Source organism: Mixophyes fleayi, chromosome 3, assembly GCF_038048845.1.
Source record: "Mixophyes fleayi isolate aMixFle1 chromosome 3, aMixFle1.hap1, whole genome shotgun sequence".
Classification (NCBI taxonomy): domain Eukaryota; kingdom Metazoa; phylum Chordata; class Amphibia; order Anura; family Limnodynastidae; genus Mixophyes; species Mixophyes fleayi.
The window spans coordinates 68847075-68919163 of record NC_134404.1 but is presented as its reverse complement, the minus strand read 5'-3'; the positions used below and the strand labels follow the sequence as shown (position 1 = coordinate 68919163).

At 42.6% G+C, this 72089-nt stretch overlaps 1 protein-coding gene across 1 annotated transcript; it reads right to left on the bottom strand.

Annotated features, from left to right (window-relative positions):
* Positions 1 to 26919: 26919 nt before the first annotated feature.
* Positions 26920 to 67256, bottom strand: LOC142143657 (period circadian protein homolog 2-like). Its single transcript, XM_075201676.1, has 23 exons — positions 67015 to 67256; positions 65522 to 66168; positions 61315 to 61407; positions 60920 to 61074; positions 58974 to 59095; positions 56338 to 56539; positions 50179 to 50230; positions 46687 to 46829; positions 45942 to 46020; positions 45724 to 45830; positions 44615 to 44768; positions 43863 to 43971; positions 42827 to 42955; positions 41741 to 41831; positions 40053 to 40164; positions 39210 to 39343; positions 36846 to 37103; positions 35308 to 35523; positions 33046 to 33839; positions 32773 to 32944; positions 32476 to 32665; positions 31612 to 31762; positions 26920 to 28546 (listed from the first exon to the last, which is right to left on the bottom strand). The coding sequence occupies exons 2-23, from the start codon at positions 66070 to 66072 to the stop codon at positions 28448 to 28450; spliced, it is 4113 nt and encodes a 1370-aa protein (XP_075057777.1). The 5' UTR covers positions 66073 to 66168; positions 67015 to 67256; the 3' UTR covers positions 26920 to 28447.
* Positions 67257 to 72089: the final 4833 nt, after the last annotated feature.

Here is a 72089-nt window from a genome sequence, read left to right as displayed (position 1 = left end):
CTGCTAATCCTCCACTGTGTTCTCTATGCCTACATGTTTTTCTTTTGGCCCTAACATTGCTATGTCCTTACCCACTGTTCTCATGTCTTAATACTATTGCACATAAGCTTATTTTACCTGATCTCTACGCTCCACCCATCTGGATACTTTTCAATACGCTTTCAGACCTTTTACTACTTTGAACATCATGGCCCCTAAAATAATCAAGCCGCCCTAACTTGCTTCATCTGTTCAGTTCTTCAAACTGTAGACGTCCTCATTATCCGCTGGACTTCCCAGGAGCAAAGATCTCCTGCCACGATAGTGTTAGTGACTCTCTGAACTCACCTACCTCTCCATCTCCTATAACTCTTTTATCACATTCAGATCCTGATGTCCCCTCACCACTAAGATCAGACAGCTGCTGCATGCCTTGTTGAAATCAGAACTTGTCTTGGACATGAGGTTCTCATTATGAGAAATTAACACAGAAGGTACTGCACTTGGCGATAGGACAACTCATATTGAGGACAAGATGGAAGAACTCATTGCCTCACAGAATGATCTAATTGCATCACATGAGAGATTGAAGCATCAAGTCCACGCCTTAATTGATAAGATAGCGGACATGGAGGATCGCTCCAGACACAACAACATCAAAATATGGAGCATCTGAATCTGTCTCCAACTCTGAGTTGTCTGCTTTTGTAACAGTGATCTTCCACAAATTGCTCCCTGCAGCATTGGACCGCAATCTGCTCATTGATCACATTCATAAGCTCCCCAAACCAAGTTCTGGCCTTGAAGTGGCTCCTAGATACACGCTTATGCAAATCCTTCCACATTAAGGAAAGCAGTCTTAAAGAATTCCCTCAATTGTTCCCAGACTTTTCTGCTGTCACCATAGGTAAGTGGAGATCCTTTCAAGTAATCACAAAAAGCGCTGAGAGATCAGGAGATAGTGTATCAGTGGGATTTTCCAGTAAAGCTTATTACAAACAATTTTACTAATATTATTTCCGAAGTGAAGGAAGGTCTCCACCTGTTGAAGTCCTGGGACATTCCGACCACTGTAACCGATCTGGCCCCAGGAAGCACATTCATAAGGAATGGTCGAGAGTGGCTGGGGATTGATCCACTGGTGAATGGACCTCTCTTACCAATGGGAACCTCTTTGTGGCCCACTACTAACTTTACAGCTGGCTACCTCCATCTACCTTTGGGACTCCTACTGGTCCGTTGACATGGAAGAGAGAGGGTCCCGTGTTGGTAAGCTGAACTGTTGGCAAGTCTGTTACAGACCTTTGTATATGTTTATTTCTACTTTTTCAGTACTGTTTCTGTTTTACATAGATTTTTTAGGTATTCCATTTACAGTTCTCCTGTTTCTCTCATATCTCTTGCTATGATACTTTAGTTACGGCGTTGTAGATTAAGTCAGATTACAATGATGTTAGAACCTGGGTTCTTAATTTGGTATGGGTGGTGGCTTTTTACATTTGAGCCGTGCACCGCAGATTATAAATTTTGCTGGTCCTCCTTCTCTTCAGCAAATACTTTAACCCTATGTTGGGGGTTATTTAATTTTTTTTTTTTGCTCCCATGTCTCCCTCTCCCATCCATTTACCCTTCCCCTTACCAAAACACAATAATCTTTTTGACCTCATCGTTAGCCATCCATCTCCTCTATGATATCTCCAGGTAAATTTTTATGTGCTTTATTTGTGCCTTGTGACCCTAAGTCCATATGGTTAAATTTCTCTCCCTGAATGTAAGGGGTCTTAATTCCCCTAACCAACGCCACTCGGCCTTGTCCTTTTTTCACCACTACAGGACAGTTATTGTGGCAGTGCAGTAGACTTTGCAGTACACTTTTTATCTAATGCTCCCCCTCTCTTTCGAGACAACCGCTTTCCAAACTGCTACAAAGTCAACAGTCACCTTAGGTCAATGGAGTTGTTATCCTGATTAACTCCAAGAATTCTTGGAATCAATGTTGTGGAGGATCTATTGAGCATGGGGTCTAAAACAATATTAAAATTTCATGTGATGATCAGGCTATCCGCTCTGTGTTTTTCAATTTCTTGGAAGGTGCTCCAAATAAATGGCACCTGCTTAGGGTTTGCGGCATATAGGGAAAATACTGTGACCAAAATAGCCTCAAGAGAACCAACAAGGATCAGGAAACAACCATTTTTGTTCTCAATTTTGGTTTTGAGATGAAAGAAATCTTGATTTCCTCATAATACTCAATGGGAACTGCGGTCTGGGCTTGATCCCTATGGCTTACACCATCGGAAGATGGCATTAGCCATTTAATCCTATGGGTAGAGCATCACAGATCCCTCCTGTTTAAGGCTTTTAATTTAATGCATTTGGGGGGGAGGAGGGTTATTTATTATATCTGAATACTAATAATTTATTGTAGGGGTAGTTTATGGATTAATTTTTTAAATGTAGTGCTACTAATATAATGCTGGGCTGTTAGAGGGGGTGATCTATATATTAAAGGTGAATACTAATCATTTAATGTTGGGGCTGATTGGGGTAGGTCTATTTTTAAATGTGGATACTATTAATTCAATGTCTGGAAAGGCTGCGTAGGTCTATGTATTAAATCTGAATGCTATTAATTTAATGTCAGGGGGTAAATTTATCAAACTGCGGGTTTGAAAAAGTGGAAATGTTGCCTATAGCAACCAATCAGATTCTAGTTGTCATTTATTTAGTATATTCTACAAAATGACAGCTTAAATCTGAGTGGTTGCTATAAGCAATATCTCCACTTTTTGAAACCTGGAGCTTGATCAATTTACCCCCAGGACTGGTTGCAGGAGGCCTAATTATTAAACATGGGTGCTATTGATTTAACGTTGTGACTATTTGGGGGAGGAAAGCCTAGAGGGTTCATTCATTGCTAGATTTTCCATATTTCCTGTACCTGTTCCTTTTTCCAAACAGGGATCCAACATTCCAGGATGCGACCAAGACACTGGCAGCAACAGGTAGTGAAAGCTGCAAAAACAAAAAAAAACTAATAGGACAGAGCAGGACAGTCTATTATCTAACCTGAAAGTGGGGAGTAGTCCCAACTTTGGGTCACTGTCCTGCTCAGTCAGGACATTGTCCCGCTTCATACTGTTCTGCTAGTGAAGGGGGAACTGCTTGCTCCTAACAGTAGTGCTCACAGCATTGTCTGTTTATTTAAAGGGGGTCCTGCATTCTTGTTTATACCTGATACAGGTAGAAACAAGAAGTGTGGTACTTCATACTCTGGAGGTGGCAACAACAATGAATAATAGTTTCTTTATATACTATGGGGCAGTTATGAAAACGGGGCATTAAAGAAATGGGGCAAACAGACAAGTGACCCTCGTTATGTGTGACATTTTTAAAAACACATTTAATATAAGTGTCACATGTTCACAATGGCTGCAGGGATATTAGTTTTATTTTCTACATATTGGTTTGCAAAAATGATGAAATTATTAATAAATGTGCTTCTGTCTTGCTAGTAGAAGAGCCCCTTCCGTTTATAGCTACAGAAAATTATTTTCACCTATAAATTTGTCACAAGTTGAAGGACAAGAAGGATTGAGGATGATGATAGTGGATTGAGAAATAAAGGGATATAACTCCGGGTCCAACTTTGTCACACTTATTAACAGGCTTGTTACATCATCAATAGACATAAACAACAGACAGCCGGGTACACAGACCCAACACCTGCCCTCTCTGCTAAACAGTAACATACCCCTTCATGTCAATGTATGTGGATTTCTCTGCCCAGCACAAAGGATTTGGGTCTACCCTCCTCTCCCATGAGGGGACGACAGCTGCCAGGCCGGACACCAGATGCTGAGGAAGGGGAATGTGCAGAATTCTAAGAAGAGAAAGTTCTCTTTCTTTGATCAAGAGCAGATTAATTATGCAGCAGATTGTCTAGCAGCAGCACCACCGTGTAAAACTGATACACAAGCACACATCTACATCTGTCTATGGTATATTACTATTATTATACATATAAAACTTAGCAATATGGATAGTTCTGCAGAACATACTTATGATTAAGTAATTCTAGCCTACAGATCAATACTGTAGCACTCAGACATCCACCTGCTTCCTGTGAGGCAAACAGTTTCCATTACGTCACCCACTGTTTTTTAAGATGCAGCAAGTGTACATCAGTTGTTGAATCACACATGTCTATGAATCGATGAATAAATAGCTCTAGAAAACCAGTTATTATTGTAGTAATGTGTAATAATAGCAATATATTACATTAGGAAACAGCAGGCAAGTGGTCATGGCAGGGGTGGATTATTGTTATGTGAGGTGACGAGTATCTTTATCACTGTCTATAAAACCTAACATTCAATTTTTTTTTTACATCTTTGTACATTGTTGTCAGATTGTCAACCCTGCAAGACCACCATGACATCACCCCTGTATTTTTTTTTACATTTACAGACCTTTCTAAACTCAGAGATGAATTTTACTGGGACAAACTTTATGGCTCCCCATTATTCACTATATTACCTACAAAGTGCTTAAATTTAAAGGAATCCAATCCCCTGCACCTTCATATCCTCAGTCATATCTTCGTATATTCCAAAGTAGAATCTTTGCTCCTTTCAAAGTGACTTTCTCTTGCTGTGTGTTAGACCACAGAGAATATGGTAAATGAAACAAATTGTCTTTATTTTGAACACAGGTCACACAGGTATAAATTAGATGCAGTCAATGGCAAAGCAGCTAGCACATGTCTATAGAAGCAGCAGGAAGAGGATACCAGGATTACCAGGTTTAGCTGAAGAAGCAAGAGACACTGAATACCAAGCATGATTGGAGAACTGCGGGTACAGGATACCAGGATACCAGGATTAGATTAGGAAGCAGGAGAGATTGGATAACAGGCACAAATTGAGAACTGCAGGTATAGGATACCAGAATAGCTGAGCATCTGGAGTTACTGAATACTAGGCATGATTATAGAACTGCAGGTACATGATATCGGAATCTCCAGGTTTAGCTGAGCATCTGGAGTTACTGAATACTAGGCATGATTATAGAACTGCAGGTACATCTCCAGGTTTAGCTGATTAGTAGAAGTTACTGGAGACCAGACACAATAGGATAGCTGCAGGTACAGGATACCGGAATCTCCATGTTTAGCTGAGTAGCTGTAGTTACATATGTAAATATAAATTGCTGATGATGATAATGATTGCTAGAAGTGTGTTTGAACAAAAAGGCAATAAAACAGATTAACATACACACACATACACACACACACACACACAGTGACTACGCAAAGATAGTATACTGCTTAAAAGTCTATGAGCGCTTTAATTTTTGCTTTAATAAAACTGTTTTGCATTTATATTTTCTGTATGCCAATTTATTATCACCATTTTTATTCAATAAGAATTGTGACTTTTTTGTCATCTTCAACTCTATTTCATTTTTGGCGAATCCCTGTTGATGTTTTCTTAATGAGGTAAATAAAAGAAGAACAGAATAGTGCACATTCCAATTTTGCTGTGACAAAACTATGGAAGAGCTGGAGCTTTTCTTGTCCATTGCAGACCACAGTAACCAGTGAATGTTTTTTTATTTATTTTTTATTTTGGTTTGGTAACAAAAGAAAACTTATACAACATATTTTGGCTTTCTCTAATAAACAAAATAAAATAACAGTTATTCCTGAGATAAACTAATTTTTTTTATCTTCAATACTCAGCTGCTGTGGTGAAAATTATCCAGATTGATAAAACTTACTTATAGTTCTGGTGTACTGAGCATGTCTGATGTGTGGGACCTTTTAAAAAAAAAGAAATTTTTTTTTAGATATAAAAATATATACCCTAAATATAAGTTATATCTAACATTCTTCCTCCCAGAAAATAATAGGCAAAAAGCATCAATCAATTTAAAAAGATACAGGCTGAAAAGAAAATATTTTATGAATAAATTATATTTTTCAGTCCAGTTTTGTTAATGCCATTCTGAGATGGTGCTAACAGAACAGACCTCGCGGTTATTTAAATACCACCGCTGAATACTTGATATAAATAGGCTCCAGCTATTTGTTTGTCCCATTGAATTATTGTACTGTTTAAGCCCCTAACTTGGGGACTATTCCGTGGATCTATCGTCCCATCTGCAAAAAGAAAAAGTTATTCCTTATTCTTCTTCTTTTTGAATAAACAAGAGTAGCTACCTTTAGACATGTTTTCTCAAATGTTATTGCTTAGCAAGCCCAACCATTTCTTTGTTTACACTATCCATGGGCCAATAAAGGGCTCATCGTGTATGTTCCCACAAACTTCATATCAACCTTAAACTTTAAACATTTGCATGCAAATAAAGACACGGAGACCTGTGTAAGTTTTTAAAAAATTGGCAGGAATTTTATTGTAATGATTTTATATCAACTAAACCTATGGTGGCGGAGAAAGGGCACTGCGGAACAGCTCACGAGCTGATCACACAAGATTACTTAGTGGACTGGCGCAAACCGCCGTAAGTCCGCAAAACCACGGGGAACAAATCCCTACATACATAGCGCTGAGTTGGCGTCAGAGTGACTGCCCCTTACAACTCACGCTGCCCTCCCTCACCGAGCCGGACAGGGACCCTCCTCACCGAAGGACCAAAAGGAGTTACTGTTGCTTCAAAATGGGCAGTGACCTACGACCAACTACCTGTGCGCCCACTAATCAGCCGCTGAACGAGGTGCCTTCCTACCCCACCTTACAAAACCCCGATTAAATTGAGGGATGGGTGGGCGGGATCTCGTGCTGCAAGTGAGGTAAAGCAGGAAGTACAGCCTGCTATATTCTATCAAGGTCTCTCCCACGTGATCCACCATTGGTCGGTCCCCACCCCATGTTAAACCACACCAGGTAACCATTCAGCTGGTTACAAACCCTGTCGCCCTTTAAGTGCGTTCATCCTAAAAGCCTCACTTGTCATGATGGCTCTGTTCCATTGTCTATTTGACCTCGACAGCACATACATAACATATGCTTCTATACAGTGTAATATCATGCAGGTGATCAGAGAAACCATTTGTCATGGCATACAGCTAGCTGCAGTTTGCGGTGGCATGTGGCTGCTCCCCAGCAGTTCATGGGTTAATTCTTACTGGTGGTCACAAGAGGCGTAATATCTGTTGTACTATTAGTCTGCATTTCACGCTCCCACTGTCCTAAACAAGAGCAAACATCTGCTGTAGTGTGCCAGAGAGGGGAGCAGATGTCCCGTCAGTAATGCACAACACAAACACCTGACGTGAAGCCTGCATTGTTTAGCCACAAACTTAGAGCACTGAGGAGTACGTCCAGAGCTCTGATTTTAGTGCACTAAATGTAGTTGGTTTCTAAGAAATTCCCCAATTGTGCATTGGCTGTTTTAAGACACTGTACAGGGCAAATGCAGGATTTTTAGGGGGGGGGGGGTTCCAAATATTTGCCCAGGGAAGCCTGTTTGCCAAGTATTATAGTGGTACTTGTACCGCCGCAATACCTGTCAGGATGATGCTAACATAGTAATATATTTTAAGAAATGCTTTATTCTTTGAATAAAGCATCTTTAATGAATTAAAGTTTTTAAATATGTATAGGTTTGGGTTTTTTTGAAAAAAATACAATCCAATCTATATTTAACATTTATTTTTCCACAATTTTTCTTATTGTTGGAGGGAAACACAGGCACACAAATGGGAAGAAAGGAAGGTACAAAAACAAAGGGGAGAGAGCTATCCACGCACAAAATGGAGTAGGCACACATGGGGATACAGAGGAAAAGAGGTACACATACAGACACAAAGGGGGAGTGGGCAAGAGACACACAGTATACAAACAAACATGGGGGAAGACAAGACTGGGCAAGTGGAAAAGTGTAAGTAAAGGCATTGAGGGGCTCCACTTAGTGAAGGTGGGGGCGGGATCTGCTGTTTAATGGTTGCGCGTCTACCTCTTTATTCCTCCTTTTCATTCTGTTTATAGGCTTCCGTTTCTCCCCTTCTGTGTTGCTTAATTACCACTCTTCATTACTTTACTCAAGTACCTTGTCATCTTGCTCTCTTCCTGTCACTTGTGCAATGGAGCAGCCATGATCTGACAGGTCTGTTCCCGCGGGGCTGCCAGTAGAAGCCATGTGCTGCAGCAATAGGCTGCACAACCCCTACATTCACACAGACTGAGAAAAGTTTTCTATGCCCGCCCCCTTTTTTTTACTGCTCTCTGCTGGTGTCTCCAAAAGCCTCCAGTTGCTGGATCATCATCATCATTTATTTATATAGCGCCACTGATTCCGCAGCGCCGTACAGAGAACTCATTCACATCAGTCCCTGCCCCATTACAATCTAAATTCCCTAACATACACACACAGACAGACAGAGAGAGAGACTAGGGTCAATTTTGATAGCAGCCAATTAACCTACTAGTATGTTTTTGGAGTGTGGGAGGAAACCGGAGCACCAGGAGGAAATCCACGCAAACACAGGGAGAACATACAAACTCCACACAGATAAGGCCATGGTCGGGAATTGAACTCATGAACCCAGCGCTGTGAGGCAGAAGTGCTAACCACTTAGCCACCGTGCTGCCCAAGTCGCATTACCCTATTAGTACACAATATAATAATTTAATGAAGTGTCATATACATAAGTGAGAATATTGGGCCTGATTCTCTCTCTACTGCTCTCTGCTGGTGTCTCCAAAAGCCTCCAGTTGCTGGATGTAGTGATCAGTGCATAGGGGGGGGGGGGTTACTGGGCAACTGCCACCCCCCCCCTAAGTGCGCCCCTGCTGTATAAAGCAATGCACACAGACTTCTCAGTATTTATTTTTTTAATAATTTAAGAAGTTATATTCTTCTATGTACCACCATACGTAGATCCACTATTTTGGAGCAAAGCAGCGATATATACCTAATAAATAAATACATAACACAGTTCTGCTGAAGGAGAAATTAGGACCTGAATGGGGATGAATGCATTTAAACGCTGGGCTTGAAGTCTCTACCACGGTACTTACCTTGAAGGGTTAAGCTTCTATTAGGATATTAAAGTAGCCAATAGGATACAACAGGGTGGGATTAGGAAGCTTTCATAAGCAAGAGGGACAGGAAATTCCCTCTCTTTCTTCAGGATTTCTCTCCTGCTCTCCCGTTTTTTGATGCATTTGTTTTCTCACTGGCTTTTGTGTGCACAGTCAGTGAAAAGCAGTGCAGCCAGCGGTTTAATACCTTGGCGCAAGTGTTGTGTTGGCCCGCAGTATTCTTCTCCCTTCATTCTTGTCTCTTCAGGGTCACTTGCATAGGTGCCCGTGGTATCCTTTGTGTGGAGAGGTGCCCCGTGGGCGAGGTGCCCAGGAAGAGGACGAAGAAAGAATCTACTCACTGTTCTAGCGGTGAGTATTCTACTCTCCCTACAGGTTCCGATGGCAGCGAGCAAGTGAGCCAATCAGGACTTACTTCCCGCTGCTGGCCAATCAGTGGCCGGACAGGCGAACCAATCCTGGCTCGTCTCCGGTCATTTAAACTTTTGGCGCCATTGCGAGCCAATCAAGGCTGCTGGGCGCCGCCATCTTCGGAGTTCATTGGCAGAGGAAAAAAAAGAGGACGTCGAGGGACGTCCAGCGCCGGAGTCGCCGGTGGAATTGGCAGGGAGCCCTTGAAAGGGCTGTGAGCTACCCTTCCACGCGAAGATGCCAGGGAAGAAGCCGGCGCAGCTAGCATCAGAAAGAAGCCCTTGTAAGGGCTAGGAGCGCCGCCGCCAAGAAGACTGCGGTAGCGCCAAACAAGAGAAGAGGCGCCGGCGGCTGGAGGGTCTGGAAGTCCCGAAGACGGCGCAGCGAGCAGAGTTTCCTGCGCGGAGCAAGTAAGTATAGAAATACTCCTTTAGGTCAGGCATAAGGCCCTGGGGCATGTTCCAGGCACTAGGCCTGTGCCACAGTTAGGGGTGGCCACTGTAGGCATTGCTTGGGCATAAGGCCCCTTAATAGTCAGGAGGGCGCAAGGCCCTTGAGTTAGGAGGGCGCAAGGCCCTAGAGCTATAGGAGGGCGCAAGGCCCTTGGGTTGAGCAGGGCACAAGGCCCTTGGGTTGAGTAGGGCGCCAGGCCCTTTACTATAGAAAGACACAGGCCTCTGGGTGAGGGGAGCAATAGGCTCCCGCCAGCGTAGCCAGGTGGGGCATAAGGCCCGGTGACATGTTTCAGCACTAGGCCTGTGCCACAGTTAGAGGTGGCCAATGTAGGCGTTGTTTGGGCATAAGGCCCCATGATAGTAAGGAGGGCGTAAGGCCCTAGAGTTAGGAGGGTGCAAAGGCCTTGAGATAGGAGAGTGCAAGGCCCTAGAGCTGTAGGAGGGCACTTAGCCCTTGGGTTGAGCAGGGCATAAGGCCCTTGGGTTGAGCAGGGCATAAAGCCCTTTGGAGTGTAGTAGGGCGCCAGGCCTTTGGAGTACAGTAGGGCGCCAGGCCCTTCAGTGTAGAGAGGCACAGGCCTCTGGGTGAGGGGAGCGATAGGCTCCCGCCAGCATAGCCGGGCGGCTGCCCTGTAGTGTAGCAGGATATTGGGTCCTTGCAGTTAGAGGGACAGAAGGTCCCTGATGGTTAGCAGGGCAGTAGGCCCTTATAGTTAGTAGTGGGCATTTCACCCAGGTCTAGCAGGACGCTTGATCCCAAAGTAGTGTAGGGGACATTTGGTCAATTGGTAGGTAAGTAGTAAAGTACTGGAGCGGTTTACAGAACCACTCCATCTGTCCGTAAGGGCACCTAAAGTCCTGAGCCCCAGGACAGGGTCGGTTTAAAAGCCGGGGATCGGGTCGAGAGCGGACGCCTGTGTAGCAACAGAGTGCCAGTGGACCTGGACGACCGAAGATGGGTGAGTAGGAGAATCCCGGTCCCAGGGGGCAAAGGGTATGGTGTGTTCCATAGCAGTCCCTCGGGATTGAGTGAGTATCTGGGGTGTTGGGGAAGGGATTGTTCTTTGTGGCTTTGTCTCCCATGTTTTACAGGTGTTGTTCGTAAGACAAGGTATGCGGAAGACCCTGGTGAGCGAGGACCTCTAGAGCAGAAGGGATAGAGGGAGTTGCCGTTGTAGACTCGCGTCCATGAGTATAGCCGGGGCGAGGGCTGTTCCCTTGGTGCACTCACCTTGTGGAGCTGTTCCTCCCGTATTTTACAGCAAAACGAGTGCCCTGCAAACGAAGACAAGGGCCCTTTTCCCCTGTGGCGTTTTAGGCTCTCGGACATCCCCACCCCCTCCCCCAGTGGACCTCTTACATTTGTGTAAGTGTGCCTTTTGAGGCCAGAAGGGGCGAAGTCTTTCTGATGCCATTAAGGTTGCGCCTGGTCCTGGGTCACCTGTGTGTGTCCTAAGTTTTGTTTGGTATTGACTGGTAGTTGTTACTGCATCTGCTTCCGTGCCCACCGTTTGGTAGAAGAATTAAAACGGTGACCTTGGTGCGCCAAAATTTAAACATGTGGCCGTGTCATTTTTCCGGGTCATGATTTAAGCTTAGAGAGTCTGAAGGTAAAAGGGTAAGGTGGTGCGGTGCTGGTGGTGTCAGACCTAAGCGTTTAAAACTGATTTATTGCATGGAGGGAGAGAGCAGCACATCATGCTGCATGGTAATGGTTTATACGATTACCATTACTGTGCACCCTTGACCCACCCTGACTTCCACCCCAGGCTGGGCCGCTGGCAGGTGCTTTAAGTGGCCATGATAAAGCAAATATGAAGGAAAGTTTGGAAATGCAATAATCTTACCTCCATATTTGCCTTAATATACCTTTAATAGACCTGTGCGCTAGAAGTGTTTATAGAGTTTTTAGGGAAGTCGCTGTTGGTTTTGGACAACCACCCCCATCTCTGTCCAGCCTCCCCATGTTGCAAATGGAAGGTCCTTCTGCTGGGATCTTTGACATTATCTGACATCGGACCACATTGTCTATGTGCAGGCAGCCACAGCCGTTTAAAGCACAAGACTCAATTAATCCAGCCCTATTCAATAAAGCAGATTAGAAGTATGCAGGCTGCTAGGATATCTTCCTTAGGATTTAGTAGCAATAAGCCAAACACAATGGTTCAGATCTCAATACTGTTTACGATCTTTGCACAGAACTCTGATGTTCTATTCACAGATGTTTTATTTATCAGTCACACACAAATACAATTGCTCAATATGTTTTATGGGTATTAACTGCAATGTGAATGTAAATGTGTTTCTATAATTAGTTGCTAAAAATAACTTTTGAAATGCAGTTTTTGACAAAATTAATTTTTAGAGTACAATTATGTTCTGAGTTCTGAAGCATTTTTTAGCACGACTTCCTTGAGGCAACTTGGCAGCAGCAATACACCAAAAACCCAATTCAAATGTAGGACAAGAAAAAACAGATTTGATGCAAATATAGGCACTAACTCATACACACAAAGTAAGGGCAAAAAGTTGTCACAAATATGATGATATTGTTTCTGATTGTAACAGAGATGAATCATACAACAAATATATGTCTCTGTTCCTCTTAGAAACCTTTCTCAAACATTAAATCCCAGAAAAAGATGTTCTTTCTCCCACTCAGACACAATGTTGTTCAGTCTGGTAAAATAGAATCTGCAAATATATATCTTTTTCAACTTCATCCAGGTATTTAAAGCACTTCATATCTGCCTTCCATATCAAGGTTTCTGGTATGAGTCTCTGCTATTATACACAGGCTTTTGAAATCAGTACCTGATACCATCATGCCACACGTGTTGTAAACTGCACCGCCACGGACGCTTCTTTGACAGCGCCGCGGCTGCTGTATAGTACAGTGCTAACGAAACGGAGCTGCTGCGCATGCGCGGGCGCATGTGCAGCACCTCACTCTGGGTTTTTTGTTTGGTTTTTTTTCGGTGGGGGGGAAACCCCCCCCCTAACAATCCTCTGTGCGACCCTGGAAACTTCTGACAGCAACTTGAGGAACGGAACAGGGGAGGGAAGGGGCAGACTAACGTAGGCCATGTACAATAAATTTGTGCCGATGCTAAAGTGGCTGATTCAAGCCCTAGGTAGTACGTTTGGTTTCGGCCATAACATTTGCACCAACGACAGGGCAGGTGTAAATGCAGACTAACAGTGATGACTGGCACGGCGTAGTCTTTGTATTAAGTATGCATTGAAAGCATCTTGATTTATGTATTGAATCAAAAAATTATTATTTGAACATCCATATTTATATTATATTAGTGATTATACTGTTAATAGTTGTTCATTTATTTTATAATAGAATATTTTTTGTATGCGTAACCTTCTATTGCACATACAGTCGTCATGTATACTGCAGTCTCTTCTTCCTACTTGAAACGGATTTTGAGGTCCACCTCGATTTGAATACGGTCGAATTACACTCAAGTTCCGTGCTTTTATTTTTAAAACGCAACTTGCGTGTAAGTTGCATCCAAACATAAATCAGTGCCCTGTGTGCATATATTTTAACTATTTTTATTAATACTTAATAAAGGGCAATACGCAAGGTTCTTGCCCCTTTCTTCCCTTCATACATGACTATATGATGCCATGTGGTATTTTGAGTGAGGGGATTTGTTTGATAAGGTTGCAATTTGTGAGTCCAGATATATTACCTTCTTTTTCTTATTGTTATAATTTTCTTTTGATTTGGAAGAAAATTAGTAAGAAGATTTCTAAGAAGAACAGAGACATATATTGGTTATAGGACTTTTTGATTCATCTCTGTTACAATCAAAGACAATATTATAGTATTTAATAGAACTTTTTTCTATTATTTTGTGCATATTAGTTAGTTCCTATACCTACACCTTATCTGTCTTTTTAGTTAATAAAATTACCAAAATGTTTATTACCAAAATGTTTTATCTTTAGATTCCAGTATAATTAAACAGAGTTGCACCCATCCCGACTACAATTTATAGAAAGATAATTATGATTGAACCTGTTTATACAGGAATGTAGATGCAGATGTCTGTCTGCATTCAGTGTGACAGCTCAGATCGTCTTTTTGAAGTCCTTAGTTTGGTGTGTAGTAACTTTTCCAGGGTTTGCTTTGTGAAGTACGTATACACAACTACATTTATTAAGCTGACAAGTGTAATACTGCAAAAATGAAGTGTGAGCAGTTGAGAATAAAGTATTTAAAACTGCTGTAAAACAAAAATATAGATGAAGCAAAGTTGTGGTGTAAAACATGTGACTTATTCAAATGGGGACTTAATTAAAGCTAGCTGACATGTAATGCACAAAACTATTTATTCTAATACATTTCACCATAGAAGACATTGTGAAATCTTAATGGTAGAAATTACACCAGATATTACTACTTAGCAAAGTAGAGAAGTCAACAGAATTGTAAATTTTTTATCTTTGAGGGATAGAGTGATTATACATGGATGGAGCCGTGTAAAGTCTCCTGCTTATATATGTAGTAGAGAGCCCTCTTCTGGCTGTACAAAGTACAGCTACAGACCTCACATTTATACATGGATGGAGCAGCTGCGTATATAGGTAGTAGAGAGCTATGTTCTGGCTGTACAAAATACAGCTACAGACCTCACATTTATACATGGATGGAGCAGCTGCTTATATATGTAGTAGAGAGCCCTCTTCTGGCTGTACAAAGTACAGCTACAGACCTCACATTTATACATGGATGGAGCAGCTGCGTATATAGGTAGTAGAGAACCCTGTTCTGGCTGTACAAAATACAGCTACAGACCTCACATTTATACATGGATGGAGCAGCTGCTTATACATGTAGCAGAGAGCCCTCTTCTTGCTGTACAAAGTACAGCTACAGACCTCACAATTATACATGGATGGAGCAGCTGCTTATATATGTAGTAGAGAGCCCTCTTCTGGCTGTACAAAGTACAGCTACAGACCTCACATTTATACATGGATGGAGCAGCTGCTTATACATGTAGCAGAGAGCCCTCTTCTGGCTGTACAAAGTACAGCTACAGACCTCACATTTATACATAGATGGAGCAACTGCGTATATAAGTAGTAGAGAGCCCTCTTCTGGCTGTACAAAGTACAGCTACAGACCTCACATTTATACATGGATGGAGCAGCTGCTTATATATGTAGCAGAGAGCCCTCTTCTGGCTGTACAAAGTACAGCTACAGACCTCACATTTATACATAGATGGAGCAACTGCGTATATATGTAGTAGAGAGCCCTCTTCTGACTGTACAAAGTACAGCTACAGACCTCACATTTATACATAGATGGAGCAACTGCGTATATATGTACTAGAGAACTCTCTTATGGCTGCACAAAGTACAGCTACAGACCTCACATTTTTACATGTAGCAGAGAGCCCTCTTCTGGCTGTACAAAGTACAGCTACAGACCTCACATTTATACATGGATAGAGCAGCTACTTATACATGTAGTGGAGAGCCCTCTTCTGGCTATTCAAAGTACAGCTACAGAACTCCTGTTTATACATGTATAGAACCAACTATTTGGAGATGAAAGGAAGCAGTTACCACAATCCATTACAGAAAGCAGCCATGCTGCAGCTGAAAATTGGAGATCTGTTGTATAAGTAACCCACATTTAACTTATTACTGGTTTACCTGGACTGATTATTTTGCTGTTCGTTATGCAGGGAACTGGTGGGAAGACCTGAAGATAAATTGCAGAACCCTTTTGCAGGACAGTGTTATAGTGACAAAGGTGTAGTGCAGGGAAAGTCGAAAAGGAATTGGGGACTAAAAGGAGGAAAAATGCACCAAACTGTGAGACAATAGTCTTTATCTGTGAGAAAGCATTATAAATGTGAGTTGTGGCGCCAGTGTTCTCTAAAGGAACTTTGAGTTTTCATCTAAAAGGAAAAGAGGGAACAGTGTGTATTACATGTGTTTCTGTACCTATATTGGATTGGAGATTAAGCAAACAAAGGAATGTCCTTTATTAAATCTTCAGGAGAAGTAAACGTTTTATTGAGAGACGGAAAGACAAAGTGCTATTATGTGGAATCATATGTGTTATGTGTGTGTTAGGGAATTTAGACTGTAAGCTCCAATGGGGCAGGGACTGATGTGAATGAGTTCTCTGTACAGCGCTGCGGAATCAGTGGCGCTATATAAATAAATGGTGATGATGATGATATGCGAAGTTGAGAGAACAAATTTTAGGAGTCCCCACTAATAAATGTGAGGATGTGGCTTCTAAAAACCAGCTTGGAGTTTTGCTATTTTATTTGTGTATGTCTATGATATAAAGCAGTCGGCGGAGTCTCCCTTAGATGTTGCTTATGCCCCACAAAGATCCTATAGAACCCTGACTAAGGAGGAGGCACTGCGCATAAAAGTTAAGATACAGAAAAGAAACACACCCCTGTACACACACCCAAGCAGGAAATGCGGTGTTACACATGAATGGAGCAGCTGCTTATATATTTAGTAGAGAGGCCTCTTCAGCTACAGATCCAGGTGGGGTGGATCCAGGAGGGGGGCGATCGGGACAGTGCAGTCACCCCTTCCCCCCCCCCCCCACAATCAGAGCAGCCGGGCAGCACACTCTCCCTACCTGTCTCTGCTGAACGGATCTGCATATAGTGTGCAGCCGCAGGCAGCCTTAGCTGTCAAAAAGGAGGCGGGGACTAAATCGCCCCCTCCCCTAAATCACCCCAGGTAAAATTATATTCTAGATCTGCCCCTGCTACAGACCTCATATTTATACTTAGATGGAACAGTTTACCGTCCTCTGTTTGTACAGCCAGAAGTGACCTCTCTACTACATGTATAAAGTACAGCTACAGACCTCACATTTATACATGGATGGAGCAGCTGCTTAGATATGTAGTAGAGAACCCTCTTCTGGCTGTACAAAGTACATCTATTTGGTGGTAGTCAATACCTCTACTCCGTTAGACTCCACACCTCTCAGGGGGTGACATATCTGGCTTTCGTGACACAGCCCAGTGCTAAAAGTATTAGGGCTCTTCCTACACCACTTGGGCGGTGGGTACAGGGTAATAAAGTGAAAAAATAGAACTTAAAAGTATAAAACAACTGGGATTGGGATCTATTTACTGACCATTGTTCCAGCACATCTCAAACCAGACTTGATGGCATGGAAACAGCAGGTGGGCTACTGCTGAGGTCATGTTCTACCTCCACCCCTGTTACCACCTAGATTCCAAACACCACCATTGAAAATGCATCATGGCCAGGGGATTGGCCTAGGAAGGGGGCAAGGATTGGGTAACTTCGGAGAGAAACAAAAGAGAGACTTGGGAGGGGAGTGGGGTTGTTGCTGGTGGATCTTGTGGAGAGAGGTCTTGGACTGATGCCACTCTCTATCAGGGCCAGAGAGGATTGTTTTGAAGTAGGATCTTATTAAGCCAGATCGGGTGTTGAACCTCTAGAACTGATTTTACCATCTTTTTTTTTTTTATTATTGAAACCCTGGGAATGTGTAATCAAACACCCAATGTGACCAAAAAAGGTGCAAAACTAGTAAAAAAGTGCACAAGGGGTTCGGTACTTGGCCCTTCTAAAAAGAAAGAGCCCTGGTCCTCAACCCCCGGAACCAAAAGGTCCCTTAGGGGGCAAGTGTCTTCAGACCCCCTTCGCCGCAAGGCTAGGGGGGGTCCCTTTACTTTAGCCCCTAGGATCCACCGAAGCTTCACCCAGGGCTCAACAGCTAGTCCACCCCCTAAGGGGAGGACCTACGTAGGTGTTCAGGGGGGCCGGAGCCTCAGGGCCACACAACCTCCCCTAGATCGTCTCGGGGACAGGAGCCCAAAAGGGCCTACCCGCACCCAATAAAATTCAGAAACGTGAACACGAAAGTGACAAACGTGAAGAAAAAATAAATAGTGCCGAGTGGATACGGCCCCAGTCTAATGGCTGGGCTTAGTATAAAAATTTTCTTGCCCAGCCCTAAGGCCGGGGCAAAGAATAGCGATGCTCAAAAAGAAAGTAGTCAAAAGCGCGTGGGTGCCAACATAATCACGTGATTTAAGGTCCATAACCAGTGATTTATGGCACCCCCAGTGTCGCCACTCCCGGAGGCATATTTGTCCCAGGCTTTCATAAGCAGCAATCCCAGCCCCTGGCCAGAGGACCAAGTACAGCTCTGCCACAACTGCACTTGATCTTAGCCAAAAGGCTGAGAAGAACTGATTTTACCATCACTCCAATCGGGAGACACTTGCAGATTCTGGGGAATTGGTGAGCCTACATTGGTAGGGGGACCGATACCCAGAGTCCCACCAAGCTGGTGGAGAGTTGGCCGAGCAGACAGGATCAGCAAGATACATGGGTCCACCTAACAGAGCAGATCAAACAATAATAATAATAATGCAAACACATCACTTCATATTGGTGTTATACACCCTCTCCTAATTGTGCAGATAGGAAACCGCAAGCTTATATATGGAGGACTTCCCAATCTACGAGTGATGCAGAAGGGAAAGAAATACCTCCTCTTTATACATGAACGCCTCCTGCTTTTACAGAATACATACCTATGACCAGGGCTGCCAAGAAGAATTCAGGGCCCGGGTACAACAAATTCATGGGGCCCCCTCTCATAGTCAAGTAAGCCCCAAAATTTTTTTGCAAAAAAATGTAAGTGTATAGTCATACATTCAGGGGCGTGGCTAGCCAAACGGCGGTGCAAAATTTTTGGGAGGTGTGGTCATGCATTTGGGGGCGTGGTAAACGTACCATTGGGGCGTGGGTAACATCAAAACCACTAGGCTCTCAATTCGCCGGAGCGTCACATATGTTCAAGCACTCCTGACTTTCAGGACATCTACCACCACAGTGTAGTATACAAACAATGCATTGTGTACACAAACAGTTCAGTCTTGGCCTACACCTTACATTGGGTACAACATTCACCAAAAATTGGTATTGTCCCTACTAGAATCACAACATTTCACACACTGTGCTGCTCTCTCCTACCTGTTTTTATCACTTTCTCCACCTGTGGCTGCTGGTTTCTTTAGTTGTGGCTTGTCCGGATCCAGAAATGTTGAAGGACCTATTTTGAAAAAAAAATGGCTACATTTAGAAAATTACAGCCAGCCCCGGCGTTAAATCAATAGCACCCACGATTAATAATTAGGCCTTCCTCCAGCCCCAACATTAAAATAATACTATTCACATTTAATAAATAAACCTATTTCCCTTCCTGCAAACAGCCCCAGCAATACCTATTTCCCGCAACCATCACTGCCATTAAATAATTCATAGTCACATTTAATAGACCTCATTCTCCCTAAACTCACCCCAAGATTCAATAGCCCCCAAACCACCCCATCTTAAATTAATAGTCCCCACTATTAAATTGCCTCACCATCACCCTACAAACAAAATAGCGCCCATTAATTAGCCGCCACCTACCTCACACACACTACATTGCAACAAGCCCCCTGTGCCATCACACACACAATACTGTGCCCCTTCATCACAACTACACTGTACCCCCTTATGCTCACACTGCGACCTCCATGCTGCTTTTCCCCCTTCTTTTTTACTTTGTGCCTCTCTCCCACTTTTTTTATTCCTCTGTTCCTCTCTCCCACTTTTTTTCCTCCTCTGTTCCTCTCTCCCACTTTTTTTCCCTCCTCTGTTCCTCTCTCCCACTTTTTTTTCCTCCTCTGTTCCTCTCTCCCACTTTTTTTCCCTCCTCTGTTCCTCTCTCCCCAATTTTTTTTTATTCCTCTGTGGCTCTCTCTTTTCCCTCCTCTGTTCCTCTCTCCCCAATTTTTTTTTATTCCTCTGTGGCTCTCTCCTTTTTTTCCTCCTCTGTTCCTCTCTCCCAATTTTTTTTTTATTCCTCTGTGGCTCTCTCTTTTCCCTCCTCTGTTCCTCTCTCCCCAATTTTTTTTTATTCCTCTGTGGCTCTCTCCTTTTTTTCCTCCTCTGTTCCTCTCTCCCACTTTTTTTTCCTCCTCTGTTTCTCTCTCCCCTTTCTTTATAGCACTGTCCCTCTCTGTTTTCCTCCCCTAGCCTCTCCGTTTCTTTACTTACCTTTTGTCAACTTCTTTCTTTTCTTTTCTGCTCTTCTGTCTTCTTTCTTCATGCTGGCTGCGGCGCTCCTCACTGACTGACAGGCGTGACTTGATGACGTCACGCCCGGCAGTCAGTGTGAATGGAGAAGAGGAGAGGAGGGACACGGCGCCGCGCGATCACGTGAGTATTGGGGTTTTTTTTGTTTTTTTCCTTCTTCCAGCTCCCAAGAAACCCAAGACCCCCCCCCCCCCCCGCGAAAAAAAAAAGTTTAAAAAAAATATCGCTAAAGATGACTCCTGTTTGTATTGCTATCTTTTTTGCAATTCTGAATGCAAATATCTATATATTTATTTATATACACACAATACACACATCTGCCACAACATTAAAACCACCTGCTTAATATTTTGTAGGTCCCCCTTGTGCCACCAAAACAGCTCTGACCCGTTAAGGCATGGATTCCACAAGACCTCTGGAGGTGTCCTGTGGTATATGGCACCAAGACATTGGTAGCAGACGCTTTAAGTCCTGTAAGCTGTGGGGTGGGGTCTCCATGACACTGACTTGTTTTACCAGCACATCCCACAGATGCTCAATTAGATTGAGATATGGGGAATTTGGACACCATGTGAACACCTTAAACTCTTTGTCATGTTCCTCAAACCATTTGTGAACATGTTTTGCAGTGTGGCAGGGCGCATTATCCTGCTGAAAGAGGTCACTGCCATCAGGGAACACTGTTGTCATGAATGGGTGTACTTGGTCTGCAGCAATGTTTAGGTAGGTGGTACGTGTCAAGGTAACATCCACATGAATGAGCCTTGGGTTTCCATGACCCTGTCATCAGTTGTCTTTCCTTAAACCACTTTTAGTAGGTACTAACCACTTCATAGCGGGAACACCCTACAAGATCTGCTGCTTTGGAGATGCTCTGACCCAGTCGTCACGCCATCAGATTTTGCCCCTTGTCAAAGCCTCTCAGATCCTTACACTTGCCCATTTTTCCTGCTTCCAACACATCAACTTCAAGAACTGACTTTTCACTTGCTGTCTAATATATCCCACCTCTTGACAGGTGCTATAGTAACAAGATAATCAATGTTATTCACTTCACCTGTCAGTGGTTTCAATGTTGTGTCTGATCGGTTTATATAATATATATATTTATATTAATATTAGTAATGCTTCCTTCTTAAATTTATTGCAGATATAAAAATGTCATGTAAATACATTGGGTAGAGCACAATCTCCTGCTCATGCATATGTCACCTTCTGTGTCACCCCATTGGGCTATCTCTCCTCTTTAGATTGTAAGCTCTAAGAAGCAGGGCTCGTCTCCTGTGTACTGTTAATGTATTCTCTCTCTATGGCTCCCATTGTGGTGCATAATAATAATAATAATAATAATAGTTGAATGTCATACCCAGCTGCGTATGTGGTACCCCAAAACCCTGTTGAACAGAACAGAGGAAGTGCATAAACGCTTTTAAAATGCAGGGCTACAAGGGGTTAATTGTGCTCCTGAAAACTTGTGCCCAGGAGTGATTGACAGGAGGAGGATGAAGGCCCTGATTGGCTGGGGGAGTAACAGGAAGAGGATGTGCAGGAAGGAGGAGAGAGAGAGAGAGAGAGAGAGCAGCATGGTAGAAGGAACAAGGGGGAGGACGTGCAGCCGAGCAGAGAGAAGATAAGCTGCTGCCAGAACTGTGACATTGCCAGCAAAGTGGACGGAGAACAGCTGGGGACACACAGCGGGGCGCCAAAGACAGTCTCCACTAACTGCAGAACCATCTCAAGGTAAAACCCTAGCCTGCAGTGTACTGCACACACCCCAGTGTCAGAGGGAAGAGTGTTGAGAGAATCTATCCAAAACTGACATTGCATTCTTGTACAAGGAAGGATTGTGAGAGCTTTTCCCCCAGATCATACCTATACACAGGCTGCAGGGAACAATTAAGACGGTCGTTTCAGCTATATCCTGTGTGTGTGCTGATATCTGGACATTATACCCTGTTACAGAGCACATGTGCTTATAGCGATTCATTGACTGTTGAGAGAACAGTGCCATCTTGTGGCTGAAATGAGCAACAGCCCTGCTTTCTACTATAATACTTAACCCTTGATGGAAACCTCTGCAGGACACTGGAACACTACCAAATTCCTGTGCACAGGTCAGCCCAGGACTGAGTGAAAAATATGGTAACGTTACCAGGGATAATATTGGTGCACCAAATGTTGAGATGGATGTTAATGTTATGTGATTTACCTAAGATTTGATTTATTAATATTGAAGGTTTGACATTCAGTGTTAGTGGTACCGCTGCAATTCAAGTTAACTCAGCAGTAGATGCTAAAAGTGGGGCGCCTGACCCATAGGGAATAGCACGGTACCCCAAACACCTGAATAAGAAGTAGCCCTCTAGTGGGCGCGGTAGTGACCGTAAGAGTCTTGATGGGTTATTATTGATGGTTGTTGCATCATCACCAGTCAGATATTGTTAACATGAAAGTAGTAACTGTGATTACCAGTGTGCCTTATTAGACAATGTGTATTGAAGATGTTATAGTTATTCTGCCTTATACTCACCAGGTGTATGTCATATGTTAAATGCTATTGTGCTCTATGCTGATCAGACGCATTATTTTGTCATTACTATTGAGCTGAAGGGGTCAGTGGCGTTGTGTCTTACCGAAACTATCCTTACCGCATTCTCAATAAACCTAAGTTGTTTGACCAATCATTGTCCCTTTCATTGAAGTATTTATCTCCTGACCACCGGATATCCAAACAGAAAAGAACCTGACTCGTGTCTGGAGGACAAGGTAAGGGAAGGATTCCCATCAGTACTCGACCACCACATAAACTTTGGCGTCAAACCGAACAGGATCCGAGTGCATCAGGAGAGTAATACCCTCAGTGAAAAATGGATCAAACTATATGCTCGCAAGCAACAACCGAACGAGACACTGCGGGACTATGCCCTGAGCCTACAAGAGATGCTAAGAGCCATTCAGGCAGTGGACAAAGAGGAAGTACGAAACGCGGACGAAGCCCTGACCGTACAGTTCGTAGAAGGAGTCACCCAAGAAAGCGTTAAGATTCAGCTACGACTGATGAAAGCACAGATGCCAGGCAAAACCTTCCGAGAGTTTAAAGAGACCGCCATCGCCATTGTCGGTAACCAACGGGGAAGGGAGGAAGAATACACAGAATTGGTGGGCTTCAGAGAAAGGGCAAGCTCGAGGGGAGCCATGGCAAGCAGCACAGAAAAATCAACACAGGCCAAAGAATCGGTAATACAGAGTGGTCAGTATCCCACCGGAGACCCAATGGAAACGCTCAAAGAGCAAATGGAGGAGCTGGTCGTCGGAATGGCAGAAATTCAGCGAGAGATACACCAAATGGCGAGGCCACCGGCACCCACCTACGGGGAACCAGAGTGGAGGCCCGAAAGACAAAGACCAGCCCGAGGCAGGTGGGAACCACCTCGCGAGTATGTACGGCGATCGCCCAACCGATTCTTTAAGGGCGCCCGATATGCCGCCGGTGCCATGGGATAGGACACATAGAACGAAACTGCGACCAAAACGAACATTTAAACTCCGACGCCCCGAGATTGAGGGCCGAATCTCGGGGCGAGCCCCGGGAATAGATCCGGATCCAGAAAATTGGAGGCCCCAGTTCATCGGACAATGTCCCACATTACCCGTTACAATTAATGGGGTAGAGACCCTGGTTATGCTGGACATGGGGTCGCAGATTACGACCATCCGGCTACCTACATTCCACAAGTATTGGGGCAAAGAGCAGCTGTTATCACCACCCCCAACCTGGCTGCGGCTGACCGCCAGTAACGGCCTCGAGATTGCGTGTGAAGGGTATTGGGAAGCGGACATCCAGATCGGAGTGACTTTGTTGCCAAGACAAGGCTGTCTCGTCACCGCCCCCTGTGAAGGGAACATAGCCCCCATCATCCTGGTGATGAATGTGCTGCAAAGATGCTCGGATGAGCTAGTGGCAACTTTGAAGGGTAAATTAACCCAAGCGGCGTCCCCCGGTCATCAGGCCTTTCAACATACTGTTCGGCTCCTACAAGGTCATCAAAAGTCCGTTGGTCCCCATGTAAAGGTTTTGGGCACTGTCAAGTGGTTTAATGTGCGGAATGGATATGGCTTCATCAACAAAAATTACACCAAAGAAGATGTCTTTGTCCACCAGACAGCAATAAAGCGAAATAACCCACGGAAGTTTCTGCGCAGTGTTTGAGACGGGGAGACTGTGGAATTTGATGTTGTGGAGGGAGAGAAGGGTGCCGAGGCAGCAAACGTGACTGGCCCTGGTGGTGTACCAGTAAAAGGAAGCAGATTTGCACCCTACCAACGAAGGTTCCGCAGACGTTTCTACCGGCCAAGAGGATAGAATGCTGCAGAATCTGGTGGAGAAGTAAGTGCAGAGCAAGTGAGCGAGGGAGTGAGAGCAGAGGAAGTGTCCTCTCAGCAGAGACCTGTCCAGCGCAGGCACCCTCCTCCGTTCTTCTACAAACGGCAGAAGAAAGACTACGATCGGGATGCGCAGGCCTGTCGGCTGCCAGAAAGGAGCATCGTCCTCAAGAAGAATAATCGATCCCGGAGTAAGCTGGATCCCAAGTGGAAGTTGAACCCGTATGTGATTACGGCCGAACCCATATCAAGCTCCGCCCAAGGCCAGACCAAGGGCCAGAAGAAACATCAAGGGATGACTGGGACGAAGAGCCAGACGATGGCGAAGGGACTTTGCCTCAGCTGCCCACTGACCCTTTCGAGCTACTATTGGCGGTATCAGGATTAGAGATCTACTGAAACTGTTGTATATAATGTATATTAAAACTGCTGTCATTGGACATGTTTGCCATTATAACTGTTGTAGATGTGTGATTTGAGTTGATAAAGAACAACCACCTTTATGTCTTAATGCGTGAGGACACGCACCTGAAAAAGCGGGGGTGAATGTGGTACCCCAAAACCCTGTTGAACAGCACAGAGGAAGTGCATAAACGCTTTTAAAATGCAGGGCTACATGGGGTTAATTGTGCTCCTGAAAACTTGTGCCCAGGAGTGATTGACAGGAGGAGGATGAAGGCCCTGATTGGCTGGGGGAGTAACAGGAAGAGGATGTGCAGGAAGGAGGAGAGAGAGAGAGAGCAGCATGGTAGAAGGAACAAGGGGGAGGACGTGCAGCCAAGCAGAGAGAAGATAAGCTGCTGCCAGAACTGTGACATTGCCAGCAAAGCGGACGGAGAACAGCTGGGGACACGCAGCGGGGTGCCAAAGACAGTCTCCACTAACTGCAGAACAGTCTCAAGGTAAAACCCTAGCCTGCAGTGTACTGCACACACCCCAGTGTCAGAGGGAAGAGTGTTGAGAGAATCTATCCAAAACTGACATTGCATTCTTGTACAAGGAAGGATTGTGAGAGCTTTTCCCCTAGATCATACCTATACACAGGCTGCAGGGAACAATTAAGACGGTCGTTTCAGCTATATCCTGTGTGTGTGCTGATATCTGGACATTATACCCTGTTGCAGAGCACATGTGCTGATAAAGATTCATTGACTGTTGAGAGAACAGCGCCATCTTGTGGCTGAAATGAGCAACAGCCCTGCTTTCTACTATAATACTTAACCCTTGATGGAAACCTCTGCAGGACATTGGAACACTACCAAATTCCTGTGCACAGGTCAGCGCAGGACCGAGTGGAAAATATGGTAACGTTACCAGGGATAATATTGGTGCACCAAATGTTGAGATGGATGTTAATGTTATGTGATTTACCTAAGAATTGATTTATTAATATTGAAGGTTTGACATTCAGTGTTAGTGGTACCGCTGCAATTCAAGTTAACTCAGCAGTAGATGCTAAAAGTGGGGCGCCTGACCCATAGGGAATAGCACGGTACCCCAAACACCTGAATAAGAAGTAGCCCTCTAGTGGGCGCGGTAGTGACCGTAAGAGTCTTGATGGGTTATTATTGATGGTTGTTGCATCATCACCAGTCAGATACTGTTAACGTGAAAGTAGTAACTGTGATTACCAGTGTGCCTTATTAGACAATGTGCATTGAAGATGTTATCGTTATTCTGCCTTATACTCACCAGGTGTATGTCATATGTTAAATGCTATTATGCTCTATGCTGATCAGATGCATTATTTTGTCATTACTATTGAGCTGAAGGGGTCAGTGGCGCTGTGTCTTACCGAAACTATCCTTACCGCATTCTCAATAAACCCAAGTTGTTTGACCAATCCTTGTCCCTTTCATTGAAGTATTTATCTCCTGACCACCGGATATCCGAACAGAAAAGAACCTGACTCGTGTCTGGAGGACAAGGTAAGGGAAGGATTCCCATCAGTACTCGACCACCACACATAGAATCCTGATTTAACTGAAGGGCTCCATCTCGTATATGCACTGAATGCAGATAGAGGGCTATTTATATACATACTAATGCTCTATGCCCTATTTAAGTGTCCACAGGCCTTTGCATTTCATACAATCTGTCAATGTGGAAAAAACTGGCAACCACCGTTACTACTTTCAGTGATGGTCTTTGCAGCCAGCATCCAAGAAGTAGTGTAGGTGAGAAAATAAAAGCTATAATTAAGCATCTGGTCAAAATATGATACTAGGCAGTACTTTAAGGTAATGTTTTTCTTTTACTTGATGCTCAAATGAACGTTTCTCACGGACCACAGGGCTGCCAAGCATCTGCATGGGTGAACATCAGATTGCAGAGATGATTATGCTTGGTGGACAGACAGACACATAAGAAATTGCTGTGACTCTGCAGTTTTAGTAAATGACCCCCTGTTTTAAACAACATTGAAAAGTCTCAAGCTCAATAATGTTACTAAACAATTCTCCACCAAAAAATTCTCATCAGCCATGTTAAAAAATAAAATTGTTTTTACTGACATTTATGTCTACCTGATTAGGACAGACAACACATGACAGGTCCAGAACACAGTATCACAGAATAACAGTAGGATTTGTTCCAGACTTGTTAGAAAGTAATAGTCGATGTTAGTGGAATATACCAGGGTAGTTCCATTTGTGTTCCAGTCTCTGACATCTCTACCATGTGTAGGAGGACACAATGGAAGACTCCCTGTGTATCCACTGCACCAACAAGTTATAAAATGGAGTTTAAAATTTAGACTAAGCATGGATATCACCGAACATAAGTATATAACCTGCAGTGGTTGTACAGTCAATCTGCTACACTGTGCACACATGGTACAGTAATACATTGTTCGTACACATACAGGGGGGTATGCTACTGTGAAAACAAGGTGGATACATTAGCTGTTGTGCAGTGAATAAGGTGCACTGAAATCCAGGCTCATCACATAATAATCTCAACCCCTAAATCAAGATCATGAAACAGTCTTTGCTCATTGCCAGTCTGGAGCAAAACAGCTTAAGCAAGAGGGTGATGCCAAGTGCACAAAAGGGGTGGTGTATATACCGATTATGGATCTAGCATTCAGAGGAACAGTCCGACACCACTTAACTTTGGTACAGTCTGAGTTACAGGACATTGTCTTCTGCCGCGTAGACTGACTAGGATGACCTGTTGATGGTCACCTTGTGGAAACAAATTGGTGTTTAAATATGATAAGATTTTAGCAATTAGTACATCCAGTTCAGGCTCAACTCAGCAAGGTCACAGCGCATTGAGATCCAATCAAATTGAATCTATGAAGGGAATAAAATGGTCCAGAGGGAATTGGGCCCCCGGACACAAAATAATTATCTGCCATAACCAGTTGTGAATCCAAATCTGGAGCAGATGCATCAAACAAGTTCAGCACTCAAACATTTTGTTTTAAAAATATACAAATATTATAATTATGAAATATTTCAAAAATAGTTTTTGTATAAAGGGGGGACACAATTATAAAATCCCTTTGTCTATAATGTTGTGTAATATATTTGATCCGTAGACTTCTACAAATTGAATTAGCCTTATGGGTTTCCAGTTCCACACACCAATAATCCAGATTTTGTCTTTGGGCTGGTCTGAGTAGAAGAAAAGAGATAAAAAACCTCCGTAAGATAACCATAAATAAATAAAATACTACTGTGAAATGGTCCTCCACATTTACCACTGGTGACAAGCCTGACTGTAGTAGAGATAAATAAAATGGCACCAGAATTATAGCCTGTTTCTGAAGGATCCTACAGACACAATGGGCAGTAACGTTATGTCATAAAGTTGCAGTAATTTGAAGGAACGGGAGCAGTCTGACAGTTGTTGCCCAAACAAGATAGGATGGAATATCAGATGTCCTGCGGGAAGCGGCTGCAACAGAAAGGACTTGCGGTTGAGTTAGCATGCCGGTCAGAATCAGGAGTTCATCGTGCTGCTGAAGGCTGGTGTGCGAGTTTGAGGAGATCTCCAGCAGGACCTGTTTCAATCAAACGATTCCATGATCCCACTGAGCTCTAGCTCCTGGATGGTGTCTGCATACTCTGCACAATCAGAGCCTCTCTCCTTACAGAAAATGCAGCTCTGAAATTACAATGTTAAGGGATCATCACAATGCAGGCCTGGTATTATACAAGACAAGATGACAGCAGCAGTAAGGCCATCATTTAAGCAAACATAACCATTAACAAAAACATAAGTAACAATAAGTAAACTGATGTGATAAGTAAATGCATAATTGAATCTAGAAAGATGAAATGATGGCACGTCCCCTGTTGGGGGCAACTTTTCTAGGAGCACTTGCAGGTGACCCTGATCCTCACCCAATCGGGTGTGAGTGGCACCTTTTTGGAAAAGTTAAGTCTTGCTCTCCATTGTCTTATGTATGCAAACCAACGTGGTTCCTCCAATCCTGGGCTACTATACTAGTATGTGTACTAGTGTGGTACCTAATTAGTAGTGACAGAGGTTCCTACCCTATTTTGGTTATAATATTCCCTCTTTTTTTTCCCCACCGGCTTGGAATGCAGGCCAAATTGACATTTAATTACATTTAATAGGCACAACGGGCATTGTTATAAATCTGGTTGGTTTGCTTAAGAAAAGGAATCTCTTTAGGAGAAAATAACCGGCGGTATGCTGCGATGGCGGGCTAAGGAGAACTTCAGATCATTCAACATCCGCAAGCTTTTAAAAGCGACAAATGTACATTTAAATGGAAGTACAAGTCACTGCGGATTCATGATGATGGGTCCACTTAAATTTATTTCTATATAAATTGTTATTTAATTTGTCTTTTTACCTCATTCCAAAGCAAAGTTGTCAGGAGTCACTGACTCTTTCTCATTGTACACAAATGAGGCGAATGAGACAGAAGATTAAGTAAAGAAAAAAAAAACAAAAACAGATGGCTATCATGCAGTTGTGATATACCACTGCATTACTAAATGGTAATGTCTTTAAAGTCAAAAAGAGTCTCACCGCTGCAGACCGTAAATCCAAAACAGACTTAGAAATATTCTGATTCACTCCCATGTGCTGTATTATCACTAGACAACAAAGAGTTAAAGATAGCAGTGTCTAGTCATTCGCCTTTCTGATGTCATGTGATCAGACATGTAGTTTACACTGAGCCCAGAGATCTTCACATTATATGAGAAAGTTGATATCTGAACGTTTTTAGAATTACATTTTTTGACTTGCTGGCTGAAGATAAAGAAATGAGTAGCTGTAACATTCATAGTCAGTAATGTATTTTATTATATATGGTTTCAAATTTGAGATATAATTTTATATGCACAGTATTTAGGTGCTTTTAAAGGATCCTTAATCTCTATTTACATATACATACACACATCTTATCAGTATTGTCCCAGATTGGATGGAAACAAATCAATGCATGCCATCCATATAGTAAAGCAGCCATTCTCTGACACTGATCTCCTACAACCAGGTACTAAGCTAAGCGAAGACTTTTATCCAATTCAAGCCAGAGCTTTTTCTTGGTAGCCGACATACACAGCTCGTTTTGTAGTACAAAGGGTAACAATGCAGTCGTATTGGCAAGTACTTCTATGACTGCTCACATAACCTGCACAAGTCTATAGAAGGGCCTATCACAACTGTAGTCCTGTGCTCTGTCGTTTTCCTAACAGTCAGACCAGAACGCTGTAGTTAGAACTTCTCTAAATCTAGGTCAGAGAGCTATTCGGAAAGGTGTGAAAGACCTATGCACAAATCTATTAATAATACAAAAGGTAACGTAAAAGTAAGCTAGTCTCCCTATCAAAATATATATGCAATCCGGATTCAGATAATTACGGATCCTTAACATAAGCCTCAGTAATAACCATACAGCCCATAATCCCTTCATGTACCGGTTACAGGGCACTACATACAAGACAATCACCACCTGTCACTGCTGTGTGAACAGACTGTGCACAACGGTATCTCTCAAACCATACTCAGATCTTTTACCCAGCTGGCTTCACACAATTCCGCATTGTCCTCGACTGACTGCTATTTCTAGAACAGGACTTATCCTGTAGCCAATTATAGTACCTGTCCGAGGACAATCCGATTAGTGAATTAGCTAGCAGAACTTTGTTTACAGCATCTGCCATAAAGAAGAAGTCTTAATGTACAGTGAAGATGTATAACAGTCTTGTAAGTGTTCACATTCCTCACCATTTGTATACACTGCAAGAGCAGAAAGTGGACACAGTTTCTTCGATGGGATGTACAGAACAAATTCCATATTAACAACTCCATTACCAGCCAGCAAGTAGAGTCCTTGTAAGCATATGCCCCTAACCACAAAAGACGCTGTATACTCCTGTTCACTCCAATACCAGTTTACATTTCTACCTTCCTCATTTGATCAATGAAATACAATTAAACAGCCTAATAGGTCATATACCACGTACAGAAGTTTGTCAGCTAAGGAGGGTGATTAATGAGCCAGTTGATGAGTGAATAAACTATAGGATATTAGTATAGATCATAGTTTATGGTGTAATTGAGGTCCATAATAAATATGAAATAGTTGGAATCATTCCGGAATGGGATTGATAAGGAAGTCTGACTTACACACACACAGGAATAATTGAGCATTCTACCATTTCCACTTAGTTTCTCCCCAATCACCAAGCAGCTATTTAGTTGTGACACCAGACTGGTTGGGTAACCAATGCAATGCAAGACAGAAAAAGGCAAGTTGTTTTAATCTATTTATAGGCAGGTGCTCCTTAGGTTTGGGAAAATTATGGTGTAATGAATAAGAAAATAAAAAAGAAGAATTTCAAAAGAACTCATTGGTCAAGTAATACTACAAAAAACCCTCCCGCTCTAATATAAATATCAACAACTGAGAACTTAGTACATTTTGCAAACATGTACATAAGCCAACCAGACAAGGCAAGTAAGTTCTAGCTAACAGTAACTTTACTGGTTTACTTACTCCATAATGAGAGTATCCACATTGGTTGGCATACAGAGTAAACAGCATAGAGCAGAATTAGGATCAGACATTTTTAGGTTTGTTCCTTGTGATTTTTTTTCTTTTGCCAGTAAAGGACTTTCCAGCCTGCTACTCTCACAGATTAGATGCCTAGGTGAACTAGAAGTGCCAAGAGATCCCATATACTCACTGTCCCCTCTACAGCCCCTGGGAGTCCTCTTCTTGTTATCCAAGAATGAATCTCTCCCAGTTCTTTCCACTGATCATCTGTGAAACGAGGCTGAAACTTCTGCACCGATTTCAGTCTATCACGATCCTCTCTGAGAACCACATCCATGTCCCTGAGAAAGTACATACAACAGATACACATGTATGTGTCACAAATGTCAACATACACCTATAAGGGTACCCAAAGATTTCAACTGGTTTATCTAAACGGGTTGTTTATCTGTATGTATTAATATAGGTGAAAAGACCATGATCAATCAGCATATTGATCATTTCAGTGGTATTGAGAAGTGTATTTACAGACATGAGGGGGGGGGGGGGGGGGGTAAGGTTATATTAATATTATAATCTTCCAGCTCTTGTGCCCCCTACAGTAGAATTCATTCATTTCTACATAGGAAAATAGACCACAATCATTTTTGACCAGGTACTATAATTGGCACAGGTAGATCACCTGCAAGCAATAGCATATTCCTACCCAGAGGACCTCAAAAATCCCACAGTAACCAAGAACACCATTCATGTCTACAAGATTGCATGGCCAATATCTTGGATGATCATAATTGCCAAACCTTCTTATAAGATGCTAAACAACATCAAGAAGGTGTGGAAGCCCCGTAGTATCGTGCTCAATCATGACAAGAGAAAACACAAGCGTCACATCCTAAGGTACTTGTGCCCCATTAATGTTACTGGAAGTTCCCTTTTAAACGTAAAAGCCAGCATAGAAGCATTGACTGCCCCACTTAGTCTGAGACCTCTGTCCCACCTATCTTCCTAACACTTTTCTGGTGGTGCTGGTCCCCTTTACTTCTCTCACACTCACTTTTGTAAAATTTGATACGTCATCATCACATTCTCATCTGCATTGGCCGTTAGAAGCCACATGGGGTCTTGTAGGACGTACTTCATGACAGCCACCCCACTTGCCGGCGTCAACCCCCTCTCTTTTTGATTGTTCTCAGAGGAGTCCACGCTGCCAAAGTACTTGCTGCTATGGCTTGTCTGACTGCTCCCTGCAAAAAAAGAAGAAGCTAATTAAGACTAATAAAAACTTAGTGAGAAAGACTCCAAAAACTAAGCATAGTTAGTTTATAGCAGAACCCTGCTGTAATTGACTCACCTGTTTGACTCCCAGATGTACCATTTCCACAGAATCCAGAGGTCAGGGATTCTGAAACCGCAGAAGAGATTGAACATGTTCCAGAAGATGCATCTTCCTGTAGCAGAAGATCCATCAGGTCACTGCCGGTAGACACAGCATCACTAGTGTGGTCATCTTCAGGAGATCCTGCCTGAGAGATATAATGAGGCATTAGAAGGGGAGATGCACATTACCCAGCTGATATATGAAAAAGCACCATATGTGAATAAACAAATACAATACTATATCTACCAGGTCAGGATCTTCACAGGGTTGAGGCATGGAAGTAGTGTTCACAGCAACCCCCACACCTGTGCCGCCCTCTGAACGGTCAGCCTTTAGGGACTCTTCCAACTGCAACAAGTTGAGCTGTAGAGGTGAGCTGCAGCGAGACTGGAACAGAGGGGGAGACTGAGGATCTTGTGGAGTGGAGGACCGAGAGAGTCCTTCCTTCAGCTTTAGTTCACTCTGATGAACTGGATAAGAAAATGGCTGCACAGTGCAAGGGCTCTGCATGGACTGAGGAGATACAGGCTGTGGAATAGGGAAGGGAGGCTGTGGGACAGAAAATGTAGGATTTGAAGGAGTGAAGGTCGGTTGCGGAGTATATAATGAAGGCTGAACTGGAAAGGGATGTTGGGGTGCTGGCCCAGGATAAACCGTTGTGGGCAGACTAGGGGGATACATATAATTAGGCAGGACAAGAGCTACCATGGGTGACAGTAGAGGGGTATGAAAAGGCTGCATGTTGGAGGTGTGGCCATGAAGGGTATCATTTGGCATCGGGATTTGGGGAGGAGGGAAGACTGGCAAAGGATAAGCAGGCAATACAGGATATGGCAGTGGAGGATAGCTAGCATGTGAGTTATCAGACTGGGACCAGGCTGTGGTGTTGAGACCAGAAAGAGGGCACCGATGGGCCTGTGGTATGCCAGAGCTGCTACTATCCCACGATTCTGGCCGTACACGTTTTACTTTAGGCTTCCGAGCCTTCCCGCTTCGCCTTATGCCAGCATCTGCACCCTGAGGACCATGTGATCGTAAAGCTGCAAGTAGAGGAAACCTTTGTTTTTAAATAATCAGTGTTTTTCTGAAGGATATCAATTGTGCACATTTGAATCAGTCAATAATCTTTTCATTAAAGCAAATCCCAAACCCACCTCTAAACTCAGAAAAAGTCCACATAAGCTGTCCACAAAGCCTCTTATCTATACAGTCATCATCTTTTGTCAGTAACTTCATCTCTCACCAGCGTTACTGAATGTCTCTCTATTATTTCATCCTGGATGTCCTCTCAATTTTTCAAAAACCGAGCTAAGAGTATTCCCCACCAGTCATGTCAATTAGAGATATGTCTAATTGACATATCTATCTGTGGACACCACAAAAATAAATGCTACCCCTCAAGCTCACTGTCTAAGAGTCAGAACTGTCCTTTGTTGCCCACATCCTGTCTGTATCCAAATTCTGTTACATACATGTAAGAAACATTTCCAGAGTATGCACATATCTCACACAAGATACGGCAAAAACTTTAAAGCATGATAAAGCAGGACTGGATTCATGTGTGGATGCAACTTGCACACAAGCTGCATTTAAAAAATATATATATTGTTTTTTATTTTACTTTCTACATTCAATAAAAGAAAATCAAGATGCTTTCACTACGTACTGTACATACAGTGTATTTCTATAGTCTCACTTGCATACACATGTTCTGAGCTATCTAGTGACATGCATAAGCGTAGTTTTAAAACAGACTATGCTATGTCAGTGATCCCTATCAGTCAGCACTTACACCTGCATTGTAACTGGTGTAAGTTATATGGCTCAAATGAAGCGCACTTCCGAGAAACCCTAGGACTTGGCCACATCTGCGTTGGCACGCCTTTACTGTACATGGCTTACATCCAGGCGCGGGCTGGCATATATCAGCCCGGGTGGCGCACAGGTGGCCGCGTCCAACGACGCGGCCTCATCGCGTGTCATGTGATGTGGCCGCGGGTCAAAATCAGGTCATTTGCCCTAACAGCGCTGAAACTGAGCGGCCCGGGGGACCGTCGCCCCCCCCCTGCCACCCGGGCCAGCCCGACCCTGCTTACATCAGTCTGCCCCTTCCCTCCCCCATTCTGCCCCTCAAGTCGTAGCCTGTCATAAGTGTCATTTGCATTTGGACATGAATTGCATGCAATGGCGTTTACTGGCTAAGGTCGGTTTCTGAGCATGGGCAAAGCTATTTCACATAAGATACAGCACGCAAATAGACGTACGTTCTAACATGAATCAGGCCCAGCAATGACTATTGCAATTCCCTTCTTACTGGCCTTTCCCTATCCAGACTTTTCATCCTATCATCTGTTTTTGAATGCAGCGACAAATGCAAAACGTGTTTGTCCTCAATAGTAAAGTGCTACAGAGTATGCTGGCGCTATATAATAATAATAACAATATTATTACTATTAGTATTAAACCATCACTGCATCTCACTCCTTTGTCAGATCCCTGAACACTCACCTCCTGGTCTCTCGTGCATGTAGCTATTGCACCTGGTCTGGAATGCGCTTAGTCTCTTGACATCCATGAAGCCTTTGAGAAAATCATTCTCCTCCCTGTGAGTGTGAGCCACCAGCATTTTCTTGGTTAAACCCAGCTGTTTATAGGGCTCCTTGTCTGTGTTGCCTGGTGGAAGTGGGGGGATATCCACAGAATGTGATACCCCATCCTCCAATTCTAAGCGGCAAAACAGAAAATCGGTTATAAGCACATGCATCCATGTTAGTAAATAACATGTCCTTCATTTTAAATCAGCCTAAACCATGAATTAACCATTTCTAATTCTACTGTGCAGGGAATCAATCTCTAACATGCTATACATATTCCATAATATTTATCTTTCAGTGCTTTTCCAGAATAGTAGATAACCGGAGAAAAAACAGGGAATGGCTAATAGTGTCAGTTTACTAAAGGGACTTTTGCATAGAGCTCCCTAATTTTTGGAACAAGACACCCATGTGATGGAATGTTTGCTTAGACCATAAAACTCACAGCTTTCACTAATGTACAAAATGCAGTTAGAGGGCAGCCCTGGAGTCTCTGGATTTTGTCTTGATAACAACATATCCAGACAAAAATGTGTGTAATAAAGGACCACTAATCCTAAAATATAACTTAAATAAAAGAGTTACTAATAACAAAGATGTGAGAGCTTCGGGTTTTTCATGTAAGGCTACTTGTGTTTAGGTTTATAGGACCTTTAATGCACATAGGCCCTTTACCACTGATCGCTTGTCATTCAGTTTGTAGCTACAACTTGTTACCCCAATTGCCATCTGGGCCCTCTGCTTATTGTGACTTCATGTTAACAGCACCAAAAATATAGATACTGGATAATCATTTTCATGTCATGTAATTTTAGCTGAATTAATTGTCTACATTTTGTGCAGGATCCATAAAACCGGTCATAAAAATGCTATTCTGATCTAAGAAAGTAATTTTCCTACTGATTTAAACCTAGATTAATCCTGAAGCAGATGAACACTTTGAGAATAGAATCTGCAGTCTGTCTGTATAGGATCTTGCCTACTTATTACAGCTGACTTATTACTGCACTAACCACCAACCTGAAATGTTTTTAAAGGGGATCTGTCAATATGCTCATTTTACATCAAAACAAAGAAACTGCAAAAATCATGAATTTGAAAAAAAGACTAAACAGTTTGTAGTGGAAAGAATGTATTTTTTATTTAAAAAAGGACAGGATTGTCAGCATTTCAAAGCAGATCATCTATTGGGAGATGAGCCACGGAGTGCCTCTGGCACGGATCCATGAAGGAACTCAGCAATATATCTCTGCTCATAGTTCCTCGCACCCCAAATAGGTGAAAATTTCCCTATTAGTGTTGCAGGCAAACTACATGTGGGTGACAGCATTACTGCGTACCATGTGACAAATAACACTTCACATTTATAGGAGGAACAGTGACCAGGAAATTAAGTTATGGTTCCGTAAATCATCGATTGAATGATACTAATTGTATTCAGAGAGTATGTACCTGTTTCTGGCTGCAGCTTCTTGTCTCCCACATGTACGATTGTACTACTGTAACTGCAGTGGCTGGTAAGGGACGCCACACTCTCAGCCTTGGCAACCATAGACAGCTGTGTAATAGCAGCACCGGAAACAGGCATAGAAGTGAGGGATGGGTGTGGTAGAGACCCCGACACAGGCAGGCAGGTGGTGGCAGGTCCAGAGATGGGAGGAAAGCTTAGCCCCCCAGAAAAGGGTTTATCTGTAGCTCCCGTAGCAAAACCTGGCAAAGAGAGAACATTTAAAAATGGGCTGTGGGCATCTCACAGACTCTGGTCATCTGGATCTCAGGTAAAACACAGTTTCTGTCCCCTTCACTCAACTAAAACGGACCTCACTAAAATAACAAACAACTTACACTCAGCTAAGTATAAAGGTCACTTCTCCCTTCTCAGACTCCTTGACCTCTCTGCTGCTTTTGATATAGTCTATCATGCTCTTCTCCTCAGCACCCTTCACTCCCTAGGTCTTCACGAAAGAGCTCTCTCCTGATTGGCCTCCTACCTCTCTGGCCGCTCCTTTAGAGTCTCTGCTTCTGACTCTTCCTCTCCTTTATTCCTAATGGAGTACCCTCTGGCTCTGTCCTTGGCCCTCTGCTCTTCTGTCTCTACACCACCTCTTGCAGCGAACGTTTTCAGTTATTTGGCTTCCATTACCACTGATGACACTCAAATCTATTTTTCCTTCCCTGACCTCTCTCCCTCCTTCATATCCCAAGTAACTTGCTGTCTCTGCTGTCACTACCTGTATGTTGAAGGGCTTTCTTAAATGCCACATCTCCAACTCCGAGCTCATCAACTTTGCTCCTGTCAATGTTGCTATCGATCCCAATGTTTCCCTATCAGTTGATAACTTAACTCTCTCCTCATCCCTTTCTCTCTCAGGAAGCTACCAAAACCCTTGTCCGTTCACTCATCATTTCCCGTCTCGACTATTGCAACCTCCTTATCACTGGTCTTTCTGTCTCTCACTTTTCTGACCTTCAATCCATCCAGAATGCTATGGCTAGGCTCATCTTCCTCACTTGTCACTCCTCTTCCACTATCCCTCTGTGCAAATCCCTTCAGTGGCTCTTTATTCAATTCAAGCTCCTTACCCTCACTTACAAAGCCCTTACCCACACTTCTCCCCCTTACATCTCTGACCTTGTCTCGAGGTACATACCTACTCGGCCGCTCCACTCTGCCTCTGACCTTCGCCGCAATTCACCCCTCATTACCTCCTCTCATGCTCGCCTCCAAGACTTCTGTCGTACTCCCCCAGTCTTTGAAACTCCCTACTCCACCTTGCACGACTCTCCCCCAACCTACAATCCTTCTAACGCTCACTCAAAACTCACCTTTTCAAGATCGCCCATCCTACCACCTCATAAGCATCTGATCCCTCACCTCCTTTTCCTTTGCCTGCCATGTCCATATTATCCCAGTTGGTCCTACTGTCTCTCACCAACCCTCCCTCTAGTACAGGCCTGACCAACCTGTGGATCTCCAGCTGTTGTGAAACTACAAGCCCCAGAATCCTTTGCCAGTAGATTGTCAGCCTATAGCTGGCAGGGCATTCCGGGAGTTGTAGTTTCACAACACCTGGAGAGTCACAGGTTGGCCAGGCCTGCTCTAGAAAGTAAGCTCTTGCGGGCAGGGTCCTCTCTACCTATTGTCTCATATAGGTCTACTGTCTGACTCCTTTGTACATCAGAGCATGTAATTTGCTACACTCTGTGCTAGTTCCCATAGCATTGCTCATGCTCATCTCTGCTACTTATGTGTTACCTGTTTATTGTATTCAATGCCACAGAATCTGTGGCATCTTATAAATAAATAAATCAACAATAATAATAATGATAACAATAATGACAAGATTAGACTATGGTGTAGTTTGCTTTATTTTAATGTAGCACAAATTAAGTGTGCAGTATACATATTTCACAAATTCCCAGCATAACTGTTCTAACACTTATTTTCCAGTTCCTGTGACAATGGAAGACAGATTGATCAATCCTAGAACAGAAGTCAGATTACTGAACTAACCAAAATTACATTGTTAAATTAGAGGCTAAGACGGTCATCATTACGAATGTCACAGTAATCAAGTGGCCTATGCACCAATTAATTATGGTTTACGACAAAGGTGCTCAAACTCAGTCCTCAAGAGCACCCAACAGTTCGTGTTTTCATGATTTCTTTAGTCATGCACAGGTGAGTTAATCTATTTTTCTACGCCCATAATTACCCCATCTCTTTCTACAGACAGAACTGCTGTAACATGACCTGTTGGTAGCTCTTGAGGACTGGGTTTGAGCACTTCTTCTTTATGACATAAATCAACTTACCCATTTGTCTTTCTTGCTTATCTCCCTGTTCTTGCACTTGGGCCCGGTCATTTTTAAATGCTAAAGATGCAGTTTTCTTACATGAATCAAATTTACATTTATCAGAGGCCAAAACACTGCAGCTTTCCAGGTACCTAGAAAAGAGGATAGAAATAGAGAATAGAAAAAAAAATATATACTGTACCTGAACTGCACAGCGCTCATACAATATGTCATCATTTGTGAAGTGTGACCTGCAGAAGTCTTGTACAGCTAATAAGTAATCACCTTAGTGTGAGCTGCGCCATGTTAGGATCCCTTACATAACATTACATTTATAGAGCATGCATTAATGCTATCCTACTGGGGTTTTTTTGTTAAACAAATTTTATAGTAATGTAGTCTGTAGTTTTCCCCAGCAAGAAGCCTGTGACCATAATATTTAATCAGACATGACATTCAGGAAGGTTATTCAGGGCTATAAGCTGTTACAAAACCCAAGGTTGATATCTACCAGAATATGTCAAAATACACCAGTGTATACAAAATACAAAATTACATGACTACTTTTATTTAATAAAGTAAATATGATTCATCATCATCATCAACATTTATTTATATAGCGCCAGCAAATTCCGTAGCGCTTTACAATTGGGAACAAACATTAATAAGACAATACTGGGTAATACATACAGACAGAGAGGTAAGAGAACCCTGCTCGAAAGCTTACAATCTATAGGACAATGGGAGTTAGAAACACAAGGGCATGTGCTACAAGGGCATGATTAGTGAATATGACCAGCTAGCTTGTTATTAATCCCGATGTAAAGCATTTTCCATGTCTAAGGAAGAGACTGTCCTCACCGTATAACATTGTCCAGGCAGTTTATCTGCTGGTAAGAGTATGGTCGTTTTGCTGGCAGCGGCTCACACCGCGGGGAACATGCAGCGGTTCCTGAACCTTCACAGCTGATATCTGTAATGCAACAATTCTCATTAAAGGCAGAAACTGGCAGAAAAATGTTGTAATTAGGATAAGGCTCCCATAAGTCCTGCTTTTCTCTGGATATTACATTGAAACTTCCATTCTTTATTTTCCCATCATTTAAACTCATGTTTATACACAGATCACAGCGTCTCCTAAAAATATAATGTTCTCATTTCTAAATATACCACAATATAGCCTTTCCATGAAACATCATGTAACTTATCAATGAGCATTGTATTTCCTATACATGATGTTCTAATTATAAGGCCTTGCACACACAGGCATTTTTTGGCAATCCGTGCACTATGATGCTGAAATTAAAAACAAAGGATGACAGACAAGAGGACTTGTATGCTCACATCTGACAAGTGTATTAGCATCAATTATTACAGATACTGTAGTGTTAAGAAGCATTAAAAAATAAATGTTGCTCTATATAAATGTCAATTTAGTGTTTCCAATGTTGTTAAATCTCCCAGAATTAATCTTATGTAGTTATTCTGTGACTGTCATAAACATACACTGAAAAGGGAACTGTGAAGATTCCAAAACTTTGCTGCTGAAGTTCAGTTTTATTAGATCTGTAAGTGCCTTTCTTCCACATTTCAATATAGAAGAAAGCATCACCACTCAGTCCCACATGGAAGCAGTGTTCTGATTAATATACCGCTACATAGAGATTACATGGTACCCTTTTGACATATGGCAGTATCTTTTGGCCCACTTCTCATAATGTACAGCCAGTTTGTACTGAAGGGCAGTCTGTAGGCAACAGGTGTGCCCATCAGAATACTACTTATGTGTGAAAGTAAAACACTGGGGAGAAATACAATGAAAAATATTAATTTTAATTTTGTATTAAAATGTGTAATATGCATAAGAATTAACATTTTAATTTATAAAAAAAAGTCATTCCGTAAATACCATTTAAGCAAAGAACTCTTAGTAGTAGATTAGCTAAAGCTTCTAAAAAGGATATGTGGAGGTGTTGTCCATAGCAACCAATCAGATTCTATCTATCATTTGTCTAGTACATTCTAGAAAATGATAGCTGGAATCCGATTTGTTGCTATGAGCAACACCTCCCCATTTTCAATTTTGAAGCTTTAGTAAATCTACTACCCCTTAGTCGTCTAAGATTCCCTTGTTCATATTGTTGGTCTATTTTGCATAACCTGTATTTAAAAAGAACGCCACCACTGAGGACAATAATAGCAAGGGTACAATACAGCCACGAAATGGAAAAGCAATCCAAATTGTAAGTGTAAATATACTAACCCTGGGAATTATGGGATCGATTTCATACCAATTGTTAGACTTATTGGTATGTGGCAAACCTTTTCCTATGTTATGGTTTACATATGAATAACTGTGCACCCCTCACCTCCATTCCCTTTTTCTGTACCCCTTCCAATGATTTGAAAATCAATAAAAATTAACCAAAAAAAAAAGTGAAACGTGCTCTGTTACTTTCTGCAAACTACCAATAAATCCACTTTAAGTTAAAGTATTTAACAATGATACATATCAAAAAACATTGGTCATGTGCTATGTCCCTTCATACCTGCTTCATGTATGATCTCCTGTGGATCTTTAATCTCTAGATGAGTAGATCCCAGCTCTCCCTTTAGCCCATGCACAGGAGGAGGAGTACCCTACAAGAACATGGGACAGTGTTACATGCAGTACAACAACTCTGCACACATAGATGTTACAACAGATCCATTATTAAGCATGGGCCCGCTCACAGGCTGTCCTTATTGTACCAAGTGCTTCACATCTGCATTCGGTGGTCATTCATCTGGATATGAGAGGTGTGTGTGTATAGATGTTGCTCTTAGGTTTACATATCATTATATACACAACTATACGAATGAGGAGTCTATACACACAAACCGCACACAATGCATGTTCCAGTCACACGTCACATGATGCAGCTGATTAAACTGATAGATTCAGTATACCCACTCAGTTAAACACAGCATTGTTTAATTCAAAATAGCACAGACCTCTCATGGTGATGCATCGCCCCATGCCATAAATACAGAAACACATAGGCATACTTGACGTGTGACGCACACTCACACAGGTGGGCCCTCTCACTCTCTGTCTATCCCACGCATGAATTGTACTGCATGCCGTCACTGGGATTAGAGCCGATACACTGTTCTCTGCCCACACGCGGAGAGTGGGGGGTAGAACGCAGCCAGTCAGCCCCTAGGCTCCGGTGCAATGAGGATTACACAGTGCCCCAGGAATAGGAGCAGGTTCACTGAATCGATCTATATTCTGACAATGTCTGCACTGTGGGAAAGAATTAATTAGGGGCTCACCAGGACTAGGAAATGACTCACAAATGCTTTTGTAGAAGAGCAGGAGAAATGATGAGTAATTAGCGGGAAAGGGCACTGGTGGCTAGGAAGTAAGACAGACTTTAAGTAGGATGATGTCTAGGGGAAACCTGAACAGCATATAAAGAAGCAAATGGAAAGAAAGAGTCTGTCGAATATCTGGGCAATTTATTAGATCTTAATAACAGAGAATGTTGACAACAAGAAAAAAAAGAAAAGTATAATATAACAATGATCCCCAATGGGGACGGGTTTGTCAGCCTGAACCCTTATCTGTTGCCAGGTCACATTCTACTAACCTGTTTCTCCTTCATGTCCTCATTGAGGTTGCCATTACTGTCGCTGGACGAGGCTCCGCTCATTGGGTTTTCATGGGATCCATTGCTGCCCAAACTGCCATATCCACTGGAACTGCTGTTATGGACAGGCTGAGGGGGGACACAGAAAATCGGATTAACCTGTCTGACTACTGAACACATATTGCAGGAGAACTCTCTCACACAGCTGCTCCTCATAACCTGCTCTACAGGATATTACTGCAAATCGACATAAATTACTCTGTATACCCATAGGTTTATTTCCCCTTTATTAGATCTGCATTTATAAACAATCATATTCCCCTTTTGTGTTTGTTTACATCTGCTATACCTATAGAAATCTAATAATAATGATGTGAGTGAATTCTCTGTACAGCGCTGCGGAACTAGTGGCGTTATATAAATATATGATGATGATCACCATCAGTACAGGGTACTACATCAATACACACTGTGGGAATGCCCAGCTTTAGCACAGAGAACACAATTACTGTTATTTATTAGTCTTAAAGAATGAAAGTAATTGGTGATATCACTTAATGAGGACTTTCAGTTATTGCCTTCAGCTTATTGCTCCCCCACACCAGGTTCTGGATTGCTGGGCAGCCAATGAACATTTTATTAGTTAAAACACATTCAACAATAATCACGGTTGCATAGTATAAAGGTGAGCATTGAATTGTGACGAAAATTGGAGTTTGACAAGAATTGTGAAGAAAATGGTGTCCATCTGGTTACTTACACTGCATGGGTCGCCATTTATCAGGAAGTAAGCTAGGCACAGATGTGTCAGTTTTATAAGTCAATTTGCAATGTGAGGACTCCAAACTGATTGTGCCAACCTACATCCAATCCTATTAGAATCAATCATATGGGTTGAAATTGTCAGGGTTGAAGCAGTTATCTAAGGAGCAGGTGTATGTAATTGATGATCGCCTGCAAGACGAGCAGGTGTCCTTTCATTTGGGACATACAAGCAGCCAGATGGGGAAATTTATTTGATACAAGAAGAAATTACCTGCATGAGAAGTTGATGTATTTGTTCTGAAAGTTCCTGAATCCCAGGTTGCAGTGACCGATCTTCTATGTGTGGAGGTGCAGTAAAAATATCTTCATTAACAGGACCCCTATTAACAAAACAAAGATCTTTACAACTCGTTCTGCCATTATGTTTTGTTGTGCAACTACAAACACACCATTGTGATATGCTATGCAATCTAGGCTAGATGTCCCTAGAGTCTAGATGTAAAGTTCACTTTGCCTGTTTGTCCTTCAAATACGTTACCGAATTATCAAAACAGATCTCTTACCCCAGCAGCTAGGTGCACTTACCACCTGAGATCTACTTCCAGAAACCTCCTAATAGTTCCTAAGTTCAACGAGTAACTTGGAGAATCTGTCTTCTACCATTTTTGTAACATTCTACAGAGTCACTTACATCTGTGACTTGTCTCAGATTATTTAAAACTTCTGTTTTTGGGATATAAACAGAATTGTAAATATAATGCTTAATGTATTTTGTGTGTAATCAGGACATACCTAAAAATGAGATTAGGCTGAATGCAGTAAGTTGGGCGTACACCAATTTTCTGTGTGTAATAAATGCATTTCCATACTGCAAATGCACACCAAAATGGGTCTATCTGTAGATTTTGGCAGTTGCAAACATACACCCCTTTACACTGAGGAGCGGAACAGGGATGAGCAGGCACAAGCTCTAACATAGTGTGCCCTTGATGCATAAGAGCACAGGGCACCTGTCATACTCACATTCTGACTTTGTGTCTGCCAATGATGAAAGACACTTTTCGGCTCCAGGGGTTGATGAAGCTGGACCAACTGGTATCTATGGTGATGTACTCCCCATTACGGGCACAAAATCGTATTGGCGAGAAGTCAAAAGGCTGACCTCCATGCTGTAGAACTAGGAAACAAAAAAAACAAACATTAAGTTTCATGACACTCAATGTGCCAGATTGTTTATCTTCTGAACTTAAAGGGGGTTTTCCCATCTAACATCTAATCTTACAAATTATTACTATTCACTCACTGACATCTTCCTCATACTAGCAGCTTATTGGTTGGTTCCCTCCCCTGGAATCCCTACTGCTTGCCCAATTCAGCAGCCTCCTGGTATTTAACATCAGTGGTGACCTGTAAATATCTACAGTCAGCCCCTGATTGGACAAGCAAGAGGCAATGCAATCAGTAACCAACTGGTCTTTCTAGCGAGTGTGTTGGATCCATTCTGCTGGATCCAAGTGCTAGGACCCGGCTGAAATTAGCAAATATTGCAAGCCCCAGAGAAATACTGATGTGAGGAAAGAAACAAATAAGCAAGAAAAAACATTAACGTTAGTTAGAAAATTCCTTTTCCAAGGACCATCATAATCATCAATTTATATAGTGCCACTAATTCTGCACCGTTCAGTTCCTGCCTCATAAGAGCTTACAGTCTATATTCCCTTATTCACACAGACAGAGAAAGCGACTAGGGTTTATTTGGTAGCAGCAAATCAACCTACTAGTATGTTTTTGGAGTGTGGGAGGAAACTGGAGCACCCGGAGGAAACCCACGCAAACACACAAACTCCACACAGATAAGGCCATGGTCGGGAATTGAACTCATGAATCTAGTGCTGTGAGGCAGAAGTGCTAACCACTAAGCCACTGAGATATCCATTTACTTATCTGATTTATTCTCTGTCAGGAGTTGTGTTTTAAATCTATTACATTTATCTAGTTCCTTTCTACTGTTTAATAGCTCATGGCCAACCTCTTCATAGAGGAAATTAACTGACAACTAGCAGCTGGAACGAGCAGTGATATTATACACATAATAATTACAGATGGAGTGAGAAGTGACATTATACACATACTCTTCTTGTGCACAGCAAGCATGAGGGACCGGTCATTGGGATGCAGATGCAGAAAGATGTGACTGCCAATCAGATCTTGGGGCAAATAGCCCAACAAGGGCACAGCTCTGTGGATACGAAAGAAAACATCAGCACACAGAGCAATAGTATGCAGAACTAAATAGACGTAAAATCAGTTATCTGAGAGGAGTTACAGCTATGTAGAGTGGTCCTCTCACCTCTCATCCACATCCTGGAACAGACAGCTAGGGGTGTGAGTCGTAGTGAAGATGCGTTTATCTGCAGGGATCCGAGGAGCTACAACAAAAAAACAACAAAGCAACATAATTTGCTTATCTTCAACAACACACATAACTGGTGGAGAACATAGCCGGTTCGAAATTTTATAATGAAATGAGACTCCTGGGGGTTAAACGTATCAAGCTGCGAGTTTCCAGCGGGTTTCAAAAGTGGAGATGTTGCCTATAGCAACCAATCAGATTGTAGATATAATTTTGTAGAATGTACTAAATAAATGATAGCTGTCGGAATTTTGCAGCTTAATACATTCCCCCCCCTAATTTCTGTCTGTGGAAAAAAACTTTCTGATGCATTTTGCTAAAAATACCACTGATCACGAGTCCCTTACTGCAGGTAAGCGGATAACACTGTCATGTGATGTTTTGCAGGGGGATATTTGCAAACACTTCTCCCTGATCAAGCAGAAAAACTGTGTAAGAGAGAGGTAAATCTACTCCTCACTGAGCAGCAGCCAGATGGAAAAATAACAACATGTCTTGTAAAGTGATAAATGTAGAGCACCCTGCACCAGTTATAAACTCAGGTGTTTCCTGAGAGACGGCATTACCGAGGATTACTCTGCAAGTAAAATGACCTACAGGCATGAGAACACAGATTATACTGCAAGTTCTGTTGCATGATCTGAACAAATATAGTGTGCAATAAAAACACGGCCATACATACCTTCATATCCAGAGTGCACTCGCTCTGCGAACAGTACGCAGCTCAGCTGCTCGGTTGTGCTCCCCTCGGTCTGTACACTGATCAGGTACGGTGTCAAGCGGAAGGGGTGATAAGAGACTTCTCTCTGAGATTCGTGCCCACAACTGAAAAGTAGCACAGGGCTGTCACAAGACTATAAGCAAGGGACATGTAGTGAGCGTTCAGAGATAATGCAGAAAAATGTACCTATGGGAGAGTTAAGCTGGTATGTGTACTTGTCAGTTACCGACCTGAATGCAAGGTGAGAGAGCCAATGGTATTACCAGAGATTTCTACGTAGGAGAAATTAAAAAGCCTAAGGGGCACATTTAACAAATGACGGTATTGCACTATCGTGCACTTACTGTGTAATTAGGTAAAGGAAGTCTGCAATTGATATTTATGATAGCTCCGTTCGACTGTTCAATCTCCAAAACCATTAATTTTCGCTGCAGTTCGTTTTTTCTAACAGTCACCATACAACAGTATGGTGACTGCTCGGGGCCGGCATTTAACAAGTTCCGAAAAAACAAATTTTTCGGAAACTTGTAATGTAAATGTACGCCAGCTGAAGCTGGCGTACATCATCAGAACTGTAACATGTTCTTTTCTTCCTCGTTATGTCCAGCTCTGCTCTGGAGAGCAGAGCTGGACAGCGCATGTGTGGAGGGATCACATGATCCCTCCCTGTCACTCACAGCTCTCTCTCTGCAACTATCGTTGCAGAGACAGAGAGGGGATCTGTGTGCGCATGTCCAGTTCTTGGAACTGGATATGCGCACTTGAAGAGTGAGGAGAAGACCTGAAGACAGCGCTTCCGAAGAGGGGGGTAAGTATGTTTTTTTTTATCACTGAAACAGCAGTTTTTCGGAACTGCTGTTTCTCTGCACGGCTGTACATAAATGTGAGAATTAGTTCAATCCTTATCATTGCGATAAGGATTGAAAACTACTTTTCACTTTATGTGAATAATGATAAATGTGCCCCCAAGTCCCAACCTACCAGCTGAACTCACAAACTCACTCCAAATTCAAACACTTGTCACATTTTGAATGATAGCCATCATCATGTGCATTTACGGGCACTGCCTTCGGCGACAGTACCAGGGGAACATAACATCTCGAGCTTCAAACAGCCAGCCTCTTGGCCAAAGGAACAGGTGATGCCCCATCGCCTATAGGGGGCGCATTTAAGCCCCTCCTACATATATGGGAATCTACACCTGATCTTAGCCAAAAGGCCGATAAGCGACTTCTGTCCAGCAACGGCAATAAGCAATGGAAGCAGTTGGTTACGTCTCTTTGAGATGAACAGAAGAAAGTTTAAGATATTGTTATTACTGAATGAGATGACAGCATTGAGCCACCCAGCCTTTCACAAATGTGCATGGTCATAAACTACCATATTCCCCAAGAAGGAAGCATGTTAGTGGTTTTGTCTGTCTACAAATCTGTGCATGTGCATTATATTACACTTTAAAAAAACCTTTGTGCACAAAGAGTAGACATATAAATATATTTGCCCTGTCAGAACAAGACACCAGGGTAATGGATCATACACCATGCTACAGTCAGGCCCGGCGCTCCCATTAGGCAAGGTTAGGAACTTGCCTAGGGCGCTGGGCTCTGGAGGGCGCCTGGAGGGCCCCACAGAATTCTAAAAGACTTTAAAACTGTGCGGCAACCGCTAACCATATCTGTCACGGCCGCCGCACAGCATTCAGATGGACGGGGAGGGGGGAAGAGGCTATTTTGTCACCACCGCCCTCTCTGCTCCGTCTCCTCCCCTCCACTTACTAGTGTCAGTGAGTGGAGGGGAGGAGACAGAGCAGAGAGGCGGCGGTGGTGAGACAAGGTAAGGAGAGGAGGGAGGAGGGCGGTGATTTTTGCAGGGGGGGGGGGGGGCGGTGATTTTTGCGGGGGGGAGGGGGGGGGCGCCGCTTTTTTAAAAATGCCTAGGGCGCCGTGGACCCTAGCACCAGCCCTGGCTACAGTCCATGTAAGCCACAGAAGTAAAAAGACACCTTGGTGCCTGTAGTATCTGCAGTTTTTGCATGTTTCATTGGAAACTAATCAGAAGCAAATTCTAACACTCAACTGAATGAGTCCTTAAACTATTATTCTTATTCTTTATTTATAAGGCGCCACAAGATTTTGGCAGCGCCGTACAGATTACAAACAGTAGACCATACGGGGTATAACAGCACAGAATAATAAACCAGTAATGTAAAACCAAGACTCCAAATACTCCAAGCATAGCTACTACCGGTGCAGCTGGAGCAGAAGTAATATGTATAGAGACAGGAGGAAGAGGGTCCTGCTCACAAGAGCTTACATTCTAAAGGGAGGGCAAAAAGAACAGAAGACACAAGGGGCAGTCAGTGGAGGGGATCTAGTGCAAGAGGAGGATGAGGGACAGGGGAAGAGAGAGGGTGAGGTAATCAAGCATAGGGAGATGGTTAGGCAAATGGTCGGTAGGCTTTTAAGAACAGGTTAGTTTTCAGTGCCCATTTGAAGGTGCACAGATTAGGGGAGGGTCGGATAGAACGAGGGTCCAGAGAAGGGAGGCAACCCGGAAGAAATCTTGGATTCGGGAGTGGGATGTGGTGAACAGAATGGAGGACAGGCGACTGTCATTGGCCGATCGCAGGGGATGAGAGGGAGTGTGAATGGAGAGGAGGATGGAGATATATGGGGTGGTGGAGTGAGAGAGGCGAGGAGTGTGAAGAGCATTCTGTAGGGGAAGGGGAGCCAGAGTAAGGCAAAGCCGAGGGGAGGCAGAGCGTCGTGGAAAAAAGATAAGTCTCACAGCCGCATTAAGTATAGAACGAGGTGGGAGTGGGGGGGGGCGGTGAGGAGCTAAACCTAAAATACAAAACGTCTTATAATATTCACAAAAACATTTATGGACAGAACTTGAGATCTTTAAATTATATTTGTTCTCGGTTGTCAGTCCTTCTAGGTAAAAAATGCCTATTTGCCTTGTCATTCACATGATCACTGAAGAAGTCGGTTCTATGTAGAAAGGGGCAATGTAAACATCATTGTCTCTCATTGTGACTTCTGATTCCCCAGGTAATATACAAGTATGAATGAGATAGGTGGAGGCGCCATCCCCAATTTACACCGCGGAACACGGTCAATCAATATAGGCATGCTGGTGTATAGTCTGAAACCCTGCTGTGTAACCACTGGGTGCACATTAGCTAGCAATAGATTAAAGTACTCCTTGCAGTGCAGTGTGGGAAATAAATCGCTACCATACAGAGCACAGATCTGACAAACATTTGTGCTGTTTGTCAGAAATACAAATCAATTTCCTGCAAAGCATTTCCTGCAGAGGAGGTAAATAAGCAGATTTCATTACCACTATGTAACGGCATCATCAGTTCAAGGAAATACTTAAAATAGAGTGTATCATTCTGTGTAACACAATTAGGAGATGCTTACGTAACAAAGGATATTCTAGACTCACCTAATACGACAGTAAAATGATTTTTCTTCCACACCATCCAAATAGCCGGAATCTGAGAAAAGAGCAGTTACATAAAAATGCTGTAATAGTATGTTTCTATATCAGATCAATCAGCCTGCTCATTGGGCCTAGCAGCATAAATACTTCAATAATCAGAGATCACTGTTCTACTCTCTCCCCGATGAATTAAGTGTTTACAGACAAGTAACTCTCCACAATCACCTGAAGTAAGATGTTCAGAACCTATTTCAATATGCATTGGGATGGTCAACTAGCAGCAAGGTAATCACTACAGTATAAAAATGCTAACAAAATGTACAATAAGGATATGGAATCACTTATCCATCATGCTTGGGACTTGTAATAGAAAGCAAGAATAGAAATACGCCTACAAATGACTACTAAAAAACACAAAACTATTTTTTTATTTTAATGGTCAGGTGGAGTAGTGCAGGACTGCAACATCATCCTCTAAGCAGTGACTCAAAATTCAATAACCGTGATGCATTGTTGGGTTCATAAACTATTCCTGTGATATTCAATAGGGCAGAAGGGAAATAATGAACCCAACTCTGCATAAAGCAGAAATCCCCTCTAATGTAGAGCTTGGGTGAGAGGGGCGTAGGTGGTGTAAGGCGGGGCGTCTTACTAGTATGTTGGTGTAGACAATGCGGTTTTCAGAAAAATAGACACAGTGTAATGTGTGAGTGTAACTAGATCACGTAGAAATAACTTCTTGTAGATGTGTCCAGGTCCATCTTGAAATGTGCTCCAGCGCCGGTAGGGTTAGTACTGGATGCCAGAGGGGTTAAATCCAAGCGCTAGGGGATGTAAAAATGTATTAAAGGGAATATTTATTCATTTAAATTGTATATATTTAATGTATAGGCGCTGTGGCGCCGGTTAGTAATCATCGTGCAGTGCTGTAAATGTTAAGTCCCAGTTGCTGGGTGTGTAAATTCTTTTATTTTCATATTGGCCATGTTTTGATTTATTATGATTTTAGGGGAGATTTGTTTCTGCAACTGTCTAAGGAATGGATCCTATGCTAATTAATTATTTTCATGTGAGTGACCGACAATTGTTCAGCCTGAATATACAGCAGGGGCCGCTACCGTTCTTTCCTGTGGGGCTTTTCATCCTGTATCTTAGAACCTGTCTGACTAATGCAATAGCAAGTAATTTAGGAAGTTAAAGATTGGTGGGAATTTCGTAAGATAAATTGCGTTAACTCCAAGTTTAGAGAATATATCACATCCTGAATTTAAATATCTGATGTAATATCTCAGATGCTGTAGTGCCACTAGCAGCAATGTAAAAAGGTGCTAACCCCTCCAGGCTGATTAATGTGCAGACTGCATGAATTAGTCTTCATTGGTTTAAGGGGCAGGAGGCTTGATTGCCTCCTGCCAGGGTAAGGCTACAAAACTGTATAAAAAGAGCCCTGTTTTACCATGTAATGTATCATTCCATCTGTAACCTCTGGAAGATCGCTAGTATGGAAGAGAGGGAATAGGATTGCAAAGTAGAAGGAGGGTATAAACTGGAGAGCATATGGGTAACGGTCTATGAAAATGTGTGTGTGTGTATATGGGTTTATTATCACACTGTGTATTCATTGAACGCATGTGTGTGTATTACTGTAGTGTGTTACAAGGAGGGAGCAGTTTATTTACAGTAAGGAAGGTACTCCAATCGCACAGCTGTCACTGTCTGTGAGGCTATCCACGCACTGCACTAATATACATAGTAACATAGTTGATGAGGTTGAAAAAAGACACCAGTCCATCAAGTTCAACCTATTTTGGATCTTCTGAGATCCTGCACTTATATTTGAAATTAATCCAGAGTAGGCAACCGCCCATCTGTTTCAATTTTGAAAATCCCCCCAGACTCAATATTGCAATCCAATTTTTACCCTATATCCACTACTATCCTTTATTTTAAATTAACGGTCATATCCCTGGATACACCTTTCCGCTAAAAATTTGTCTAACCCTTTCTTAAACATATCTATTGAATCTGCCATCACAACCTTCCCTGGCAATGAATTCCATATCTTGACTGCCCTTACTGTAAAGAACCCCTTCCTTTGCTGGTTGTGAAATTTCCTCTCTTCTAACCTTAGGGGATGACCACGTGTCCTGTGTATGGTCCTTGGGGTAAAAAGTTCCCATGAAAGCTCTCTGTATTGACCCCTAATGTATTTGTACATAGTAATCATATCTCCCCTTAGACGCCTCTTTTCTAAAGTAAACATGCCTAAACTGGCTAACCTTTCCTCATAACTTAATGACTCCATACCCTTTATCAATTTTGTCGCCCTTCTCTGAACCCTTTCTAGTTCCAAATTATCTTTTTTATAGAGTGGTGCCCAGAACTGTACTGCATATTCAAGATGAGGTCTTACCAACGATTTATACAGTGGCAAAATTACACTGTCTTCCGTTGCATCTATGCCCCTTTTTATGCATGCCAATACTTTGTTTGCCCTTGCAGCTGCTGCTTGACATTGAGCACTATTGCTAAGTCTACTGTCTACGAGCACTCCCAAATCCTTTTCCATTATAGATTCTCCCAAATTAATTCCATTTAATTTATAGATTTCGTTCTTGTTTTTGATCCCTGAATGCATAACCTTACATTTATCTGTGTTAAACCTCATATTCCATTTAGCCGCCCAATCCTCCAGTTTATTTAAGTCCCTCTGTAGAGAAGCTACATCTTGCTCTGATTTTATTACCTTACAGAGTTTAGTGTCATCTGCAAAAATAGAAACTTTACTCTCTAAACCATCACCAAGGTCATTAATAAATATATTAAAAATGAGTGGTCCCAGCACGGAACCTTGAGGTACTCCACTTAAGACCTTTGACCAATTAGAAAATGTTCCATTTATCACACCTCTCTGTTCCCTATTCTCTAACCAGTTTTCGATCCAAGTACAAATTTTGATTTCTAGACCCAGTTCCCTTATTTTGTAAACCAACCTCTTGTGTGGCACTGTATCAAAGGCCTTTGCAAAATCTAAGTAGACCACATCTACTGTCCTGCCCTGGTCTAAGTTCCCACTAACTTCCTCGTAGAAACTAATTAGATTAGTTTGACATGACCTATCCCTCACAAATCCATGTTGATTCCCACTAATAATTTTATTGCGTACCAAGTAATCCTGAATACTGTCCCTTAAAATACCTTCCAGTAGTTTCCCCACTATTGATGTCAGGCTTACAGGTCTATAATTCTCTGGTTGTGATCTCGTCCCCTTTTTAAACAACGGCACCACATCTGCTATTCGCCAATCCCTTGGTACTGAGCCTGATGAGATTGAATCTCTGAAAATTAAGAATAGCGGTCTAGCTATTTCCGAGTTTAACTCTATAAGGACCCTAGGGTGTATGCCATCTGGACCTGGAGCTTTATTTATCTTAATATTCTTCAGTCGCCTTTGGACTTCTTCCTCTGACAACCAAGTATTAATTAATGGCATGGTTTCATTTCCATTTTTATGTATTACTCCTGCCATTTGTTCCTCTCTGGTAAATACAGAAGAAAAGAACGTGTTTAATATCTCTGCTTTTTCCTTAGTATCATTTATCAATTCACCCATCTCACTTCTTAGGGGTCCTATATTATCTTTTTTAATCCTTTTGCCATTTATATACTTAAAAAACTTTTTGGGGTTTGTCTTACTTTCTTTTGCAACATGCCTTTCATTTTCTAATTTAGCCAATCTAATTTCCTTTTTGCATGTTTTATTACATTCCTTGTACCTATGGAAGGACTCCTCTGACCCTTCAGACTTAAACAATTTAAATGCACGCTTCTTCCTTTGCATTTCTTCCCTTACCTTTTTATTTAGCCACATTGGTTTAGACTTAATTCTTTTACATTTATTTCACATAGGAATGAACTTATACATGTATGTTTCCAACAACATTTTAAAGACAGCCCACATTTCTTCCGTATTTTTTCCTTCAAAGGCTTTGTCCCAGTCTATGCTCTTTATAGACTCCTTTAGCATATTAAAATTTGCCTTTTTAAAGTTTAAAGTCCTAGTTGATCCCTTATACTGTTGTTTCTGGAAACTAATTTCAAATGAGACCATATTATGATCACTGTTTCCCAAGTGCTCCTTTACTTGAATATTTGATATTACGTCTACATTGTTTGTTATTACTAGGTCCAGTATAGTCCGGTTCCTAGTTGGTTCCTCAACTAATTGGGACATGTAATGGTCTTTTAGCGTGCTCAGAAACCTATTTCCCCTAGCTGTACCGCAGGTCTCAGTACTCCAATCAATGTCCGGATAATTAAAATCCCCCATAATTAAAATTTGACCTAGTTGTGTAGCCTTTTCAATTTGCTGTAGAAGTTGGGCTTCCTCAATCGTACTAATATCTGGCGGTTTATAGCATATCCCTATCAGAAACTTCTCTGAACTTTTTCCTCCGCTGGATATTTCCACCCACAATGCCTCTATATTATCACCAATATTCTCGTATATAACTTCCTGAATACTTGGTTTTAATTCTGGCTTAATATAAAGACATACTCCTCCTCCCCTTTTATTTACCCTATCCCTCCTGAAGAGAGAATAGCCTTCCAAGTTGACTGCTTAGTCATGTGTATCATCCCACCAGGTCTCAGTAATACCTATAATATCATACTGCTCATTCATTGCTACTAGTTCTAACTCCCCCATTTTACCTGTCAAGCTTCTTGCATTTGCAAGCATACACTTAAGTCTATTGCCTCCCTTAGGTATTTATTTTTGCTTTAAAAAGGGCCGCTCCTTATCGGCTATGCTTCCCTTTCCCCCCTCTCCACCCCCTTTACTCTTGTTAAATTCCTCCTTACTACTCTCAATGTCTATCCCATAAATACTTGCTTGCCCCTCCCCCCCGGAGCCTAGTTTAAAATCTCCTCCAACCTTCTAACCATCCTCTCCCCTAGCACTGCAGCCCCCTCCTCATTCAGGTGCAATCCATCACGACAATAAAGGTGGCAACTGACCGAGAAATCAGCACAGTGCTCTAAGAATCCTAAACCCTCCTTCTACACCAATCTTTTAGCCACGCATTAACCTCCCTAATCTCCCGCTGCCTCCCTGGACTAGCGCGTGGCACAGGTAGTATTTCCGAAAATACTACCTTGGATGTCTTTGCCTTAAGTTTGCGACCTATGTCCCTGAAATCATTCTTTAGGACACCCCTTCTTCCTCTAACTCGGTCATTGGTGCCAACATGCACCAAAACCGTTGGGTCATTCCCAGCCCCTCCCAACAATCTGTCCACCCGATCCGCAATATGCCGAGCCCGAGCACCCGGGAGACAACACACTGTTCGGCATGCACGGTCCCGGTAACAGATTGCCCTATCTACCTTCCTAATAATTGAATCCCCTACCACCACAATCTGCCTGGGTCCCTGAGTAACTTTGGTCCCCTCTGTACTGGAGAGACCATTCCCCTGGTTGCTAGAGGAAGCAGTGTCATCCAACTCTACCAATTCTGAACTGCCTTCCACAGTATCTTCATCCAATCTGGCAAATCTGCTGGGATTGCCTAGCTCAGAACTGGCCTGTCTCTTCCTCCCTCTGCTACCCCTAGTAACTGTTACCCAGCTGCCTACCTGTGCATCATCCTCTGTCTCTGCTCCACCCTGCTCAGATAACGCATCCACGGTGAGCTGTAAACTCTGCTCCAGGTTGGCAATGTCTCTCAATGTTGCAATGGTCTGCTTTAGATCAGTTACCTGGGCTTCCAAAGAGACCAATTGCTCACATTTCTCACAGAGGTATAAACCTTGGAACACTTGCTCCAAGTGTGCATACATATGACAAGATATGCATTGAGTGAGATCATCAAGCCTGCTACTACTCATCTTATTATGGCTAACCTAACTTCTTATAGCCTACAGTGAACTTTAGTACTAGCCTTTCCTAGCCACTTACCAGATTAAACCCCTTCCTGGATTCTACTCCTTACTGGAACCAACTCCACACTTTAAACAAAAACAGCACTTGAAATCAAAAAAGCAGTGAAATCACAAGCTCCTATCATGCTACCATTTGTTACACAGGCTTGTCTCGCAGCAATCAGCAATGTCAATGCTATTAATTTAGACATGTTTCTGTTTAGTATGTATGGCTCCTCACCAGTTCCATTGCAGATGTTCCAGGATGGCAGTCTGTACGGGGTAGTGGAGCTGTAAAACACACTAACATCTTGCGGGGCCAGGAGCTCCACAAACCGAACATGGGAAAATAGTTCTGCACTACAGCGTAACACAACCGAGGCCTGCTCCGAAATGTAGAGGATACGTCCAGTCACTAAGGAAACGGTCACAGCAAATACATCCTGTGTGTAAAGCAATACAGAATATTACTTACAGTTCCACTATCATCACAGCAACCTAACCATAGATTCTCATCATGTTTTCCACATTCATAATTTGGGCTCAAACATTCCATTCCATGCCACGTTGCAACATTACCCAACGCTGCAAGCTCCTTAACTGGCTCAAATCTAGCAGTAAATTTATGGCTGGCCAGAGGCTATGACATCTCTAGCCGAACATAAACGTACATGGTCACCACTGATGGAAACTTATGAGTTTTGTTCCTGCCCCTTTGGTCATGAGAACATGTTGTTCAGAGTGACCACCAGGTACTGAATAAGGGCTTGTCTGAAACATGCCATCATGTATGTAAGAACCCCCATTCTGGCTGAATGACCACCCTGGTAAGTATAGGGACACGTTTTACTTCCATGGGGATTACAAGCAAAACAGATTTACCATTCTGCCCAATCAGATTTTCATAGATGTGCGAGTGTGCGGCCAATTTAAGAACATAAGACAAATATATTATCACACATCACAAAGCCCCTGCTCTGAGAGGATGAGATGACAAGCAGGATTTTAGATAAAATGACTCAACATACTGTTGTTCATCTATAGAGTTAATTTCAGGTCCCACGGTACAGCAGCATGAAGATCTGGAGGTATATGTGAGCAGAAGTGCAGCATTTCTCTAAGTGCTAGTTACAGAACATACAATGCACTTACAGTATAGTGCAATCTTCAGGTGTACTATTATTATTATTATTAATTTTTATTTATAGGGCGCCACAAAGTATCCGTAGCGCCGTATAAGGACAAACAATGGCACAGTACAAGGTGAAACAGCACAGTACAAGTAACAGTAAGCACTATAACTCTGGGGGCTCAGGCACAGCATGAAAGAGAGGGAGGGAGGGGAAAAGTGAGTACAGGCAGGTAACTATGGCCCAAGAGGGTGGGCACGGATGACAGGTTGAGAGTCACTGAGGGGAGCGGAGAGAAGCGAGAGGAGACAGAGGGCAGAGGGACTGAGAGGAGGTGAGCTGAGTAGCTGGAGAGCGCAGTTAAAAGTGATGGAAACAGAAGGTAGGAGAGCCCTGCTCAAAGGAGCGAACAATCTAAAGGGAGGGGAAGACAGACAGACACATGGATGAGACGGAGAGACGGGAGGAAGGGGGAGAAGGGAAGAAAAGATGGGAAAGAGAGGTAGCCGACCGGTGGGAGTTTAGGCATGAGACTGGAAGGCTTTAAGGAAAAGGTGGGTTTTTAATGTTCGTTTGAAAGAGGACAGATTAGGGGAAGTTCTGATGGAGCGGGGGAGCTTGTTCCAATGGAGGGGAGCGGCGCGGGAGAAGTCTTGGATACGTGCGTGAGAGGAGGTAATCAGAGGGGAAGAGAGGCGACGATCGTTGGACGATCGCAGTGAGCGGGAGGGAGTGTGAATAGAGATAAGGTTAGAGATGTAGGGAGCAGTGGAGTTGGCGAGGGCCTTGTAAGTCAGAGTGAGGAGCTTGAAAAGTATTCTGTAGGGGAAGGGGAGCCAGTGAAGGGCTTGGTAGAGTGGGGATACAGAGGTGGAATGGCGAGAGAGGAAAATAAGCCTAGCAGCGGCGTTAAGTACAGATCTAAGGGGAGCGAGATGAGAGAGGGGGAGGCCGATAAGGAGAAGGTTGCAGTAGTCCAAGCGGGAGATAATCAGAGAGTGGACGAGAGATTTGGTGGCATCCTGGGAGAGGAAGGGCCGAATGCGGGCAATGTTGCGAAGCTGGAAACGGCAGGATTTGGCGAGAGAGTGAATGTGAGGGGCAAAGGAGAGAGAGGAGTCGAGGATGACACCTAGGCAGCGGAGTTGGGGAACAGGGGAGATAGATGAGTTGTCAACAGTGATGGAGAGGTCAGAGGGGAAGGAGGTACTAAAGAAGCATTATCTATCTCTAAAATAAAGCCGTCACAGAAAGGGATAACCTTAATGCCACTATATATAAGAGGTCAATGGCGTTCACAGTCTGCTTATCAAGATGTAAAGCAAAGTTGCATTATAGTTTATTTACATAAATTAATAAATAACGGTCATCACCCAGTGACTATACAGATTTTGGTGCAATTTTTTGCTGTGTGCATGATTGTTATTTGCATATCTACGCTCCAAAAAATTGTCAACACTGTTCACACATCTCAATTTATTTAATGCTATTATTATTTGGCTACTTATTGGCAAACTTGTGTATCCAAAGACACAAATGTCTAGGGCTAGGGGAGAAGGAAACCAGGGATGTAGCCGATCACTGAAATGTTGGAACAAGGACATTTTAGGGAGAGAAGTGCAATCATTACTGCAGAAAGTTAGATCTGCTTTATCTCTACACAGCACAAGCCATCGTTATACCCTTCAGGCTCACACTGTACACATGAAACGTTAGTCTGCACAGACAACCTCTCCTGCTCTCTCACCGTGTTGTTCTTCGTGAACTCAGAGGTGATGGTGGCTATCTCCTGCACTGTGTAGCTAGGAAGATTCTGGCTGCACGGATGCTTGTCATTTACCATCGGCAACTGATAATACTCCTCATTCGCTAAAGAATAAAAGAAGAAAAAACACACATAGAACTCCACACAATACTGAAAAGAACCACATATGGTGTGTAATCAGTAACAGCGGAGTAGGCAGAAAGTGGTGAAAATTATTTGGCAAATTTTAATAGTAGTATAAAGCAGACCGGTATATTAGCACTGTGTTTTACAAAGAAATATATAATTCGATCATACTTTTGAAAGGCTTTATCTATAAATGGTTTTTAAATGAGCCATTTTTAAGAAAGTAGTCTTCATTTTAGAATAGCTTTGTTGTCTTTAGTATTTTTTTGGTGCAGATTTGAAAGATTTTTTTTTTAATAACAAATGTAGTGGTTATTTGGCAACTTGAACCCAGACCCATCATCGGCAATTGGCCTGTGATTAAGACTTTGTGGGGCATATTCAATTAGCTTTTGGATTCGCGGTAACGCGCGTTACCGCGAAAAGTGCGCGTTCTTGCGGGTATTACGGTACCGCATTAACGCAGATTTTCGTACGCAACCCTATGGGCTGCGAACGAAAATCCACGTTATTGCGGTACCGTGTATTACGTTTCGCGGCCGTTCCGGCGCGTTACCGCGAATCCAAAAGCTAATTGAATATGCCCCTGTGAGTCTAAATTGTAGGCAAATGTGTTTTAGTATAAGACCTGATTTTACCTGCACTGTTTGTCAGTATAAAGGATCTTCTACAAATGTTAAAGATATTATACATAAACAAGGGTAGTACTCACTGTGTAGTGAACCCCTATAAAGCAGTGGATTATTATTATTATTATTAATTTTTATTTATAGGGCGCCACAAAGTATCCGTAGCGCCGTACAAGGACAAACAATGGCACAGTACAAGGTGAAACAGCACAGTACAAGTAACAGTAAGCACTATAACTCTGGGGGCTCAGGCACAGCATGAAAGAGAGGGAGGGAGGGGAAAAGTGAGTACAGGCAGGTAACTATGGCCCAAGAGGGTGGGCACGGATGACAGGTTGAGAGTCACTGAGGGGAGCGGAGAGAAGCGAGAGGAGACAGAGGGCAGAGGGACTGAGAGGAGGTGAGCTGAGTAGCTGGAGAGCGCAGCTAAAAGTGATGGAAACAGAAGGTAGGAGAGCCCTGCTCAAAGGAGCGAATAATCTAAAGGGAGGGGAAGACAGACAGACACATGGATGAGACGGAGAGACGGGAGGAAGGGGGAGAAGGGAAGAAGGGATGAGAAAGAGAGGTAGCCAACCGGTGGGAGTTTAGGCATGAGACTGGAAGGCTTTAAGGAAAAGGTGGGTTTTTAATGTTAGTTTGAAAGAGGACAGATTAGGGGAAGTTCTGATGGAGCGGGGGAGCTTGTTCCAATGGAGGGGAGCGGCGCGGGAGAAGTCTTGGATACGTGCGTGAGAGGTAATCAGTGGGGAAGAGAGGCGACGATCGCAGTGAGCGGGAGGGAGTGTGAATAGAGATAAGGTTAGAGATGTAGGGAGCAGTGGAGTTGGCGAGGTGCTGGATGATGTGCACATGTAGGTGACAAATACACAAATCAATTTAGGTAACATGTTGCGCATGGTTAAATCAATTCAAGTTAGACAAAGTGATTTAATGTTACTTATGTGCTTTGATGTGTGAAGTCACAAGAGAGTGGAGTCTGACTGAGGACACAATTATGGTTAGACTGGGCAAGCTGAAAAGGCTTTTCTGGCATATGGCTAAACACATCAAGAACGTGATTCCTAGAAAATGAATGTGCTGTGGTGTCTTACATAGCATATACCGGAACTGGAGGTGTGTCTGTAGAGAGAGAGAGAGAGAGAGAACACCCGCTGCGGATTGCTGCATTACCTTTCACCTGCTGCATGCACTGGAGGGCATAGCGCAGTGAGGCAGCTGTGCCGGACTTTCCCCTAAACCGCTTCTCACGTGGCAGACAGAAGCGGATTTCCTTGAGAATTTTCAACAGTTCCTTTTGCGTTTTGGCTTTAGCCGGCTGCTCACTGCTGTAAAGAGAATACGTAACATAATACTAATGTGCCAGAACAATCTCAAGTGAAAATGTTGGTAGGTTCTCTGACTGGTCCACACTACAGATTAAGCATCAGCATGCACACACATGATCAAACACCATAAACGATGTGCACAATCATGACACAATGAGCATCAGATACATAAGGACACAAGCAAAGGAGGAGCTTAAACTAAACCGTGCCGGGAGACAGACAAGTGCACAGGTGGCTTACCTATAGCCGCTAGTGGAGGGATTCTGTTCAGAGTCAGCCATCATTAAAGAAAAAGCATTGGAGCTGCAAGAAGGTTGTCGGCGTTCAGAAGAGCTGTAAGCAGAAAAGCACAGAATAAATGGTACATAGACATGTTTTCATGAACATATATTGCATGCAGGGCCGGATTAAGGTAATGGAGGCCCCTGGGCTAATGATCCGAGCCGCCCCCAAGGCACTTCCTTCTCCTGGCATTGCGGTCCTTCCCCGGAGCGCTGTACGCTCTTTACTGAGGAAATCTCGTGACAGTGAGACTCACGAGATCTCCGCAGTAAGGAGACTACAGCATGCCGCAGTGAAAGTGCTCAGCAGCATTGATCACGCCGTGGGCGCCCCCGCCCCCGACCGATCAATACTGCTGCTGAGCACTTTCAAGGCCCCCTGGATGCCCAAGGCCCCTGGGCTGTAGACCAGTTAGCCCTAGGGTTAATCCGGCTCTGATTGCATGCAGACACAGCGAAGCAACGTGACTTGTTTAATTCTTGTAGGAAGGCGTATAGTATTCATGCAGAAGAATAGAAATATTACTCTTATGTTTATGGAAAGTGATCAGTTAAGGTCATACCGCAGCATCCTGGCCACTCTTTCATGGTCATTGCTGACAAGGGTCATGGTTATCAAACAGGCGCATGTAATCAGTGACCTGCAGCATGTCCCAGCATTCTATTTACAGCAACTATAAAAGGTTAAAGCCATGTGCCGAGCCGTGATACTGGTGAGTTTGTTGGTTGTCAGCTATGACAGGCTCACTTTGGTGAAGAGGAGCCGGGATGCTGTGAGTACTTTTTTTTTTTTCCCATTCATTATTTGTATCCCCCCCACACACAAAACAGTAAAGTCTACATGTAATAATGACCACCACGGCAAAAACCTATGCACATTTATATATGAAATAGTCACACAAAGCCATTCCATATGCTGTATTATGACTAGCCAAGCCTCAATGCAACGTAAAAACTTTATTGAAAGATCACTAAACCTTAAATGGAAGTTGCTTTACATAAATCAGCCACTAACATTAATCATAGAAAGATACTTAATAATCCCTATATATTGGTAGAACTTTAGAACATTTAACTTTATATTTCCCGCACACCTGAGTGCTCCACTATTGGCCATTTTCTGCAAAACATGGCTTAAAGAGGCTACCGGAAACGTCCTTCGATGGATTATGAATATGAAGTGTCGTGTATAGGAAAATACCTTTACTTATATCTCAAATATAATCTATTCTGGAAAACTTCCCAAACTTTTACATATATTAGTCAATGTTCTTAGTAGCTTTTTGACATAACGAGCCAACTTGTATTAAAGTTAGTGGGCCATTAAACAAAGTAAAATAACTGCAAGGGAGCGGATAAGGAAGGCAATGGAATTTAAGTTGTAATGTGCGCACATACATTAAAGAAGACAAACTACTTGTTGTACTGGAATAATTAGGTCAAACCTTTATTTCCACATACTGTACATACACATGTAGATAGTATTTATCCCAACACACTTTGTATGTACACATTTAACCCTGGATTACCAGCTATATTTAGGCACGAACTGTGTAAGGCAAAGTGAGGATCTTTAATCTTAGAATCCTGGCCGGTGGAAAGAGGTCAGAGCAGGTCTACTACATAAGCACATTTACCTGGACCACAGACAGTTCATTATTAGCCTACAACATTAATAGGATGAACAGTATAACTTATCAAGGCATCTGGAACTCACTCCAACAAGCTCCTTTCTTATAGATTATAATCTCAACCTGTCAAAGAGACTTATCCAGATAAATTAGTCATAAAGCCAGTAAGGGCCGTTTCTTATACTTCGGTACAGTGAGCTACTAAACTACCGCTCGCGCCTTTATATTTCTCTTGTGAAATCATACTCTGGAATTTGCAAGATAGTTGGTTCTCCTGCTCAAACACTCCTGCCGCAACATTACATAACCCTGTACTTTTTCTAATGTTGATAGCTTTGATCCTGATATACTGATTGGGTGGGGTACGGAATAATGGTTGCCATTATTCCGACAATACTTACCCCGACGTGGTGACCTCTAATGGCTCCTACCCGACCTGGCTTCAAGAAGACCGCTGTGACCGGCGACTGCAAGGGATAGCAACCTCTGAAGAATCCGAATAGTCTTGATGACATCACTGCCAACCGCGACGCCATCAAGACTAATACTTACTTTTTAAAATAATTTAAGCTAATTATATTGTATTATATTGAAACCGGAGCACCTGGAGGAAACCTACTCAATCACGGGAAGAACATACAAACTCCTCACAGATAAGGCCATAGTCAGGAATTGAACTCATGACCCCAGTGATGTAAGGCAGAAGTGCAGGGGGTGATTCATGTTCATCCCGTTTGTATACCCGGTGGAGCCTTGGGACCTAAATTTGGTTCTTAGGGCCCTGGTTAAAGAACCTTTTGAACTGTTGGAATCTGTATATCTTCGGTATCTCACCTGGAAGGTGTGTTTTTTTTGTTTTGTTTTTTACCTGGCTGTTACCTCTGTACACCGATTGTCTGCATTGCGGCCGTTGTGTTGTACCCCCTTTCTGGTCTTTCATCCAGAAAAGGCAGTACTTCACGCCAAGCCCTTGTTTGTTCCAAAAGTTATCTCATTTAGACCAGGAGTTTGTGGTGCCAACCTTCTTTCCATGTGCATGGTCTTTGAATCCGTTCTTGCTACTGCTGGATGTGGTTTGGGCTCTTTGGGGCTATGGGTCCACACTGCAGAAATTCACAAAACTTCTGATATGTTTGATGTGCACAAGCGGGCTTGGCCGGCCACTCGGTTGTCCTTGGCTAGATTGACTACTTCCACTGTTGGCCTATGTTCAATTGGCTAGACCGGTGCCAGGGGGCTTGACAGCTCATTCAAACAGGGTCGATAATGCTTCCTGGACGGCGCATCATGGAGCTTCAGCCATACAGTTATGCCAGGTGGCTTCATGGTTGTCTGTCCACACTTTTGTGAAATTGTACAGATTGCAGGGCTTTGCATCTCAGGATGCCAACTTTGGCCGCAAGGTTTTGCATGCAGCCGTTTTCAGAGCAATCCACCCCCCCCCCCCCCTCCCGGGGCAGTTTTGTAATGTCCCTAATGTGTTGCAGTGTCCCCCAATAGGGCAACAGAAAATAAGATTTTTGTACTCACTGTAAAATCCCTTTCTCCTTGTCCATTGAGGCACACAGTGCACCCACTCTAGCTCTGTGTTATATGATGGGTTGCATGTTGTTTGTTCTGGTTGACCTTTTTCTGCCCTCCTTTTGGGCTTTGTTATGCATAAACGGAATACTGCTTCCTATGGGAGGGGTATAGTAGGGGTGGAGCTACACTCACAGTTTTAGTGTTAAAGTGTCTTGACTCCAGGAACACCTACTATACCCAAATGTGTCGCAGTGTTGTGACACATTACAAAGGTTTGTTAAATCATAAATGTGACAGTTCTCCAAACAATTATGTGCGAGTACTTCGGGTAAAACCTTGATAATTACTGGTAAAGTCACTGAAGAGAGAATAATAATAAAGTTGCAGCAGGGGAAAGAAGGATACACATGTCACCGTCTTCCCGACCCCCACGTACAGGGGTGTGAGAGAAGCAGAGGCCTCCGGATGAGAGCAGCAGGAGAGGTGGTGTCAGACGATGAGAGGAGGTTATAGGAATTGGGGATGAAGAAGTCATGGATGGAGGTCAGTTTATTGCAGACACATCTGACATTTCAGATGAAGAGGATGCTCTAGCAACGGGGCAAGGAGGGGTATGCACAGGAGGAAAAATAGGGTTAGAGTACAGAGCAGGGGACGAAGTGGGGTAAGGGTGAAGAGGAAGGGGATGTTACAAAAGGAAGGATGTGTGACGCTATGGAACTGGATGGTCCCGGTAATAAAGGAAAATGTATAGTTGGGTCTAAATCACCCTTAATAAAATTACATTCTCAACAGATTAACATATTTATTTATCTGCAGGCTTGTAATTACTATAAAAAAAAAGTATAATCCGTATTTCTGAATTTTAGCTATGACGGTACTCTCATTTGTTGTCTGAACTTTAACAATCTGCCTTATCCTGACCAGTCTATTGCCTTTAGGATTTTCAACGCACCTCTGCTCTCTATTTAGCACTCATCTTTCCCCTCTGCATCTTCACTGTTTTCCTACCTTTTTGAGGCAAGATCCTTTCCACTTTCATCGGATTCATTAAGTTCATTGCTGCTAGAGTCATTTGTTTCCATATCATCTTGTAGATGGGTGATAGGATCTCCAAGATCTTCTGTCGAGTGATGACTCTGCATGGCTTCTGCCTGGTGGGCCCTTGGAGACCCATTTGTAAGAAGATTCTCAAGTGTGGTATAGTGTCTCTGTGATATGATGTCTCCAATGTGAAATGAACCACAACTCTTATCTTTGACACAAGTCCCATGGCCAACAAGGTGTCCATCTGTTGAAGGATCTCCTGGCTTTGAGGGCAACATTCTTACTGTCTCTACAGAGAGCGGTTGCACCATGCTACTAGATCCCTGTAAGCCAGCCATTGCATTTTGTGAAAGTGATACATGGCTGTTACTGCACCCCGGTGGAAAGTGTTCATCCTGTTTAAAGTGAGGGCTGGCATTGAGCAATCCTGTAGAGACATTGTGTTGGCTTGGTGAGAATTCTGAAGACTGGAGTTGTACACTTGTTGTTAAATCTCTAAGTGCTCTACGAGACATTGTGACACTAACTGGAGATCTTGTTGCAAGTTTTAGCTCTGGTTGGGCATCACATTAAATAGAAGACATCATCAGAGTCGTACAGTGTAGAAACACCTGGATAAAAGAGAGAATGTGTTCATTAAAGAAAACAAACAAAACAAAAGCGAACGAAAATAATATAAACAATATAAACAAAAGCGGTCTACTTGCTCTAGGCAGGGTATGCTTGCTTTTGCAAGATTGAAGGCATAAGCTGTTCTCTTAAAAACTCTGCCGGTCATTATATTATTCTCTGCAAATCCATACACTGTTCTGCAGTTGCTTATGCCATCATATACTGCATTGTGATAATGCAGAAAGTAAGAGGAAAGTAAACGCTATGAACTGTGTAACTGATTTATTTCCCCCCCCCCAGTGTTAATTAGTAATCAAAAAGTAATAGTGTCCATTATGAATGAATTCCTCCTGTTTTGTTGGCAAGTCTGGAATTTGGAGAAACAAAGACTATCGCACAGACCTGAATGTCTCCTTAACAAACTCCCTGCCCCTCTAGACTGCAAAGGAAAACCACATGCATATAAATCATTCCTTTACCTAAAAAGAACATGATACCGAGTACTCACATGTAGACATTGCCAAGACCACACTCAGAGTCCATCTGCAAATCATGTCAACACCCCCAAAATATACTAAAATTCAACTTCAGACTGCCGGACAATGAAAGCCCAAAATGTTCTCACAGGGATGGTACATGCATATGTAATGTCACTTATTCCCCCCCCCCCCCAACCTTCTGCTATTCTGGAAACATACAAATCCCAAAAGTGCTCCCTTTGTATATGATCACTATATCAACTTCTATCAAAAGATACTTAAAATACTACATATAAAACAATGTCCTATAACCATCCTGGATAGTCCTTGCTCACCCCAACAATATCCTCTGCGAGTGAAGCATACCCCAAGTGTCTGCAGTAAAAGTCAACTTCCTCTGCTCCATCAAATTCCAGAAAATGTTAAATAAAGACCATCATCTCTCCAAACTTGCGGCTCGGAATGACCCTGAATGTAAAAGATGTTGTGTAAGCTGTTGCAGGCAACCTACATCTGAATCCTGCCGGCTCTCATCTATAACAGAGGGAGCATAGACATAGCCTCACCCCCTCCCACATAAACACGTTATATAAACCCTTCTCCTATCTAGGCTACGCACCCATGTGACTCAACCACACAAATGCCAGATACTTCTAATCTCACAAAATTCTCTCGCTGCAGGCACCCATCAAGCCAAATTCTCAGCAGCTTGATGTTTTTATTAACCATTTCTTTGCAGGAGCAACCTGCAGCAGAACTGTTAAGAGAATGCTGCATGTGTTCTGGAATGTAAGTGTACGCTACATAAAACCTGTATAATTATTGCCTTTTTAATGACAATCCAAATGTATGCCTCGAATAACAGACTTTTGTGTCCACAAACAAGAATTATGCAACAGAAACACCACAAACCTGTCATCTCCTTTTTATACAACGTATGCTGGGGTTGTTCTGCTTATCATTTAGGAGTGTAAGAAATTAATAAAATATAACCTCACAAATCTCTCTTATAATACAGAACTGAGAATTAAATCTCTGATGAGGATCTTATAAGGACAGCTCACAAGCTACACCATGGTGATAGCATATTAGAACACATTTACAAAAAGAAAAACACAATTATCTTTGAAGTCACTCACAGACTGTGGACAGGGTCTTAAAGGGAAACAGACATCACAATATAGTACCAGATAGGTGCTTTTAGAGGCACTGAATAAGTGCTCAAGTAGCCGAATGTTAGGAATTTATGTAAATACATTTTTATATCTCTTAACAAAGATAAAGTAACAGAGGCACTACCATAATAAATTAAAGGCCAACTCTACTTTGTTATTTTACTTTATTCACAAACAATAGTATATTTTTTAATACAGTACTCCAAGGTCAGGATGATTCATACTACCACGAAATGTCAAGGAATACAAAATGCCAGTAGGAAGCCGACAGTCCAAGTTCCCAGACATCAGCTTTGGCAGCTACAGGTAACAGTAACATGAAGAGTTAAGGAGGTAAGTCAGAGATTGTATTACAAGAGAATAAATAGGGATTGGCTAATAACATAATAAAATTGAAACAAACAGTGGGTCTGCCTTTCAGTAGGGTCCATGACAAATAAGTAAAGACCATGCTTAATGAGAAAACAACAGACACATTGGGATAGATTTATTAAACCTTCTAAAACGTTAAAGTGGAGGTGATGCCCTTAACAACCAATCAGATTCTAGTACTGGATGTAAACTCACTGAAACACAAGTAACAGTTGAATAGGTACCATAGAAGTATGTTATCATAAATCCAATTGGGAATGGATTATGGATTACTAATCTAAAATGTGGTTGATATTTCCCCCTTGTCATCCATTATTAGTTGATTCCTTCCTTTACCATCTTGTTTTTATAGGAGATATAGGGGCATATTTATTGACTAGCGCATTTATGACATGATTATCTTCAGATGGCGTTAGCCATCGCACAAGCTCTAAAAATCTCTGATTTTAATTTTAATCATGCACAATTTATGAAGGGTTCATTGCAGGAGAAATCAAAGATTTCATGTTATATAGATTAGTATGGGGAATGCGCAGTTCTGTAATTCAGTAATCTTTATAAAGCTCTGCTTTTTGCAGAATATCAGGATGGCGCTACCTGTCATTTTCTATGGGATCCAGCTGCATCCTCTCTGGCTTTGCTGGATCCCTCACGTGTGGAAGTGCTATCTGCATGCGCATAGCACTTCCTCATTCACCGGCAGCGCTAGGATGCCAGTAAATAGTAAAAAGAGTTCTTGCTAGAGGGGGGACTTTGCCGGGGCTCCCGAAGTAACCCCCGGCATAATGAATTACAGTGGTGCTCAATTATGCATATCTTCGATTTGCAGAGATAATGATGGTCACCGCATAGTTTTAATACTTTGGGGCACATTTATCATTAATCGGCAAAAGTGAGAAATAGTTATCAATCCTTATCGCAAGGATAAGTATTGAACTATTTCTCACATTTATTAAAAAGGAAACACAGAAACAGCAGTTCCGAAAAACTGCTGTTTCTGTGATAGAAAAAAATCACACTTACCCCCCCCTCTTCGGACGCGCTGTCTCGGGATCTCCTCTTCGTTCCTCTTCTTCCTTTAATTGCGCATGTGCAAGTCCCCACTCTGTCTCTGCAACTATTGTTGCAGAGTGAGCGCGCTGAGTGACAGGGAGGGATCATGTGATCCCTCCACACATGCGCTGTCCAGCTCTGCTCTTCGTAGCAGTGCTGACAGCAGTGGATTTCTTCAATTAGGATGATGTACGCCAGCTCCAGCATTATCAAGACAAGTTCCCGGAAAAAAAAATAATTCGGGACTTGTTAGATTGCGGCCAGGAGCAGTCACCATTCTGTTGAATGGTGACTGCTCGCAAAAACGATCAGGAGTGCAAAGCAGCAGATATCCATGATATCTGCTGCGATGCACCTTTAATAAATTTGCGGAGGGCACATCGGGACTTTAATTCCACGGTAAGTGCACAATAGTGCACTACCATGATTTGTTAAATATGCCCCATAGACCCCTTAGGTCAATTCCAAATACATCCATCTAGCATATCTATAATTAAATGGATTGTTCAATGGTACATATAAAGCTTTCTGGTGTTTATAATTTTCCAAAAGAGCTGCAAACAAGTTAGAATAATGTCCCTGTTCTGCATTGTTTCTGTGTGTTAATGTTTGACTGCTGTGTTTTTGTGATCAGCAGAAAATATTTTGAAGTCAACCAACCTGATCATTTTCAATTTAATTCTCACAAAACTGGGCATTTTCCCTATACATCTTAGTTTTAAGCAGGGATCACAAAGGTCATGGTGCAAATATACCTTAAAATTATACTGGTCCACTACTATTCTCAATATCCCTGTTCCAGTTCTCACTCTTGTTATGATCCTTTAGTTCTGCTTACACAGAAGCACAGACTCAGCATTACACAAATGTACAGCTAGATATGTTTATCTTCACACTGAAATAGGTCACTAATCAACAAACTGTAAAGGAGCAACAGACTTGTTATCAGCATCAAGCAAAGCAATTGTTATTTTTTTCCATTGTAATACATACCAGCTGAGAGGTTAGTGTGTAATGATAGTGTACAAATATAACAATAGCTAGATACAAATTACAGTGATTGTATATGTAAGGCAACACCTACTTACTGCACTGATAACTATACAGGTAATTGTGAATATTATTTGTATATTTATTTTGCCAATAAATACCATTTCAAACACTGCCAACTCCTAATGCAACTGCTGACCTGATCGCAGTCTTTTTGGCTAACGTGCCCCAATTGTAGAACTACAACAGCATATATCAAAGTCAATCATCTGTGTATAGTGTACAATTTTTATTAAATATACATTATATCAAAAGTAATTATCACTATCAGTACAGAGAAATAAATATGGGACAAACGTTATTATCTTTACACTGACAACGGCTAATGTTTGCAGCCAATGAAACCACTACAAAACTAGCACTGATCAGCACAAAACAGTGAGAATAAAAGCAAAACTGGAGACATGAATGAAATGTAATTATTGTAATCATCCTGGTCTTCTACGTAAGTACAGTACTAGATCACAGGAATTAATGCCTGATAAAACACATATAATATTACCTGTGGTAAGTACTAGTATTTTAGGGACACAAACAAATGTCCTGTCCATTACACAATCAGAAACAATGTATGTCAGTTTAACAACTTCAGACATTTAGTACTACCAAAGAGCTTAGTAATAATCCCCAAATCAGTAGGTAATCGAGATGTCAACTATGTCTAATATAAAGTGTAATAAATGCATTTATGACACATTATAGTTAATGGATTCAATCAACCATTCATAAATAAAAGTGCTTTTAATAATGGCATTTGTCCATAAACAGCAATCATAAACCACAGGGCGACTTGATGCGAAAAATCCTCTCTCTGAAGAATACATTTCATTACGACTACATTAATAGCAGACTATTATTACATGCAGGGCTAATGAGGAATGCTATGAATGACTGGCTGCAGGTTGTAGAAGAACGTATATAGGAATGTACTCACGGCTATCACTGAATGGCGTTCGGTTATGTATTGTCCGATACAGTTCTACCCCGTACTTCCAATCAGTGACCCCGATATATATCACACTGCCCAGTACTCTGCTGACAGCTCTGACCCTCCGCTTACACAGACCTCAGCCTGACAGCCCGTGCTCCGCCCCTTCTCCTCTTCCATTGGACGCTTCCCATAAAGCCCCACCCCCTGCGCATAATCTTTGGTAAGGAGAATGATAGACATGTCCTACTCAGCAAGCTCAGACAAGGTCTACCCTATCCTCCTACTGATAGGCGAGATCCTACGTCCATCAGAGTAAGATGGAGGCTCATTGGCTAAAGGCGGAGTCTTGCTCATTGCATAATATTCACGTGGAAATCCATGAGATAAATCCTGTCATATATTGTGTGTGTGTTCACTGTCTTGTGATATGTGGCAGCTAATACTGAGGAAATCAAGGTGCTCGCAGAAGATACTTAGACGTATTCTTAGTAGCCATTGCTGGTTGTGATATGGATGAAACAGGTCTGATGTCACTTAAGTGCACATTACACCTGACTGAATGTTTTAAATGTGGCCATGGAGGTTATGCTTTCTATCCACCACTGTTTGGCATGAAGGTAGTTTGATGCTATTGCTGATCACAGATTGTCCATGGTCCTCCTTGATTACCTATAGTTTAAATGGCCCAATATGTATACCATTTGTAATAGAGACTAACTTAATTTCTTCATTTGCAAGACACTTTACTAATCTGGGAAGAAGTTCAGTTACAAGTTGAAGAAAAGCAACCTATTACACAGTAACACTAGCATCACAGAACACTAATAGCATAATAGTAGAATCAGGTTGCTGTTATAAAT

What these genes read in the sequence shown, in the direction of transcription:
- LOC142143657 (XM_075201676.1), bottom strand. Translation starts at nt 66,072, where the DNA reads ATGTCTCGTAGAGCACTTAGAGATTTAACAACAAGTGTACAACTCCAG. An exon ending in GAACATCTGCAATGGAACTG is followed by an intron (nt 50,231 to 56,337) that starts GTGAGGAGCCAT and finishes CTCTTTTCTCAG; the next exon opens with ATTCCGGCTATTTGGATGGT. An exon ending in TTCCAGGATGTGGATGAGAG is followed by an intron (nt 45,831 to 45,941) that starts GTGAGAGGACCA and finishes TCGTATCCACAG; the next exon opens with AGCTGTGCCCTTGTTGGGCT.